Source organism: Euwallacea similis, chromosome 5 (assembly GCF_039881205.1).
Source record: "Euwallacea similis isolate ESF13 chromosome 5, ESF131.1, whole genome shotgun sequence".
In the NCBI taxonomy this organism is placed as follows: domain Eukaryota; kingdom Metazoa; phylum Arthropoda; class Insecta; order Coleoptera; family Curculionidae; genus Euwallacea; species Euwallacea similis.
The window spans coordinates 5,013,083-5,063,672 of record NC_089613.1 but is presented as its reverse complement, the minus strand read 5'-3'; the positions used below and the strand labels follow the sequence as shown (position 1 = coordinate 5,063,672).

The following is a 50,590-nucleotide window of genomic DNA, read 5'->3' as shown; positions in this document are numbered from 1 at the left end:
ATGTCATTCATTGGCTAGTTTTGCAGATTATTGAGCCTATGGAGCTTTCATTGAGCCAAATTTACTTAATTTATATCTATTTATTTCAGAGATATTAGTTCGGAAAGTATGAATATACTTAACAAATTTTGGACATCAGTTGTGACGCTTCTTTTCCCGAGCGTCGTACACAGCAATTCATAAAATAATTCAACCATGAATTTTATAAATTATTGAGAACATATAAAACTTTAAATATATCAAAATTCATTCATCTATATCTATTAGAATGTGAAAAAAAAATACAGCAAAATTTGATGTAACCAAATAAACTTAGACACCTACTGTGAAGTTTCTGTTCCCGGGCATGGTACACCATTGTTTGTTATGTAATTCAGTAGTGAATTTTACAGACTATTAATTGGACTTACACTTGCCTTCAGTACAATAAAATTTTTAATTGTAGCTAATCAGTGATAGTTTGGCAAAAAACCTTTTATTTCTTAAGTAACTAAATAATAAACTAAAAATTGTAATCTGAATTTATACCTTATAAATTCTCGAATGATACGGCCTGAACCATGTTCAGGACCTGATGCATTTCTGCATTTATAAAGGATATTTTAAGTTTTTAATTCTATCAAAATCAGTGGCATAACTTGACGAAAAACAGTACTCTCTCTGTCCCAAATTAAGGTATAATTTTTTTAATTCTTTGATTATTAAAGTTTAATAAACTTATCGGGTTTTAATTATTCCATCCTGAAAAACAATACTATACTTAATATTTAAATAACAGACTGTGCTCAAAAGAAATTTTGACAGTTTGTCATAATTAGTTTAAAAAAGTGCAAAGACATAAAATCAAAACCATACTGGTTAAGAAAAAAATATGGAAGATACAATAAATCAAAATAGTGGTGAATATGTTAGAAGAGATCGAAAAACCAAGCAGCTGACTTGTGAACACAATGGAATTTTACAATTTTTATTGCAGCATAAAGTATGGAACAAACTGAGCAGCGGTGCTATTAACGAAGCTGCAACCAAATTTAACGTTACTCGATTAAATGTGTCCCATATTTAGCAAAGGGCTAAAGAACAATATGAAAAGAGATCTCTTTGTATAGATGTTTCGTCTAAAAAAAAGGAAAATGTGGTCGAAAACGCAAAAATTACTCGGAAAATTTGAACAAGATCCGGGATATCCCGTTTAATTGTCGCAATACAATCCGTAGTTTATCTTTTTCATCAGACATTCCAAGATCAACTCTTTTTCACATATTTAAAGAAGGCACACAGTTGAAGCGAATAACATCAACAGTGAAACCATTGCTAACAGAACAAAACAAATTAGCTGTTCATGGCTGCAGTGGCCAGACCGCGTTTTGATTATGCTAAAAAACAGTACTTTGACGGAAAGGTCGGAATTAGGCCCTTTGTTTATCAAAAACCGGCCAAACGAAACAGCAAGAACCGAAAAAAAGAATCGTTAATGACCAATCATATTAAATCCATCAACGCTGTTGAATGTAAAAAAATGATTGTTGAAAATATTTTACCAGCTATTAGATCTAAGTTTCCAATGAGACATAAACTAAAACCCATATACAGTGTGACCCACTTAAGAGCGGGACACCCCTGTAAAATTTTTATTTGTGGTTCGATTTTGATCATTTTTTTATATGTTGTAGGGCATCAAAAACTCTATTTTGTGACAAGTTCTTGTTACGCTCGCTTAAAATCTAAGGTCTACTTTGCCCCTTTCTTATGACGAAATTTTAAGAAAAGACATTAGGGAATTTTTTATTTTAAATTTAGCTTCAGTAATAACTTTAGAATTATTCAAAATGGCTGTATTTCAAATTTCGTTAAAAAATGTTTATCCATAAAAAAGTTGTAGAACAATTAAATTTTATTTAATTTAAATTAATTAATGATTCAATGTGAAAAAAAAATTGTAACGAAAAGAGATTTAATTCATTTTAAAAAACACTTGCTTCGATTAAGCTACCGTTCAACTGGATACATTTCTCGTATCTTCTTCTAGTATTACTCATTACTTTTCTGAGAGATAAGGGAGTAATTTCTTCACAGGCGCGTCTCAACCTTATGCATAGTTCTTCTCTATTTCTGGGGCGGTTTTTATATACTTTTTGCCCAAGAGTACCCCACAAAAAGAAATCTAAAGGGGTCAGGTCCGGTGATCTGGGTGGCCATTGTATTAATGGACTATTCCGTCCGATCCATTGATTGGGAAAGTTTGTATTTAGCCACTGCCGAACAATTTTCGCGTTATGTATAGGACTTCCATCAAGTTGAAAGTACATGTTACTTGTGTATAATAGTGGAAGATTGTCAATCGCATTGGATAATTCATTTCTCAATAGTTCTAAAAAACTTGCAGAATTCATATTGCCCTCAAGAAAAAATGGACCGATAAGTTTGTCATAGATTATTCCACACCAAACATTTACTTTTTGGGAATATTGACTTTTGCAGTTGTTAATCCAGCGTGGATTTTCATGAGACCAAAATCTACAATTCTGTGAAGAAACTATCCCGTTAGTAGTAAATGTAGCTTCGTCACTAAATAGAATACATTTTAGAAAATTGTTGTTATCTTGATACTCCCCTTGCGCCCACAAACAAAATTCCAATCTTCTGTTCTTGTCTCCTTCCTCCAAAGTATGCAGAAATTTTGGTTTAAATGGCTTAATTTTATTCTTTTTCAGGCATCGACGAATCTTTTCCCTCGGTACATTTAAATCTAAACTTGCTATTCTTAATGTAGCATGTGGGTTATTAGTAAAATAATTTAAAATTGCGATTTCTGTATCACCTTCATTTCTATTTCCAGGACGGTTGTTTTTTAACAAATATCTATCAACGGCTCCAGTTTCATTAAATGTACGATTTATTCGATTCACTGTACTTTTAGTAATCGGACGTCGATTAGGATATCTTGTGTTAAATATTCTAGTCACTTCCCTTACACTTCTGTCATTGTCACCAGAAAGACGCACTATTTCAATTTTTTCCCTTAAAGTTAATTGATTATTCATATCTGAACTTTTTCTTCAATCAAAAACAGTTAAATTTTCTTCTAAACCACCAAGAACTGGTTTATTTATTTACAAAAAGACAATTGCATTGTATTTAATGACAAGGATAAAACAAGTGACTTAACTATGTTTATTGGATCCGTACTCAGCCAACTTGACCAAAAATTATTACATCCAGATGGTTCAATAAATTTAAAATTGGATTGCTCTACAACTTTTTTATGGATAAACATTTTTTAACGAAATTTGAAATACAGCCATTTTGAATAATTCTAAAGTTATTACTGAAGCTAAATTTAAAATAAAAAATTCCCTAATGTCTTTTCTTAAAATTTCGTCATAAGAAAGGGGCAAAGTAGACCTTAGATTTTAAGCGAGCGTAACAAGAACTTGTCACAAAATAGAGTTTTTGATGCCCTACAACATATAAAAAAATGATCAAAATCGAACCACAAATAAAAATTTTACAGGGGTGTCCCGCTCTTAAGTGGGTCACACTGTATATTCAACAAGACAACGCCAAACCACATGCACGTGATAATGATGAAGTTCTACTGGCTGAAGGATCAAAAGATGGATGGAACATTTAGTTTCAATCACAGCCACTAAATAGTCCAGACTTAATGTTTTGGATCTTGATTTCCTCAATTCGATTCAATCGCCCCAGCATCAAGAATCCCCAAAAACTATCGACGAATTAATGGAATGTGTGCTAAATGCTTTAAATGCATTAAAAGTAGAGACGAATTAAATAATGTTTTCTTGACTCTTCAAAAATGTATGGAATCTACTTTGATGATTGGGGGAGACAATAATTACAAAATTAAACACATAAATAATGAAAAACTTCGCCGTGAAGAACACTTACTAGTGTCAATAATATGTAATGAAGAAGCTCTTGGCATAACCCGAAATTTCGAATAACCTAACAAGAAAACCTATTTTGTAAATATAAATTATGTACTTATAAAAAATATTTAGTAATGTAAAAAAAATGAATTAATTTGTTTTCTATACCATAAATTGGGACAAAATAAAAACAGAAATGTATACCATAATATGGGACAGAGGGAGTACATTGTTTCTTCAATAACTGAATTGTAAACAAAAATTTAAATCTGCAATTAGAGCGCCATTTTACGTCCCCACAAAATACGACCCTGCTCCATACTTAAAGGCTCTTAACATTTTTCATTTATGAAGGAAACTAAGCTTCTAATAATTGCCAAAACAATAGTTTAGCTTAACTTAGCTATTCCATGATGATAATCTTAAAAAGTTTTAAGTTTGCGAGCCATATTTTAAGCTTCTAATTGCATCGTGTAAAATAGTGTAGCTCCACAATTTAGGGCGATTTTATTTTTCAAACAGCTTATAGAGAATTTAATGTCCCTCTCTCCTTTCAAATATCCAGACTATATGACACTGCTCACTACTCAAGGCATTCTTTTTTTTTAATCAGGAAATGGAAATATTAATATTCTAAGTTGTATTGAATGCAGTGGCGTATCTTGATAAAAAAATAAAAAAAGCAGTTGGAATTAGTTTTTTGGTAAGTAACTAAAAGTCGAGCTTAAAAGTATTATCTGCCTTCCGATCTTTCTGTCATGCCACTGTGGTTTTACCTTGAATCTCTCCTAGTTTGTAAAAAAAAACTGCCAGTTTCTAAATTGCATAAAAATCAGTGGCACAGTTCGATTTATTTATTTTAATACCAAGGTGATACGACACTGAGTTTACTCATAATTCAATCTCATGTAAGATTTTGAAATAAATATCTCTGATTTAATAGTTACGGGATTTTCCCATAAGACACTGATATACTGTTAAACCTAAAGATTTGGCAGATACGAACAAAACTTACATAACAATTAGCACGTTTAATCGTTCGCAACAGTAATTCCCAATTCGACAAACATCGTCTGTAATTACTGTTTACTCTTATCGAAAGATTCAACCAACAGAATCTCCCAGAATAGTTTATTTTCGTTATCATCGACTAGTTTTAACAACATCGCCATTCAAGAAATAATAAATTTCTTCTTGGAATGTGTTAATAATCTTTATTTGCTTTAACATTGAGAACCCAAACAGGTTGGTTCAGTTCAGTGGTCAATTAAAAGTGGACGTAGAAAGATGTGTAAATTGTTTTGTGTGTGTTTGTGGCTTGTTTGTGCTCAGTATGGGGTTAAAGGGCAGGATTTTGAAGTTCCAGATGCCACAGTTGAGGCCTTTTCTCCAAGGGGGTTGAGGGTATCCATACCAGGTAATACCGATCAATTTGGATAATTTAAACCATGCAGAATGCATCATTTGAACCATCTAGACCAAGAAGGGATAAAACTGTTCGCTTTTCATGGAAAAATCAACGAAGAGATGAATGGTAGAGAAGCAGGTAGGTTTTCCAGAGATATTCTCAAAGCAAAAGATGGAAAATGGACTTTTTATGACTCTCAGGTGTGTAGTTCTTAGATGATAAAAAAATCGCTATTACTCTTGCATTTGTAGGCCAAATTGAAGATTGGAGATATTTTATATTATTGGACCTATGTGGATTATTTCGACGGCGAGAGGAAGCTGGGTTATCCAAAAGATGATCAAGTCTTCGAGATTAAAGGTATTTATGACCGTTTCAATATACAAAAACTTACTTTGCACCCATCATTTATTCCCAGAGCTTCTTCCCAAACCTGGCAGCAAACCAACCATAACCAGCACTACTTCATCTTCCATTCCTCCTGTAGTAACAAGGGCTCCATTAAATGAGTGCCAACCTTCAGTTACCACGGTTAGGGGTAAAAATAGCTGCAAAAGAAAGCTTGTATTTGACAGTAATTTTGAAAATTTCCTGGAAAATAAGAACAAGTTATGGACTGTCCAAAGACAATTCGCTGCGGGACCTGTAAGTAGTATACCTATATAAAGGAGTTTTGCAAATTCTGGAAAAAATAATCAAATTTCTTTTTCAATAATATAGTCCACGATGGCACTTGGTTGCAAAGTGGAGCTTGAACGGGAAATTGTGACTGGCCGACATACGTATAAGTTAAAAAAAGAATTTGAATAAATTGACCCATAAAAAACTAAAATTTTAATTTAAAAAATTGTGGGAAAACAGGGGTAGCACCTTCCCTCCGATATATTATCGTCCTAAAGAAACATGTCTAACGACTTTTTATAGATTTTTGACAACCCGCTTTTGTTGAAGTATACAGTGTGTTCGATTTAAGCACAAACACTTTTTTGTAGGACTATGAATTCGTTGTATATGAAGACAATCCCCAAACTTTATCAACCTATAATGGCCGACTGGTCATTAAACCTGTTCTAACCGATTCAATTTACGGAGAAGGATTCGTTACCAGACCGGAAGGGTTAGATTTAGGGGAAAAGTAAGAGAATAAGTAGTAATTATTGTAAATGAAAAAATTCTGCTGATGCTAGACGCACTGAATTATAATTAATCCACAAAACGTGGGCCGGATTAAACCACTTGCCCTTTTGTTCCAGTGGTTTCATTCCCTGATAGAACCTGGACAAGGTTCGCTTTTCGAACTGAAAAAGCCAAACTCTTTCTTTCGCTCTTAAACGACCGGGGTCTTTTTCCGAATTTTTTTCTGATATTTCTGCAAATTTCAGATGTACTGGAGTCAAATCATCAGTTGAATGCTTCCAAAATGCCGCTGGGTGGCACATCATCCCCCCTGTGATGTCATCACAATTAACCACCAAAGGGAAATTTTTCTTTAAGTACGGGAAAATTGACATAAGGGCGAAGCTACCGAAAGGAGATTGGTTGTATCCAGGTGAGTTCCTGATCAAATAACGAATCAAAATAATCCTTTTTTTCTCTTCAGAAATATTCCTTAATCCGGAAAGCGGAGAATATGGTTCTGGTTACGAATCTGGCCAAATTAGAATAGCGTTTTTGGGTGGAAATGAAGACACCAACAAAAAATTGCAAGGAGGATTGGTGTTGGGTGACAGTCCGGCTGCTAGAAAATACGCTATGAAGTCTATTGACAAGTATCAGTCGTGGACTGATGATTACCATAACTTTTCTGTCTTATGGAAGCCCGGTAAAACAGTTTTACACGTCCAGGTACTTGAGTTTCTAATAAACTGGTTTTCAGATAGTATTAGTCTGAGTGTAGACAATACAGTTTTCGGATCAGTTTTCCCCCCTGAAGGGGGATTCTCGAGTTTAGCTACTAATTTGCAATTGAAAAACAGCGAACGATGGAAACAAGGGAGCAAAATGGCTCCATTTGACAAAGAAGTACTTAGTGGTGTGATTATATTATCTATAGTAATTCAAAACTCTTTGAATTGTAGATGAACATAGTAATTGGCGTTGGAGCTGGCGGCCACAACTTCGACGACAGACCAGACAACACTAAGCCTTGGGTCAATAATCAACCGTTAAGCCAAAAGAACTTTTACAAGGCGAGAAACTCGTGGGGGACCACATGGGGAAGAGAGGCCCAGCTGGAGGTTGAATACGTGAAAGTCTGGGCCTTGGACGAGTAGATGAACCTGAGATTACCATTTGATATTAGTTGTGATTTTTTATACGAACTTTCAAATTAAATACTTAATACTTACTTACTTAATACTTACTTAAATACTACAAAAAAATAACATACTTAAATGAGAAAATTCATAGAGTCTGCCCCAATTATTGACCAGAGAAAACTATATTGACGTGCAAGTTAATATCGAAGTTCTGGATCCTCATCAATTGATCCAGAATGTAAAGCATTCATGGAAAATTTTAGGTATTCAAACTTCCAGTGCTCTGAAAAACGTAAATTTCCTCAGTCGAAAAATTTAAATCAGGAAAGTCCTTACCAATTGGGTTTGAAAAAATTAAAAACTGCTAACTTCCAAGACCAGGAAGTTCTTTACTTGAACTTTCATACAACTCCGAAACTTCCCACATCCAATTTACGGAAAATCATAATATTCCTCGCTTCCTAAAATTGAAATTGAATTTTTTATAATTTCAAACTTCACCGTTAGAAAGAGACAAAAAACGACTCGACTTTGTGTCGATATCGATATAGAGGTGGACACATACAAGTTACTCTAAACACCCTAAGTGAAGTAAGAGTGCACTGACCTTACTAACTGAATTATGACAGTCCTTCCTGACATTAGTGAGAGCTGACGGCCCTAAACAGTTTCTGGTTGTTTGTGCTTTTTGTTCTGGAGTTTAACTATTAAATAATTTGAGTTTTATTAATTTAAGTAATCACATTATTATTCCTACCTTTATTCATATTTCTTAAGGATAGCTTCAAATCGTTCTACCGCTTTCGGATTTAAACCATTTTTCTCTGCGTTTACCAGGAAAAAATAAAATCATCATGGAGAAGAGAAGAGGAGTTCTGCAAAAAATGAAAATCTGCAGATTCTGCTTTAACAGTAATGAAAGTGAACTTACAAGTATTTATCAAAAGGACGAGAAAACTGTCCCTTTACCCGTGCAAATCATGAGTTGTGTATCTATAGAGGTAGGTGAGAAGTGAATTGTAATTTTATAGTTTTAGCTAAGACCTAATCTCAAATTGTATTAGGGTAATGGTAATTGAGTAATAATAAGAGATGCCTGCAAAGAATTATCAAGAAGAAAGTTAAATATATCTTCAAATAAATTCAAAAAAGTACATTGACCAAATTGAAAGAAGTTTTCATTTTCTACAATTTTTTTTGCACTGTCCCTGAACATCATATTTGAATTTGTAACATTCTATATGCTTTAAACATCTCAATTTCAATTTCCATTGCTCTTTAAGAAAATAAACAAACTTTCAATAGTTATAGCATACAAGTAATCTGTCTTTTAACATATTGGTTAGTCCTACATGTACTTTACTTCACTTACAACCAAACTTGCATTTTAAAAATATTTCATTAGTAGATATAATTTTCATGTGATACAAATCTTTAGAGGTGTAAATCTTTTCTTTCATATTCCATATTTTTTTGCAAACTAAATATGTATCTTATATTTCATTGATAACTACTTGATCTGGTGTTTTAAAAAAACAGAATATAGCACTATACCATAGGTGGTATGTGATGATTAATATAATACCAATTCATTTACTGCTAGCCATCTACATCATTGTAAGCTTGTTAACAGTGGTCAAACATTGGTTTTAGGTTTTTCCTAGTGATGGATTTCCTCAGCTAATTTGTAGTGACTGCAAACTACAGACAATTAAGTCATATGTATTTAAGAGCAACTGCCGAAAAGTTGACGACGCCTTCAAGGTAGGTACTACCATCTCTCAGTGAATAAGAAAATCCTTTATATTGACATAAAGTAATTCAAAAATTGATAATCAATAGATGCATTTTGGTGCTATCAGACACCACTATGGTTTGGTTACCATTACAATTTTAACATAATTGTCTTTTAACACTTTAACTTTACCATTAGGATAAACAGAAAACAAGTTTAAAGCGAATCAATTTGTGGACACATGATTAAAAACATTTTCACTTTTCCAAAAAATCACTAAAATGCATTTAGTTATAAAATTAATTGCCATTTGGATAACAAATGTAGAATATGGCTGCTATGTGAAATTATATTACTTTGATGTTGATAGAGACCTTATATGTAACTCAGCAGTCATATTGAATAATCAATATGGCGCCATATTTTCTAAAACAGTAGTTATAATCATTAAGTTGACTTATATGAATTTTTTTATGGTTCTTAGAATTATCTCCAGTCAGGAGAATTGGTAAAGCCTGAAATTCAGCCAGTGGCTCGCAAAGTGATTGTTCGCCACACACAAGATGACAGAAGCAAGGACAAAGTGTCAGTTATCGAAAAAACAAAAGAAGATGACAATGATAATCTAGATGACCACTCTATAGACGTTAAGAGAGCAAAATTAAATGATGGAACTGAGGTTATCACTCTGTGCATTTCAGAAACAGATGACCCTGACAATTTTCAGGTGCGGATAGTATTGTTATTTTTAATATTTAGGGAAAATTATTATATAAATATATATTTAATATTGAATTAATGAATTATTAAAATTTATTTTCTCACTTGATTCATGTTTAGGACATTTCTCAAGATTCTGAACAAGAAGATAGTCACGTTGCCACTGAGGAATCAAAAGATGAAGATCAGACAGAAGTTGAGCAGGTAAGAATTTTGATTTAACATAATAACCAAAGGTGAAATAAGATTTAAAATATAATTAATCTTTTGGAAAGTGTATGCTTTGCACTTAATTGTAGAACAAAGTATTTTCTACTTAATTTACACAATATCTATAGCGACATCAAAAATATTCCCCGCATAAAACCACGTTAGATGCTTATTCCTTCATTTATCTGATAGGTTGAAACAGACATATTCTCTTGTGAGTTTTGCGACAAAACATTCCCACTGCAGCAACTTTTGGATTTACACATAAACAGTCATCAAAGAGAGAAGAACTTCGCCTGTTCAGAGTGTAACAATAAATTTTTCAGGTAAGAGATTTCCAATAAAAGAAAACGCTATAATAATTTAACCCTAAAATGATAAAATAAAGGCAGAGCATAGGCTCATTTTCATGAAAAATATCTTCGAAATAAAACAATCACTAGGTGTTTAAATAAGTCATGATTCACAATTGCTCATCATGGATGGATATGCATATTATATGCGAAACTTTAGCCAATACAAAAGGTAAAATAAAATAAATGGTTTTACAGTAAATACGACCTAGCAAATCACCTCAAAGTTCACTCAAATGAAAAGCCGTATGAGTGCTCTGTGTGCGAAAAAAGATTCTCCAGAGAATCTGTTTTGAGGCGCCATGAAACGATTCATACTGATGCTGCGAGGTTCTTGTGCTGGCAATGCGATAAAAGTTTCGTCACGAAAGCGGATCTTCACGACCACATCAAAAGGCATTTGAAGTCTCGGCCATTTCCTTGCACTTTGTGTACGAAGAATTTCGTTTTTAAACAGGTAAAATTCTCAAAAAAAAATCATTAAAAGGTAAAAATAAATTCTTAATTTATTTAGGGCTTGGAAAGACACATGACATCGGAACACGAAGGAGAGAAGGCTCATAAGTGCAACTATTGCAGCGCCAGTTTCAACACTCCTATTCGCCTTACTAGACACGTGACCACTCACGCGGGATTGAGGCCTTACCCGTGTAAAGTAAGTTAGACGTAACGTCACTCGGATGCAAATTTTTCGAATTTAAGACAGTTTTTGTAGTTTATTCAATTTAGAGAACTGTTGAATATGTCACTGAGATGCCAGTATTTTCTTAAATTTAAAAATCATCTTTCCAAGTTTTAAGATTTTGTAAAATACCTTTTTAATAGTGATATTGCCCATATGCGAATTAAGATTCATGAGAATTAGCTATCTTTTTTAGCGCCCACTAATTTGATTTAGGTATGCGGGCGTACTTTTTTGCTGAGCCATCACCTTACCAGACACATGCGCAGTCACTATAAGCAGGAATCGGCAGAAACAGTTGGGCAGCACAAGTGTGATTTATGCAGCATGTCATTCAGGAGAAAAGACAGCTTAATAAATCACAGTGTCATTCACAGCATGGTGAATTTACGGTAAGTCCATTTTTGAGGGAGCTCCAAACGTTGATAATTAGAATTTTCGATTTTTTTGTGCTTTATAAGTGAGGAATTCTTGAGTTTTTCTTAATTTTGGTTTTGGAACGTTAATAATGAAGTTTTTGGTGTTTTTTGACCGTACATAGATCGGTTTTCAATCGCTCAAAGCAGGAATTTATTTTTTTGATTTGCCTATTGTTAGTGTAGGAATCATGTTTAAGACACATAAAACAAATCAATTTTCAGCTGCGTTATTTGCAACACTTCGTTCGAAGACTCTGCAATGGTCCGTGATCATATCACAACGCACTTGCAAGGCCTGCCTTTTCCATGTGAGAAATGCGACTACAGTTTCGATACAGAAAAGCAATTAATAGAGCACGAAGTTAAGCATGCGGAAATGGAATACGAGGATCAGATTGAACAAGAGGTAAGTATACTTTAAAATCTCTTTTTCCAAGTTTTCTCGTTTTGAAAAAATCCCAAATAGATCCAAGACTAGATTTTTGTTTAATACATTTAATTTGTTGTTAGGTTATTTCCGAAACCCAGAAAGACGATTATGTAACTGCTTTTGAAGACGACGAGGGGTCGGTAAGAATGGCTTTTGAGTCTAATCAGGAAGATGCGGATGAGGAGGGGGAGATCTCTCATGTGAGCTTAACTGAAATGTTTTCTGCCTCTGACAAATCTTTTAACACTTTCGACATCGACAAGATCCTCAAGGTCTGTCAGATGTAAATTTTTTTACGATGTTCGCCTTATCTGTGTCAATTTGTTTATTAGCATAGCAAACTATATCAAATTTAACAAGCAGTAAAGCAGTAACATTGAATGGAAAAGCAGTTTGACCACCCGGTATCAGCTACCCATGGGCACCATGACGGCTTGTTCTAAAAGCGTAATAGATACTCTTACAAGCAAAAATGGCGGCACATTTGCAAACATCATAGCTGAAATAGCAATTGTGCAATTACATGAAAAAGTAAAGACATTTTAATATCTAAACACCAAGACCCCGCTAGATTTATTTATATTTGTTACCATTTTGGAATAAGCTGTCGTGGAGATAATTGAAATCGGCAGCTCAAAATTGGCAGATCCGCTGATCAAATCGCCAATCCATCCAACGTTGCTACTTCACTGTTTGTTAAATATGGGTTGCTAAAATAATTTTCAACATTTTTTTCACGTATCAAATCATCTTATTTCCCCTGTCAGATGACATCGTATAGCATCCGTGACTTCGACAATCCTGAATTGGTGCGCCCGGGTAAGGAAAAATCGGACCGTTTTTTGGATTGCCACGCAGATGTCTCAGAGTCTCCTTCTACCCCAAACTCTGTTAAGCGTAAAAACGAAGATAATAGCGGTTTATGCTATTTTTTCAAGTCCAAAGAGGACGAATCAAGTGAGACTGCAGATGTTGACGCATCAGTTTCTGCTACCGAGAGTGAGATAAAGCCTGTTTATAGATCAGAAGGCACAAAAGTACGATACTTTACTTAATAAAAACGATAAAAAAAAGGTCGATTTATAGCGTATTTACTAATTTTTAGATGTACGAACGAAAGGGGCCGATTAAACGAAAATTGCCGGAGGTCCGAGGGCAACAAACTGCCGCTTTGGAAGAAATAACGGAGCCCTCAGATTCCGCATCGATGCAAGTTTCTACGGAAAAAAAAGCATCTATGACGAAACCCGGAGATCGAGTAGTTAAAGTTCAAAAATTCATCATTAGTAAGGACGAAATGAAGGAAATGGCGAAGATGGGTACGTTTTCTAATGAAAGTGTCCTTTTGTAGTCTTTAAGTCTTAATTTTTCAGGCATTTTGGAAGTTAAAAACGGCAAAGTTTTTATGAACAGTCCAGGTCAGCCTATGCTAAACGCAAGATTCAAACCAGTCCAGCAGAAGGATATTGAGAACTTGATGTGTCGCAAACGACAAAAACCTCAAGTTAAGCAGTATGATCGAAAATTCTCGCATGCAACGAACGTTGCCTCAGAAGATGTTTTAGTAGTAGGTGGGCTGTTATACCCCACACCTCAAAATTCCACTTGATCCAACTCAAATTTTCTAAATCCCCAGGTACCTACCTAGCCCCCAATCACCACCAAAAACCCGCCGCATTAATCTTTTCGTCTTACCCAATCCATTGGGAAAACTTTTAAACAAAGGCATAAAACACCTTCTCAAATCTCTAGGTACCTACCTGGGGAAAATTAAAGAAATTTATTCCGAAAATTTGTTTTATTTCCCCAAAAAAGTTACTTTGCACAACATATGACGAGTGGGAGGAAGACGTTTAGGTGCATCTTTTGTTATAGAGATGCCTTCGGCATGCTATAAGGCGTTTTGTACCCGTTAAAACGGACTCGAAGAATGGACACAGCGCGAAGCGCCCTGTGTCTATAGGAAGACTTCGGCTTCCGTTTCCTAATATAGGGCGCTTTGCGCCCGTAGAAATGTTATTACTCTAATGTAGGCAACTGAATGTAATCAAATGTAACAGTGTACGCTAAGCGCGAACCTATGCAGGATCGAAAATGTACGAGAAAAACGTTCCAGTTTTATTCTACGATTCGCAATTGAAATCGAAAACTTATAAACGAATTTCACTTTGCAAACTCGATTCGACCTTGGGTGCCGGGACAGTTTTGCTTCGTGTATCTTCGTTTACATGCTTTTTAAATTGGTGCCACAAAATGCTGTCCACCGACGTGGACTTTGATCAGCACTTGCACAATGTATTTTAAATGGCAGGGACAGAAACATGATAAACTGTTAGACGAGATAGAGTTCCCCGAAATTGTAGGAACAGTATCGTTTTCTGGTGCTCAAATTGCAGATGAAAGTTTAAAAAATGTAATTACTACGAACGGATATCTTTTGAATCCAGGTTTGATCTCGAGATTCAGTGGTGGAGGAAATTTTTCAGTTGTTGGCAAATTAGGTGATTTAGATTTGGGATTTTTTCAGACGTGAATATTCCTATCTATAAAGGTGGTTTTGAAATAACATTTACGAGAAATAATGACAACGAAGCGTTATACAGGTGGAAAAGTAAAAAGGTCGATGGTACATTACCTCATCCAGGAAAAATTGTAATTACGGAATTTTTATTAAGAGTATCAATTCTAGAGTACGACAATAACGCTAAAGTTGAAATTATCAATCAATTGACTACAAGTCCCTACCAATACGTATTTAAAAGTTGGCAATGTATACAGCACAAAAATGTATCGGGAAAAACACTACATTTAGATATCCACGAACATTTATAGGAATATAGATAATCCGGTATTTGCATTCGTAGCTTTCCAAACAGATAAGACTAACGATCAATTAAAAAATAATAACTTATTTGATCATGTTGATCACTTTGAAATTAACAGCAAGCATTATCCGGAAGAATTTCTTGACTTAGATTTCGAAAATAAAAAATACGCTATTGCTTATATGTATAGTAACAATTTCAAAAAAGTGTTAGGACTTGGTAATACAGTTCCTCTGTACACTCCTGTTTTATTCAATAATGGTCATACAATTTACTGTGTATATTTGTCTCGCCAGCCTGTTAACACCTCTGGTCTCAAAAACAAAATTATTCTTCATGTGGATTTTAACAAAGTGTTACTGCTCCAACGGGAACCTCAGAAGGAACGATATGTTACGTAACTGTTGTTTCAAATGTAAGTTTTCATCACGATGTACTAAAAAATACTCTAAAAGAGGAAATTTAATGTTTTAAAGTGAATTATAACTGTTACACTTACGTTACACGATTATATTGTCAGTGTTCTATTAATTTTATAAAAATTTTATTTTAATATTAATAAATAAATATTAAAATGAATTCTGAGCAAAAATTTAAAATTTACGAACTAGTTGAGTACGAAAAGCATTCTATAACAGAAATAGGCCGTAAGTATAACACTTCTAGAGCGAATGTGTTACGAATTTATAATCAAATCAAACCAATATATAAATATATGATATATAAACATGTATGTAAATATAAATATATAAACATGGACTAAAAGATCCTGTAACTAAGTTGAAAGAGGAGCTTGAAAACGCTACTACTCAAATGCAACAAATGCGCACTAGTACCAATACTGAAGCGCAAACACAATGTGATTGTAATGAAACGGAAGCCGAAGGCTTCCTTCGGATGCTAAAAGCTAACAGTAACAAAGAGATAACAAAAAGTGAACAAAGTGAGCTATTGAGCCAATCATCGAAACAATCAAATAATAATCATCAACCAGTGAAACATGACTCTGAATTGTTTAACGCTATAACAGACAATGAACAGGCACCTGATAAATTTATATACAATTTAAATGATAAATATCAAAATGGTAATTTAACCAAAAAACAAGTTGAGGAAATAATTAAAAATTTAAAAATCAAACCACAAATGTGTTTGTATGTAACTAAACATCAAATATGTACAACAAAAGGGCAAACTAAGAATTTAAAATGTTTTGCACATTGCACATAACATTAAAAGATTACATAATATAATTATATAACTGTGTGTTTTTTTTTGGAAGAATGCTAATAAAATAATAATAATTAAACATTTAAATATACAATTTTTAATTAATAATACAGTCATTAAAAATAAATAATATATAAACTTCACAACTTTAATTCTTTTTCAACATGATCGCGCAATCTTACGGTTAAAATATTAACTTCTCGGCATTACAGTTTCCTTACTAAATTAATAATGAAATTTCTGGCCACACGTGCTACAAGATCCATTGGGTGACATTGGGTGAGACGAAAAGATTAGTGCGGTAGGTTTTTGGCGGTGATTGGGGGCTAGTTGGGTACCTGGGGATTTAGAAAATTTGAGTTGAATCAAGTGGAATTTTGGGGTGTGGCGTATAACAGCCCACCTGCTACTTGTTTTAGAGGACCCTTTTGACACTTAATTGTAATCTGTAACGTAAATTAAATAGGCGCTTGATTGAATTGGTTGAAATGCGAACATACAGAATTCAGCAGCAAATAAATTCAAGATTTGGAAAACATGTATTGTTTTTTAATGAATAAAGAATTTCAAAGACATAAAAATCAAATCTACCTCACTCTTAGAGCTATTTGGTTCATTTGGCTATATCAAGAGTTAGCCTACATCGAAGGTAGGTTAAAACAGAAGTTATTAAACCGATATTTGAGTATATTTTTTTTATAATTAGCATTTTAAAAGATAAAAAGAAACAATCTGCTACCAGTTATAAAAGGGTTTTTTGAAATTGGACTCGGTAGAGAGGAAGAGAGATTGTTAGTAAATGAATATCTATTTTACGTTAAGAAAAAAATCTTCTACTAAGTAAGATTCGTGTCAAAGAACGTTTAATATGATTTTTTTTAAATTTTGATTGGTTTTATTAGTATTAACTGCATGTAGTTAATTTCACGATCCATTAAGATGAGTCAGTTTTCGTTTGACATCAGTTATATGTTCCTATAAGAATCATATCTAAAATCGTCTAAAGTAGATTTTAGTTAGATTAAATTGAATTTTGTTTGTAATTGTTATTAGAATCAATGTAGTGTCCTGGTTTCTATTATTTTCTTTATGAGGGCTGATACGGTTAAATGGGCCCTGTTAGGAAAAATTGGTTTTTTCATGGAATGAGTTACATATGTGCGTCAATAAGGTCAAACATACGTTGTTTTTTTTAACGTGCAGCATAGATTTTAGGTGTTAAAATTATGGTCCTATGCTAATTTCCATTCTACTATAATTAAAGTTATAAAACTTAGCAAATAGTAATTTAGCACTATTAACTATATGCATTCATACCGTCTTTAATTTGGATCAGAGAAAAGCATTGGTTCAAAATGTGTATGATATTAATTCTGGTTAAAACGTTTCGCCCTGCTTTTAACAACTTTTCTGTTGTGTGTAACGTGTGGCTAATTCTTTAAACAATTATTGAAAAAAAATGTTTTTCGGACAATCGCTATCTGTGAGAGTGTCTTTACTTGAACCATCCAGTAGCATCAACAATATTTTTTTCAGTAGAAGCAAATTTTTAAAGTAAACATGTTTGTGATTTCACTATATTTTTCTATTGAAAGAAAATGAAAATCAGGATTTCCAAGAGATCTTAAACCCGGTTTCGTAAGAAGATAAAGAAGTCTATTAGATTTTAAATCGATTTTAATTTTTTGGAGATGTTCACATAGGTTTCATTTTGAATTTTCCATTTTGGTGGTAAGAGTTCTACAGAGTATTGAAGTCAGGAGCTGTGGTATTTTCAAAATAATAGTAAATGTTTTTTTTGGTTTTAAAACTAAACAAAAAAATACATAAAATTTTAACTACGTCTTTGGTTTACCGCCGGAAATCTCCTTTTACACACGTATTGATACGCCAATGGTTTGGAATGTTGCCTTCTTCTGACACCCAGGGTAATCAACCACAGAAACGGAAACTAGATATTATTTGTAAATATATTTTTGAGCTTCGATTCTCTTATATAGTTTTCTCATTACAATTTGGACTGTATTATTCAAGGAACCATAATCATACTTTAATCAGGTCTGAATTTTGTTAGAGAATTGAGTAGGACGTAGGATTGATAGGCAAAGATTGATCAAGAAATTGTTCCGTGATGTTGGCAGTATACGGAATTTGACACTGTATAAAATATAAAATGGCTGACATCTAAATATTGAGGAGTTTTCTTTGTTTTCAGTTTAATTTTTCTTTAATTTAAACCTGGTAAAATGGAATTATTCACCCGGTCAAGCTACACGGACTAACCGGGATTCGCGGAAGTCACCAATAGTGCCTTTAGTGACCAACGTTATAGTGATAAAGTGTCCGTCCTCCGAAGGTTTGACACCAAAATCTGTCAATCTCCCAACTAGCAGAATCTAATTTATTTTCGCATTTCCTAAGGTAATTAACATTGCCAGAACGCGATTGTATATTTAGCAGTGATCACAGGAATTATCACTTTACGTTCTTCTGTTTTTCCATTGGATTATCCAGGTATTAAAGCCTGGGGAAGGCGACCTTAGGCTATGGTGGATTCATGACTCTCCAGTTGGCTTTAAATAGGCATATTACTATTATTTTGGCACATATCACTCAATTCTGGATCTTCAAAGATAACTTTTTTTGCAAGACATTAATTTTTCTTTGACACATTCAACATACATACACAGCATTCCTTTAAATGAAATGGGTCCCATTCATGATACTCGACAATTTATTCAGCAGTATTTTCTTCAGATATGATTCTTTTGTTCCCAGTATATTCTGGCTGCATTGGCCAAGGCAAAGAAAACTGTAGCAATGTAGAATGAGTGACACTGAGCAAGATGTAAAGATTTAGCTGTTCACTGAGTATGGGCCAGGCGCCTCAGCTTGTAGACATGAATCCGAACACTTCAGCCCGGTCTCCAGGCTACCACCAAAAAGCCATGGAGGAGATTCAGGTGAGTCTTTAAAAAAAAAATTACAGTAAAACTACTTCATGACTGCTGCAAAAAAAATTAACACAAGTTGCAAGTAAATTTTAGAACATTACAATATTTACTAAAATATATTTTAAATAAAAGTTGCTACTATAACATAGGACAGCATGAAAAGCACAGATAAAACTTTGATATGCTAACAATACAATGATCATAATATTAAAAACTGGGACTCAAGCTTTCAGTCATGTTAAAATTTGCTGCTTTATTCATTCATATTATGTGGATACAACTTAATTAGATGGGTTTTAATAGTATTTCAAAGTTTTCTAGCAGAATGAGGTTAGGGATTTTATTATAAAATTTTACCGTTATACTATTACTCACTTAGTCTATAGTGTACTGGTTGAAGATTGTGTTTATAAATTTGGTTTCATAAATGTTTATGTGTAGCATACAACTCAAAATATTACTGCATATAAGGTCACTATTACAAGTATCACAAAGACATCCCTGCAGTTTGCCGTAAACAACAGGTCCGACATAAATTGCATAGATTCCTTTTTGAAGAGAGAAAACTCTAAAAGCCAAAGCTTTTCCATACCTCTGATAGCCATAGGTGCTGTAAAAATCTTATGCTTATACTGAAATATATAAATAAAGTCAATCATTCATAACAGATCGCAAGTGAAAATCTAAAAGTTTTGAAAAAATTACGTAACAAAATTACTTGCTGCAGATTTCAATTATAGGTATACAGCTAGACCTGAAACCCAGTTGTATACCTTCAGTTTAAACTCCATCTAAAGTTAAACTCAAGATTGTGACAACACATCTAATTCCAGAATTCTCTGAGGCCTTTTGCAAAAAGCGGCAGTGAGACTGTGGGATCTAGTGCGGCCAGCACAATATCCAGTTTTTCTCAAACTAGTGGTGTCAGCTCCCTCAGCTCGACTTCCAACGGAGATTCCAACCTTCAACTGCGCCATGGCTTGACGCAACTGCTCAGTCTCGGGTATTCAGAGGTTTGTTTCAACTCTCATTATATTGAGATTCACTTTGAAACGTATGGAATTGCGCAGGAATCGTCGCTGCGAGCCCTTCAGCTGTCCAACGGACGCGTCGATCTGGCCTTAGACTATCTGGGGAAACAGTTTTCGGATTCCGGCAAAAATACTGGGTACACGAAGCTGATCAGAAAACCCAGTATCGAGAGGGAGTTGGTGCATCCACGAGGCAGTCCGGCCCTGGATTCGGGGGCCGGAAGTTCGCGTAGCGACAGCCCCCGAATGGCCGACATCCACGGATCCAGGTAAGTTTTGCGTTCTCATACGTTCTGGCAGCAGTAACTAATGATGGTGGGTGTTTTTCTCAGGTATTCGCCCAGCTTTGCTGAACCTCCTCCGCCACCCCCTCCCAGGATTACTCCGCCTCCTCCACCGCCTCATCACGCTCCTCCAGCATACCAGCCGAACAACGTGCAACAAATGATTAAGCGCATGAATCCGCCGGGTGGGTGTTACGGGGTGCCCTCGCAGAGGGGGACCAGCCCCGTGGGAGGGGGTGGCGCGGGTAGCAGGCAACCGATGGTAGTGCAGAACAATCCTCAGGTGAGGAATATTGTTAAGCACATTAATAAGAAAAGGTTATACATGAGTGACTTTAGACGCTGCAATATGCCATTGAGGTGGAACATCTAAATCCGCAGTCAATAGATATAGTACTGCGACTAATCGCTACAAGGCACTTCTTTTATTACTCTTTTATTATATTGCTTTTGCTTATCTAGTATTAATGATTTGGAATTATGGTTTTTGCTCCAAAGGTCCAGCAACAACTCACCCAACAAATGCAGGCGTTGAGTCTATATTCCCCATCGACTGTCAGTTCGTCGGAACCGCCGCCACCGTATCCGTTGATCGGAGCAGGGCCTCCACCGCCTCCTAGTTATTCAGCCTCTATCCAGAATCGACAGAGTCCCACTCAAGATTTCCGGAAGAGCCCCTCGTCTGGGATTTATTCGGGTTCAACGTCCGCGGGTTCCCCCAGTCCGGTACCAGTGTCCTCTAGTACGTCCGCCTCGATTTCACGTCCGACACCCCTTCAGGCGATTAGTGCGCGACAGACCGTTTCGCAGCCACCCATCATGATCTCCGTCAGGAGTACGCAAGTGCAGAAGCCGGTCCTACAGACGGCGACTGCGCCATCTATACCGGCCACTGCTAGCGGTAAAAAAAAACATGAATTAATATTTTTCATAATTAAAGTTATTTTTACTGGTTTCAGGACTTTCAACGCCACCTGCCACATCGGCACCTCCGCCCTCCTATACGGCCTCAATACAACAAATGGCCTACACCAATGGGACCGGCGCTTCCGGCAAACCGGCGGCTCCGCTTCCCGGAGCGCTGGGCAGTAGTTCTGGATCGCCGGTCATAATTCCGACGTCAGAACCGCCCAGCTACGCCAGTTCTATGCAAGCCAAGGCCAAAGCCCAAAGAGGTAAGTTTACATGTGACTGTATTCAAATTACAGGCGTTGGGTGAACTGCTACTTTAAGCAGCTGCATATTAAGGAATTCTTGTTATAATGTGAAAAATATGCGAAAATGAAAGATTTTTTGTTGAATTACTATAAGTTACTGTAGTTGCCAACACCTGTCGTGTCACTGCAAACAAGACAGTAAAATATTTTAGGTCACTTTGTAGGTGCTCTCTTACAATTCTACGATGTATATTCTTAGTACTTAATAGTACTATACTAAGTACTTAATTTTATAAATTATTTGACTGTAGTTCATCCGCCGTTGCCGCCTCCACCCTACTCGGACGACGGTCAAACGGGGTATAGCGCGTCGAGTCACGGGCATCCGTCATTACAGCGGAAGTATTCTCCCGCAATGGGCGGCACTAACGAGTGTTGCAGAGCGGACAGTCCGCTGTCGACTAGTTCCGGCGATGGACGGAATTTGTATCCGGATAATGGGGCGCCTCCATTGCCACCCACTGGTAAGTCTTCGTGTCGTTGATTCTAAAGAGAGAGTTGATTTTCCGGGTTATGTTATTCTTGAGAAATGATGAAAATATTTTTTATCTTTCACAATATAAACTACAAAAACATTTTGTTTCATAGAACTTTTTACTATATGTTCTGTGAATAAGATTCAGTGTGTCCCAAAATGGACCTCCCATGTAGTGGGATCTCCACAATTATAGGAATTATGAAGCCAATTAAATGGTGAAAGATCTAGACAATAATTATATATTCTATATTTTCATATTTGAAGACTTTGTTAAGCTAAGGGAAAACCCGTACAAACTTTTCTCATTTTTTACCTTGTTTTCCCCTTGGAATAGAGAATATATTATTCAAGCTTTTTTAATTTTATTAAGTTAAAATAATTGCATGCTGAATTATATTCAAAGTATGATTATAGAATGGTTTCTTCTCTTTCAGCATCTTCTTCCGTAAAATCTAACCTTAATAACAACAATCACGTCATTATGAACGGTAATTCGTCGGGAGAGAGTAACGGTAGCAAGAACTCTGGCGAAGTGCCCCCTCAGTTGCCTCCGTATGCCAAAATTAAACATCAAGTGAGTTAACCCATAGGAAATTGACCATTTTATACATGAGACAAATTCGCAGTCTCCCATCCCGGAGAGGAAAAAAATTAGCAAAGAAAAGGAAGAGGAAAGACGAGACGGCAAGGTCAAAAACTACTCACCGCAGGCCTTCAAGTTCTTCATGGAACAACATATCGAGAACGTGATAAAATCTTACCGCCAGAGGGTGTACAGGAAGATGCAACTCGAGAAAGAAATGATGAAAATCGGTAATTAAAAGTCGTGCTTAAACCGCCCTAGTTTAGTCATTTTGGTTGTTTAGGGTTGAGCTCGGAGGCGCAGCAAGAGATGCGCAAGATGCTCTCTCAAAAAGAATCGAACTATATCCGATTGAAGCGGGCTAAAATGGACAAAAGCATGTTTGTGACCATTAAGCCGATCGGGGTAGGGGCCTTCGGAGAAGTCACTCTGGTGCGCAAAATAGACACTCATCACCTTTACGCCATGAAAACCCTGAGGAAAGCGGACGTTTTGAAGCGAAATCAAGTGCGTTTTCCGTTACTATAATGTTTGCTGAAATGTGCGATAACATGAAATTTTTAGGTGGCCCATGTGAAAGCGGAGCGTGATATTCTGGCTGAAGCAGATAACGAGTGGGTAGTGAAGCTCTACTATTCCTTTCAGGACAGCGATATTTTATACTTTGTCATGGATTATATCCCTGGGGGAGATTTGATGTCACTGTTAATCAAGTTAGGCATTTTCGAGGAGAGTTTAGCGAGGTACTGAAATTCGTAATTATATATGGTGTTAATATTAAGTCGAGGTTTAAATTTGCAGGTTTTATATAGCCGAATTAACATGCGCAGTGGATAGCGTCCACAAAATGGGTTTTATCCATCGCGACATCAAACCGGACAATATTCTCATAGACAAAGACGGACATATTAAGCTGACAGATTTCGGTTTGTGTACAGGCTTCAGGTGGACGCACAATTCGAAGTATTATCAGCCGAATGGTAAATATTTTTCATTGAATTATGTCGGGGTTGAAGGTTTTAAATAATTTTTGTTAAGCTGTTGCACTTTAAATTAATCTAATAGTTTTAATGAATTATTCCAGGATGAGAAAAAAGAATGTAAACATTATTGTTTTATGTTTATTTTCGAATGTTTTTTTGTTCTAATATAAATTTGATTAAACAGGCGACCACAGCCGACAAGACTCGATGGACCCCATCGACGATTGGAACGAGGAATGCAAGTGCAGTGGCAAATCGTTGAAGCCGTTAGAAAGGCGGAGACGGCGGGAACACCGCTGTCTGGCCCACTCTCTGGTGGGCACGCCTAACTATATCGCACCAGAGGTCTTGCAACGGACAGGGTATACGCACGTGTGCGATTGGTGGAGCGTCGGTGTCATCTTGTACGAGATGCTAGTAGGACAGCCCCCGTTTCTCGCTAACACTCCCGCGGAGACACAGTATAAGGTTGAAATGTTATCTTCTAGAGAATTCGAGAGAATTGACCGGGTGTTTGTTTCAATTAGGTAATCAATTGGGAGACCACACTGCAGATTCCCAAACAAGCCAATCTCACTTCAGAAGCCACCGACCTTATCCTAAAGTTGTGCTGCAGCTCTGACAAGCGACTGGGCAAGAATGCGAACGAGATCAAAAACCACCCGTTTTTCAAGGAGATTGATTTCGAAAAGGTGATTTTTCTCGTTTTTTTTTAAAGTAAATTTTAACTTGTTTTTGAAGGGGTTGAGGCGGCAGCCTGCGCCTTATAAACCGCGCATTGACTATCCGACCGACACGTCGAATTTTGACCCTATTGACCCAGACCGATTGCGCAACAGTACCTCCATTGATTCGTCCAACTCGGAGGATGCCGCCGATAAATCGAAGTTGTTTCACGGCTTCTTCGAATTCACCTTCAGGTAAGTTTAGGCAAAGAAAATACTAGCTGAAACCCTAGAATGCTCCGGATATAGGGGTAATATATTTGTAAACCAAGAAGGATGGTATCGTTGGCAGATGGCACAAGGTCCAAAAAGTACATGTCATGGGATTTCTAATGTATCAGCTAGTATTTGCTTTGGTTTAGTTATATGCAGATCTGAAAATATTATGGTTACAGACGTTTCTTTGACGATGGAGGCGTAGCGACCTTCAACAAAATCAACTTGGACGATAACGAGAACCAAGGGGGTCCCGTTTATGTGTGACCATATTCGTTGCTGAGGAGGTTGGAACCCCCCGAAGTTCTCGTATGTTTAGTGGTGTCGATTTGGCTGTGTCCGAACCCCGGTGGGCGGGTGGGAGGAATATTCGCTTCCTCGTTAGTCGAAAGTAATACAAATTTGAAGTGCCTTCTAGTTATAAGGTCGAGGGGAAGCGAGCATTACCGCCGTTGGATTTGACGAGGAAGTTTGTTTCTCTCAATCTAATTTATTCTAGTATTTTATTAGCAATATTCGAATACGAACACGTTTTTGACACAGAATCTAATAGCGGTTTATTGGTGGCACCCCTCAAGGCGAAGACGAGTATAATATTCCGAAATGCTCTCAAAATCGGTATTCAATATGGTCGCTGAAAGCTGAAAAAGCGTTAAAAATTATTTCTTTGTTTGGCAACTAACAGGGTCATTCCTGTCAACGGTTGTTTTGAATTCGCAATTGAACACCGTCTAGGAATATCATATAGAGGCCTGATTCTCTAGGAACATGTGAGAGTAAAAATGATTTTTTTTCCAATCAAAATAACGTTCTTTAACTAATCAACTTCGCCTCATATGTCATAGAATCGGGGCACTGCAGTGACATTGGTCATGGGGCCACATTCAGAAATTTGGCTATCGTTGAGGGCGCTGCGATATGTACACAAACCGAAAAAAGTTACAATCAAATCATAATCTCAAATAACACTTTATGTTAAATTTAATGTCAGAATTATTCACTTATGTTTGCATATGTTTACCAAACATGAGATGTTGTCATGTTGGAAGGTCCCAATTAGTGATTTAGCATTTTGACATCATTTGGGGATTCTTATACATGATATATACAGGGAGCTATAGTGGAATCAACCTATAGGTAATGATGAACTTGAAGAAAGGAAATTTGCAGAACGTGTAGAAAGCAAACTAAAGATTTGTCGAAAATTTGTTGTTAATATCAATTCATAGATATAATTTTATGGGGGTGTCCCAATATTAAAGTTTTAAAAATTAATTTAACCAATTTTCTTTTCGTAGTTAATTTGAGACACCTTCTATAATGAAAGAAAACGTGTTAATAAGTGCATATTTGTGGTTTTTATTGGTATATGACAATAATATAATATGAATGTACATTTGGTTGCCTTTATATGGACGGATCCCACTGCCTTAAAATTGAATTATTCAGAAGGAGGAGAACCACAAATATAACGTAACAAGAATATAGTTATTATTATGTTATAGTTTTTAATATTAACTTATTTAAAAAAATGCTGTGTTAGGATATATTTTAGAGAATAATATTGATTATTATATTTTGCTCATTTATTTAAGGGATGCGACAGGACAAGAACGCCCTTAATTACTCTCACAGGGTAACAAAGCGTGCGCCTTCTGTCCAGGCTCTCTGACATGTCGGTTAAGATATTTATTTGTTATTTTTTTTAGAATATCCCGTTTTTCGTTTTATTATTTTTATTTCTTTAAAACAATATTAATCTAGATGTTCATTATATCGCGTAATTTAGATTATGATTTTTCTAGTCTATCAAATAATATGCTGTAGGTACTCATTTTAATTTTAAAAATGACGTTGTTTTTTTACATTATTTTGGTTCCTTCATGAGAAAAGATGCACAGTGCTGATTATATTTACTAATATTTAGTTTGAAATTTATGTAAATGTGTGTAAATAAATATATTTTTTGAAAATTGCAAATGTGTAGAGGTTTTTGTTGCTTTCTTCGTTAAAGAGTGTATTAATTTATTGTAATATTGAATTTAAACTAAATATTTTATCGCCGTGACTTCATCTTCAGCGGATCATCAACGAGGTGTTTTATATTCAGGCAACTAGTAGCAGAGGAATTTTTACAGGCTGACTGAATTTAGTTTTTCCAACGCAATTTAATGTACCCAGCTATACACTCACATTTGTTTCAGATCCCCCTAATCTTTTGGTACACGTTTTACTTACAAGTGTTAACCCTGGTATTTAATTTATCTTTTTCCTAGTTATCAAAGGATCTTTCCTTCGCCATAATGTCAAGAACTTCTTCATATTTGTGGTGTATCAAATTTCGTTTAGAAAATAAAAATTTAACTGGCATTCCATTTTTTTTCCAACTTAAAAATGTTCGATTTAGAATTAAAACTCCTTGTTTTGTATAAATTTTCAATTGCCATTAATAAACAATAGAGTTTGTTAATTTTTTAGACGAGGCACCCCTAATCTTCGAGTAGAATTGTTAAATAGCTCTTTTCATGTGTGGTAGCAGCGCAGTCGCTGAAATAGTTAGGTTATGGTGTTAAAAAAAATTCAATATGCCGGTTTTTCAATCATTTTAATAATTATAGTTTTTTCTTCAGTTGTAGTTTGTATTTTGTAATATTCGTTTTGGTGAATTTTGTTATAAAACAGTGGAACTCGTCTGGTGAGTTTCTCTCATATTTAATTGTTTAATTTACTTTCTTTCTAAACCCTTTGGCAAGCCTAAAAGGCTCTTTAGAAGGGCTAGGTAATTGCCGGTAAGTTGCCTTATAGTTAGTATTGAGTAGACAACAAAGCCTCAATAATTATCGCCCTGCAAAACGAAATAAGTGAGGTCCTTATCGAAAGCCAACTTTTCTATTCATCTGTTTAGAATTATACCTATTTCAGAGATTTTATTGGTCCAAACTTTTGTTGTATATTACATTACGGTGGCATACATAAAAAAAATTTAATACAAATTGGTCAGTACTGTAGAAGATTTTATTGCACTCTCAAAGTAATCTCCGGCTTGAATTGTTTTGCCAGTACAATTTTTTTAGGACATGTGAGGCAATTAGGTCAAGATGAACGGATCCGCGTATAACAGAGCTTGATAATCTCGTGTCAAGTCACTCCATGGTGAGATCAAAAAAAGCAGTAAGAGAAAAGGTGTAAATTTAGGTGTTCAATCATCCTACTTCTTCAAAACTATCTTAATTTGCTCCTCAAAAGAAAACACATGACATAAGTATGTCTATATCAGCACACAAAATAACAGGAAATAAGCTCAATAAGTTCCTTTCTAGTCCTTTTTCCTCAAACTTTTTTAAAAATCAATTCTTAGTACAATCTATTCATTCAATTTATATTAATTTCTCCTCAGAAATTAAATATGGACCGAAAAGACACCAACGAGTTTCATAGATCTAATGGCATGAACCTATATCGGCCCATAATCATGTGTTCAGCCCAACAAGACAGGAGCACAACAGATGGTAACAATAACGCTGGTCCATTCAGCACTCAAGGGTTCGTGTTTGCACAAATAAATACCCAACAAGACGGTAATTCAACGTCCGAAGAAAGTGAGGAAATCTCTCCACATGGAAATAAAATTCAGAGAGGCTTTAGGATATCAGCGTAAGTGTATTTTATGACTTTTTATCCCGCAAATTGGTAATTTTCAGTTAAAACTTAGAATGTTATGTAAAATTATTGAATTTCTTCCACACTTATTTGAGACATAAAATTCCTGTTAAATTCTAAATTCAGCATTGTAGTGTGCCCGTCGCATCATCTTCATGGAGATGTCCCAGATATCAGGACTTTAATAATTTGCCCCATAACGTTTTAACTTTACTATTAAAATTTAGCCCCAAATTGAATTTTCACAGAATTCTTCACAGTTCAAAAAGCTTTTACGTTTATAAATTAATTTCTGCCATTTTTAGCCAATTAATTCTCCTGCATTTTGTCTTTTATTATAGTTATTGTGATCAGCATGACCAATCGACTTACCATCACCCTTCCAATAGGCCTTATCGTAGAAATTATGTGTGCAACCGGAATTTCTATTCCAAAATAGCCCGTAGGGTATATGGTCTGAGACATAGGTAAAATTTTAAGACAAGTTTGGGATCATTGACTGTGTGAGACTGCCTGAACTTCGTCTATTTAGGGGTTTACTAACGTTTTTGTTTGTGTTGTTTGTTTTCCTCTGTTTTATCCCTTTTGTTTCTTTGGAGCAGGAAAATTAATGAGGAAAATTGCTCGTGTCAAATTAAGAATTCAATCAGTGTGCCTACTTTCAAGTCAATTTCCTGCAATCCTTGTTTGCGTTTTGGTTATGTGATTTAAGCTGTTTAATAACACTTAAGTAATTAAAATTGGAATAACTTTAATGCATCTTTGCGCTGTTTGTCAATGTGTTTAATCAACAAGCTTATTTGTAATTTATGGAAAATTTGAGTGTCTATAACATATCGATAATTGATACAGGATAGAGCGCGCCTACGTAGTATTATTTGATTTGCGCTCATGTTTTCCTTTATTAGGTTCTTAATTATTCCAATCGACGACATCACAAGAGTGAAAAATGTTGCAATATTGTCAAATTGACAAGATTGACGTCCTGCCTAAGAAGAATTACAGCAGTCCTATTGGCTTGATGAAGCCGACAAGTTTATTGGTGTGTAGCTCCTTGATCTTACTGAGTGGCAGGTTTGGTTGTCCCAAGAATAGAATTTGCGCACGCGTGGAAGCTGGCAAACCGCCTGCACGGTTCTCGACGTCTTACCATCTTTAAGGCATGCTCTATATTGAGGATCCTCGGCAATGCGCATCAAATGTAGATGTCGGCAGAGCTGACAGTGGCTATTCTATGGGCCGGCCACCATCCTCTTCTTCTTGTGGCTATATGTTCGTCTATCGCATGCCATGGCAACTTATAGAGTAGTACAAGAAAATTTTAACGTATAAAGCATTAATTAACAAATCGCGAAAGTCATAATTCGAAGTCATGAACAATTGGAAAGAATTTGACATAAAATGCCTCTTGAGATTATGATTTGGTGCTCGCATTCTCCGGCTTGTTTCGGTGCTGCAGCAGTTTCATCGGGAGCTCAATTTTTCTATTGCCGGAATTAATGTCTAGAAAGTTGTGTCTAGAGAGGTTGTTCAATGTCCCGCTAATCGCATGACCGTTCTATGTCGTCATAATGTCAATTAAAGATGACTTCAACTTGCGTTTGGTAGATTTTTGGAGAGAATACTGGAAATCGATCCCAAACCCTCGCGTCTACTCACCGGAGGGCCTTATGATCGATTGAGTCAAGCGGTTTACGATGTGTACAAGAGTAAAGCTCAAAAGCCACAAACATACATCAATAAAATAGAGCGGTGGAAAGAGTTATTTTTAAGTTTTACGGTAAGTTAAGTTGTCTCAGTTTTGTCACTCAACGCAACTTGTCTTTGTTTAGAAACAATGCCGCTGTTATTATCAAAGTTATTCATGTGTTTGTCACTGATAATAATATTTCTTTCAATTGCCATTTTGAATTACCCTTTTTGACAGCATTAGCAGTGAGGTTTTTATACTTTTGCAAAATATGTTTTTATTGTTTTTCGCATAAAAGATTAATTGTTGCCAATGTCTAAGTTATATTATATTTGGCGTTAAACCTCTTACCCAAAAAGGCTGACGTAATCAACATCGAAGATACACGTGAAATTGACACTAACAGTGACATTACCCTCAGCAGTCATATTGAGTAATTTTCATTTTTGTGACAGCGTTATGAATTTTTTTCGATTTTCAATTTTGCAGGTACTTAACTGCCAATTTGGTTTGTACATTGTTGGCTCCACTATGACGGGATTTGGGGCAAACACAAGCGACATTGACATGTGCCTCCTCATGCGTAGGTCGTTCTCCGACGACCCCAGACAAGAATCGCTGTATCAGCTGGAATTACTGAAAATGTATTTAAAGAATCGCGGTAAGTGCCTTGTAACATAATGTATGGAAGTATTTGAAATGGCGGTCCATCCCGACCTTAGATTAATGCTTTTTATGGAATCACGTTTGATAGTTATTTGTCAATAATTTGACCTTTCCATCACTTGTCTCTTTAGCACCAATAACTCGCGCAGAACTGATCCTCGCCAGAATCCCCATACTGAAGCTGATGGATGATGTTTCCGGATTCGAAATAGACCTGAACTACAACAACACCGTTGGCTTGCACAACACTCATTTGCTGTACTGCTATTCGCAGTGCGATTGGCGGGTGCGACCCCTCGTAATTATGGTCAAAGAGTGGGCACAGGTCAATCGAATTAATGACGCTAAGAAACTAACCGTTTCCAGTTACTCCTGGACATTGATGGTTATTCAATATTTACAATGTAAGTTAGATTAGATGGTAAAAACTTGATAGATATTTTTAGGAAAACATTTTCCTGTCACCGGCTGACTTTGTTAAAAACGACAGTAAATAATTCCATTGACATATGTCACAAAATATTACTGTTTTGACAGTACGTAAAATATTTTGATAGATTTCTGCTCTGACTCATTGCCGACTGTCAAAATTCATGTAAGTTCTTCCTGTTTTAGGTGGGGTTTTTCCAGCAATTTTACCATGTCTACACTCGTTATGTCCGGCCAAATTCAACGTCCAACTTCCCGGTAGCCATGTTACGTTTACGGATGTGCACGAGTCAATACGTGAAGTTAGGAACTATCGTTCGTCTAATACGGAGACGCTGGGTGAATTATTTATAGGTAAGGTTGATGGTAAGAGTACGCTCTCTTAATTTTCAATATTTCCACTGAAATAAACAATAATATCCTCTATAAATCAGAGAAGTGGTGACACTAGATTTCAAAGTCACAAAACATGTCAAATTATAGAGGCGAAGTACGCCATTGACTTTTTCATACATTTAAATCCAACGGTTTTTTCAGTACCCATTTTGTCAACACTAAATTATTGAAAATGAGCCATCAACTAATAGACGTTATGCCTTCGATTTTTTCCATATTAAGATATTCATGTCCCTGAGATGGAGATCTAAATTCACATCAAATCAGAGACATACTATCTCAAAACACCATAAAACATTATCACGCGCCACATATAAATAATTTTTAACATCCTCAACAAGCAAAGTATGCCACTGATTTTATTCCCGGATTTTAAAACAAAAATTTCCTTACTTTTACGAAATGATGGATCAAGTTCTCAACAAATCTGCAGTGTACTGGCCCCAGATTTTACCATACCGTGAAACTACATGCATTCGGTTAACTTTGGATATTCAATACTTTATAATAACCAGCAGAGAAAAGCTTCATCCTACGCCGCTGATTTATTTCATGGATTCGAACAATTTCTAGTATGCCTGGAAGTGACTAAAATCTCAAAAAATCAGAAACATACTAGCTTAGACTTTGTAATCCCCCATAGTTCGGCTTGAAACCTTCAAATTTCGAACAGGTTTTCTGGGGTACTACGCCAACTTCGACTTCAAAAATTACGCCATTTCGGTGCGTAACGGATCTCCCGTGTTAATCGACCACTGCAAACGCATGAATTCCCCCAAAAACGACCCCAACCAATGGAAATTCCTCTGCATCGAGGAACCCTTCGAGCATACCAACACGGCCCGTTCCGTGTGGCACGTGCCTGCCTTCCTCCACATTAAAATCGTCATCCGAAAGTCATATGAGGAACTCAAAACCTCGTTGAAACTGCGCAACGTTTTACCTTTAGATTTAATCGAGGATTTGGACGAAGAAGTCCTGCAAAAACAGGAGCAATGACGGTTATTCACAATCTAAAATAAAGGAGAAAATATCCTAAGAATTCTCTAAAAGCGAATTTAATATTTCATCTTGTTTAAACTCTCAGTTGAGGTAAGTTTGTTTTGTCTTTTCTAATTTGAAAATAAAACAAAAACTCCAAAAAAAAAACAAAAATTAAAAATTAAAAAAATATTTATTTATATGTATTCAGGTGTTAAATTGCTGGTCATGTGTGCCGTATTTAGAACTCGACCAGTACTTCTTGGATCAGTTCATTTTGGGCAACATAATTTCAAAATTACAAAAAAATATTCTAATAGACATACGTCATGACCAAAAATTTCATTTCAACACCGCTTTAGTTTTAGGAACACCTGCATTTTTGCAACATTGTAAACAGTCTTTTCTGTGATTTTCGTCCTTGTGTGATAAATGTATTCCTGTTTAGTATTATTTTATCGATATTTATTGAAAGACTGCCCTCAAAAGTTAACATACAAACATTCCATATCCTTGTAGGAAAATAATGCGTAAAAGTTTATAAATTATTATACAACTTTTGATCTCATTAAAATGTATTAATTACGCTTTAACTCGCGCATGAAAACTGACACATATCATGTAAAAAAGTGTTATGCGATTAAATACAAGTAAAAAACGTGCCAAAAAGCAGTTTTTAAAACTGTTTGGATATAAAATTCTTTAGAATAGGTCTGATAGACTCTACAATAGTCTTTTTTTTTCGTTATACAACTTTGTTCAGCGCCATTAAACCCATATTGGACAATTCAAAGTTTATTTTAAGAATTACATTTTCGAGGAATATCTGGTGTTCAGATTTGGTTAATTTCGCACCAGTTTTTGGCCCGATATGGTGAAAGTTAATGGTAGTTTTTTTTGAACGTATGCAATGCGTAAAGTGATAATTATCTTAGGACAATAATTAATTTATTAAACACATGATGTTTCCTTATATCATTGTCAATGCCAATAATGAATGTCATCGTTTCAGTAAATGCTGTTTTATTTTTTAAATTCACACGACCTCCTCCCTTTCCTCTGTTACGCCACTGGTGAAAGTCATTTTGAGTTAAAAATCAGTAGTAGTTAGTCCCACAGTAAATATGTCTCACGTAAAGCGCAGTGGCATAGTTTTTTATCGAGAACATTTTCCAGATTTGTTGCTTATAGTAAGTTTAAAAATTCTCAAACGCCTTCAAATTTTTAACTAATACGCCTCTGGTTTTCAATCAATTAAGGCTCCAAGTTTTGACTGGACAAGTTTGTCTGAAATTTAATTTTGAGCAACTGAACTACCATATTCTAACGATCGAACTGAGATCTATGACTACTGGCCCATACAAAATTCAATGGGTGGCATTGCTTACCGTAATTAAATTTCCAAAATGTTTAGTTTACAGTTTTATTAAAATTCGAGTATTAATTGTAAACAATTTATAACTGCGACGATAATACCTTATGGAACACTCTTATTTACACAGAAAATTAATTTAATCGACCATTACTTATCTATTAATTTAAATTAATTCATATTCAACGGGTATATTATATTCACCATCACAACATAATTTCTCACAGTTTATTAGATTATCAGTCAAATTCTGAAATTTTCCTTGAAAAACTCAATTCAATGATCTGTAATAATAATCAAAAACAGAATTATTTCAATTAGAAAACACCAAATCTGGACTTACCAAGGTACTTCCCCAAAAGTGCCATCATGACATACCCTAAACCAACCGAAATAAACTGCGCCACCCCTGCCACCCTTTTAGAGTGTTGCTGGTGCCATCTCGCTCGTTCACGAGGCAATACCTCACTGACAGACACGTACAGCAGAGTACCACCTGCCAAAGCCTGCAGAATGGGAACCACAATACCCAAAACATCAGTAGGTATGTCAGAGATTAATATTCCAATGAAAATTCCCACCACAGAAGACCCAGCGAAGACCAGAATGCAGAGGAAGTGTTTGCAGAATTTAACGTATTGGTTTGAGGCTAGTTCTACTCCCAGACAGAAACCTACCACTAGTTTATGGGAGGCTATAGCCCCTAGAAGCAAGAGAACTTTTGAAGTGAGACTCTCAAGACCTACTGCGAGACCTTCTAGGAGGCTATGAATGGAGAGGGCAACCAAGAGTCCTATGTTAGTTGTTGGAATGGTCGCTTGGCATGGTTCTTGGTGCATCACGTGACAGAGCTGAGAGGGTGGTTCATCGCAGAAGAGGGCGCTGTCAGATTTTGCTCTAAAATACCAATTAATTATTACCAAAGATTTTTCCACCTTGAGGATTTTTTTACTTGAAGAAATTGGGGTTATAAGGTAATTGCCTATAGAGCAAATTGTTTTTCTCCGCTTGACTAGAGCAGGCCCCATAATTTGGCTTGGGAATCGTGGAATGTCTTCTTGTAAAATTTGGATCAAAACTCCTACAATTTACCATCAATCATCATCAGAATCGTCATAACTATCCACTGATTACCTTTCTGCGAAGTGATTATTCGTCCCTTCTGATGTAGAAAGATGAGTCTCGTCGTCTCCATAGTGGCTATGACTATGACCAGCGACCTCTCCGTAGAAAAAATGCACTATTTCATCCATTAAATATAGCAGGAAAAATCCTGCGCAGAAGAATAGTTCCGTGTATTGCTTGTACTCCTGTTGAATCTCTTTTCTGGCCTCGGAGAGAATATGTACTAATGAGGTGCAGAGGAGGACCCCTCCTCCAAAGCAGAGCAGGCAACTCAGTAATAGAGGCCATTGTCTTCGGGATTGTTGTGCAAAACAAGCAGGTAGAAGGCCTGAGAAATGTTAGTCAGTTGAGAAAGAAAAGAAGTTGTACGACAGGAAGAGGAAGAGTGAGTAAAAATAGGAAGAGGATGAAAGGGAACTAGAGAAAGTAAGTTGCGAGTGATAGAATATTAAAAGAAATATAAACCTAAAGGCAAAAGGCTAGATAAAAACATGAGGATTGCGATTATATAGACAGGGAGAGATACAGTCATTACAAAAGGAACGGAAATTGAAAAGATAACCTTTGAGGGCGTCGACGAAAAGTGAAAATAAGAAACCAGAGATGGGATAGAAAGGTCATGAGGTAGTGGGTTATAGAGAGATTAAGGAAGATATTAGTGAGAGATGGGGTAGATGTGAGAAGAATCGAAATAAGAAAAGTTGAAGAAACGTTCAGATATGTGGATAAATTTAACACATGAAAGAGAAACTTTGGAAATCTACTTGTAGGAAATAGGGACGTGAACGAGAATGTGTTAAAAAGGAAAAAATTAAAGAGAAGTGTCTAAAAAGCCAGAGAGATATTGAGTAAGGACTGAAAGAAGAATTAAAGTACATAGAAGACGAGGAAGGTAGATAGAGAAAAGAAAAGGAGAAGAAAGAGACACCGAGGTATTTTTTTTAATCAGAGAATTAATACACATATTTTTTAAGAGGGCGAAAAGATGGTTTGAAAAGAGAGTAACAGAAACGAAAAATTACAAAAACAGAAATTTTCTCCAAGGGAGGAAATGAGAATCAAGAAGAAATATAAATGACGAAAAAAGAGACTTTGTTTGAAATTAATGAAAATGCAGTAACGGTGATGGAAATTTTTTAAGAAAATAAAAGAGGTTTGTTTGCAGAAATCTTTATCAGGAAGGGAAACAAAGTGTGTGAGGTGGGAGGGGGGGGGGGCAATGCAGATATCTATACATTTATCTATATATCTATATATTTATTAAATGAATTGAAATTGATGATGAATTTAAAAACTCCTGCATCCATTACATGGTCTGTTGTCATCATTGGGCAAAATGATAAAAAACGGATTTAACTTACCTACAAGCATACTGCTAATCCCTAGTGATACCAGGGCGATTAATTTGGCTTGTGACGCTTCCATTATCAGTTAAAGTATTAACTATTCCTCACATTAGACTACGTACACAAACACAAAATTTTAAGCTATATTTCTTCATTTATAGTGAAAATTAGTATTCTATGAAACATGAGCACTCTATGAAGTGTAGCAACAACACACAGTACTGAAGATGTGATATCTATGGAATGCGACATACAATAACAATAAAAGTTTTTGATAACTTTTATCTTTTATTCGAATGGGTCGTGATTATTGTGATGCATGAAATTGAAGAATAGTAAACGGAAATGCTCACCGCAATGTGCTGCTTCTATCCCTCTTTGTATCATCAGCAAGAACACGTCATAGTGGCGTAATAATATGGAAATAATGGGGCTCTGCAAATTGATTGGCGTTATCCTTAAAGGGGAAGGTTAATTTCGCAGATCTTCGGTTACAAGGGATGCAAAGCCTGAATTGTCGCAGGCTGCGCCATACTAACATCCTCTAGGAACAATTCTAAACTACGTGAAAATGAGCTCAGGCCTGTAACAAAAGCTTATATTTAATAAAATGCATCCCTTCATTGCAAGACTATCACCCTGCCCACACAATGCCTCCGAACAATAAGGGACATTTTTATCCTAAAGGGCACAATTTGCACCCTTAACATGTGTCAAAAGCACTCGGTGGTTGCTTTATTACTTCTGCCTTTGAGGGCGATATTAATAATAAATTTTAATGTCTGCAATGTGATAGAACATTTAACCACAGGTTAGTTTTACTATGAGATGGACCTGTTTATCCAGTCGGAAAGGTTGTTTCTAATGTATGTTTACATTACATTTAGTGATAAATTGTTGAGGATTGTTTGTAAGTTGAAATTGGAGCGTCTTATCTTTGTGTGTCTTGAATTAGGTAAATAATTATGCACATGATTGGCCTCCAGTTTGGTTGGATTTTAACCGTTGTGTCTGAAATATGACGTTAAAATAGACCATGAAATGAACTATTCAATAAATCCAAACCGGTTATTCCTATCATGGAACACTGACACACAAATGTTTAACTTGATGAAACACAAGTACAAAATTTATTTTAACGCACCATTTGTAGTCTTCAGTTACTTGCACTTGTTCCACATTCTGTTAGCTGAGTTTCTGATTAGTTCAGCTTCAATCAAACTTTGGAACACCTGACCCCAGCGAAACATTCTAAAACTTTTCGTTTTGGCGCATCTCTAAAAATACCAGTGAATTCAGCGTTTCAAAAATGGAAAGAAAAAAAATCAACCAGAGACATTTATTCATGTTAGATTTAAAGCGGTCACTCTATCCAGTATTCCATTGAAGCTGTCTGCCAATGTTCTATTGAGGTAAATCAATCAAATCTGAAAGAGACAATCTTAGCCAACTGCTTTGATGGATGATGTTTCAATATTCTGCTGAAATTGATCATGTTGAGCTAAATTAGTCCAATCGAAACTAAAATCAGTGCCAACTGGAGGATGATTTTTAGGGAGGCACATCAAAATAAAATATTCCAATGTTCTATTGAAACTCGTTTATTAAAGGTTCCATTGAGGTAGATTAAAAAAAAAACAGTCCAGCGTTTGGTGGAGGTTGTTTTGAAGTGTTCCACTGCAAGTATATTTTGCAATAGATAGTCCGGTTGTTATTCTACTTACATTCACCTCAAATGAGAGCAAGATTAGCTTTCTGGTTGGTAATTCACAGATATTTTTTTGGGATGGGTATAAATACCAAACAATAGAATACGATGTGAGCAAATTTAATTTGATTTTATGCACATTTATCAAGGGACTAACATTGACTAGAAAGCATGGCGCACATAACTCGGCCCTAGAAATCGTCGAAAAAATCGATCAACGCTATACATCTACAATAATTGATTATTTACAGCAAAAAAACTTCATTTAAACTTCGTCGTGGATCGCGACAACCTCCAATGGAGGACTGGAACAAGACTCCATTTCGGAACTCACATCTCCTTCTTCAGACATTAGGGAGGAGTCCTCGCTTCTTGGTACCTCCTTTTTGTGACTCATGTAGTCTACAACTAACTCTAGACCAATTAGAGCGCGCAAATCTTTGACTTTTTTTTGTTTGTCTGTTTCTAATTGGTCTATAGGAGGGTTGTGCTCTTCAGGAGCGACTTCTTCTCTTCTTTCAGAGAAATTCTTGTAGATGCCGGTGATGTTGTTCATAATGTAACTGGTGCTGGTTTTATTACTCCCAAGAATTGATTTGACGTCGAATTTGGTCTGACCACCACCACCACTCCGCAGTTTACCTCCGCTAGGGTTGGGGACAGAGAAGGCTGAACCGGTTCTTTTTTGATGATTAAAAATGCCTTCTTCACTCACTTCTTCATTTTTTACCTCTCTTTTCTCTTCTATGGCCTCTTTAGGGCTCACCATAGTGCTGTTTTCTTCATTTGTTTCTTTTATTTCTTGATTGTTGTTTTGTCTATCATAGATGTGTCCAGACACTCTGAGGTCAATGAAGAAGTGGAGAGGGTCGATTCCGTAAGGGGGAGTGGGGTAAATGGGAGGATACCACATGGGAGGAGGTGGTGGTAAGACTAAGTTTGATGCATTTTCCTGCTGCTGCTGCTGGGGAGAGAAGGAAGTTGCTGGTTCCTCGGGCTTAGTATGTCTATGTTGCTCTTCTAGAACACTGTTGCCCTTTTGAGGATGGTGACTAGAAGTACTGGCAGCTCTTAATTCTGCAGGAATATCTTCAATTCTCCTCATACTCTTAATCATCCATGAGTCATCCCTCTTCTCACCGTTTTTCTCCATAACCTTTTCCTCAGTGGCAGGACTGTTTTGATGACTATAACTCTCCCTGCCAACCCCACTCCATCCCCTCTTCCTGGATCTTCTCATTTGATGTCCATAAAACATATTACTCCCTGCAAAAATCTTGCGTAAATCCACTTAAGCTTTAATTATTGTGGTCTTACCTGCAGCAAATGCATTAGCCATGTTGCCTCTCTGCTCATTCTTCGCTTGAACAAGGCTTCTAAGCATTTCTGAGAAGAAATAGGTGTTGGGAAGCAGGGACATGTTGTAGAGGTAGGGAGGGGTAGCTGCTAGAAGTCTAGATACCAAATCAGTGTTGCGCAACTCCATGGGTGAAAGTTTAGGCTTTGGGGGTGGGAGCAGATGGGTCTCAGGTGCAGTCGACATTTCCGTGGTTCTAGAAATGATTGAGAAAACTTCGATTTGCAGTTATATATTTCACATTAACTTGTCGTTTGCATAAGGGCGTGGCAATGATTTATTAATTTGATGAGAGGAGATATCCATACCTCTAATTTCTCTAATTCCTGCAATTGAATGGGAGTCACACGCCGACTTGCAGGAACAATCGTTTTGCTTAATGGATTTAAGATTGAGGATGTAGACGTGGGGTTTGATATAACTGCGTTCCAGGATTTGTGAGCGAATAGTTTTGTAAGGCTGTAGGTAAAACTACGCAAAAATAGTTAGATAAGAAGAGAAATGAGGACTTAAAACAGGATTTGAGGGTTCATTTAAATGGGATTTTCTTTACAATTTTGTCACTTAGTAATAGGCACATTTGAAAGGCGTACTATTTCTTACAGCGATCAAAGTATTAAACATACGAATATGAGAGAGAGGATCCTCATAAACCAAAAAAATTCATAATAATTTTATTCGAAATTCTGGTGAATTTCCTAACCTGAATTTACATTTTTTGGTCTAAAATTTGGTCAAATGTATTAAAATTCTTTTTGCTTAATTAGCCATAGTTCACAGAATACTCAAAAATACGCAGAATAGAGTTTAAATCACATAAAGCAAAAAATTGAGAATTTTTATTCGAAATTTCTTTAAAATTCACGATTTTCCTTACAAAATTTATTTCTCATTAGAATTTTGAAATTCGAGAGGCGTACATTTATGATAATTCTAAATCATTAAACAAAAAAATAAGAGGGATGTGGGTCGCAGCAAGACTAAATACGCCTTATCAGAAATTAATTTTGAGAAATTAATAATCACTTTTAATTGAAAATTACGCCACTGATCATTTACAGTTTTATTTGAGCAAAGTTTTTCTCTCTAGAGGAAGAAATTTTGTCGGCCCTCTGCTTTACTACCATTAAATTACGACGTACCCCCACTTCGTACACCTCTGCTTTTAAGACTTTTGTGTTTTTAATTTTTCTGGAAATCAAAAACAGCTGTATCCATTTCTGGCCTGACGCAATATGCAGTAGCGGTACATTTTGATTTCAAATTTTATATTAGAATTTGAAAAAATTGTTTTTTTCAAATTCTATTTTTAATATAATTATAAATAATTGTTTTTAATATTCATTCCCCCTGCGTACGTCTCTGATTTTTGTATTAACATTTTTTCCAGGTGTCAATTGTCAATTTTTTAAACTAAATTAGATATATTGCATAGGCGTATGTTATTCTTTTACATGTGCCAAAATGAAGAAACAATAAGTCTTATAAACTAAAATTTGGCAAATTTGGTGTTAAATTCTAGTAAAAATAGTATTTTCTTTTCAAAATTAGTAAAAGCTGCTTTTTACTGCATAAGGCAAATTTTAGAAGTGTACAATGTTTCTTTAGAATTATAGCTATTAAAATATTCACCAATAGGAAAATGAGACTGCGAATCACGCCAAGCTAAACATAATTAGGTGAATTCCATAAACGTAGAACTTTTGCACAAAGACGGGAACATTCAAAAATAGGAAAATGAACAGAACTGGTTCTATTGTTTGAAATCCAGACTCGGATCAGCCAGAATTTGACAATTTCATGCTAAAACTTATAGATCAAAATCTTTTTCCTAATCTTTCTATCAAAAAATGTCGTCAAAACCGTCTTCAGCTTAGACTCTCGAGAAAACCATTTCCTTAAATAAAAAACAGACATCTGAACAACACGAAGAAGAGATAAGACGACGACATAACATACATATGTATATTCCAGAGATAGGTGTGGATATCGTACAAGAGAATCCACTTCGGGCACAATAGAGCGCTACAAATCTGTTGGATCGGCGTTAAAATAATTTAGGGGAGAAAATGTACATTTGCATAAAATGTGGGGTGAATGGGGGTGGTTTTAGCGCCTGCCGACGTTTATGCGGCTTTTTGATTGTGGCGATGAGGCGCCTTTTATCACATATTTTTCTGGTCAGAAATGAGAGTTTTTCCAAGCTCTGATTGAGAAGTCAAAATAAACTGTTTGAAATGTCTCTACCCTAATCGACCCTGCTAATGGAGGGATTTGTGTCGACATGTGCGACTGTTGTTTTCTATCAAGTTGTATTTTTATAACAAAGGAAAGAGCCACAACATCGTAAAAAAACTAATGAGTTTGAACACACGTAACCTAATACCCCTTAACTTCTAAGGGGTCCTAAGTTAAAAAAAGAAAGGAATTAATAGGGCTATTTTTATATTCTTTCCAACTCTAAAAATACGGATATAATATTGATTTTTACGTTTTAGATTTATAATATAATATACATATATACCCCAAATTATTATATAGGACATTCAGAATCGTCTTCAAGGACAAACTAATTACCAGATTTGGGTCCTTTTGACTTTTGTAATTTTTCAAAAATCCAGGATATTAAAGTAAAATTTTTTGATATTTAGTATATTGCAGATTGAGATTGTGTACGCCTCTGAATTCTCAAAGCCATCTACCCGGATGGCTTTGACTGTCCTCTTTAAGACTATTTTATATTTGTATGTAAAAATAATTACAGGTTTGGGTACCTTTGGGTTTTGTGATTTTTCAAGAGTCCGGGACATTAACACACACTAGTGCCCACCAAACATTATACAAATGAATATTTAATAATGAATGAATAACCGCATCATTCATTACAGCTGCGACGACAAGCCCAAGATTCATCATAGATTGCAAAGAATGCTGTTCCTGCGAGACAAGGGATCCTAAGACGAGCCGCAGGAAGTCTTGGCCAAACAGACTTAAATTAATTGCTCCACCTCAGAAGTGGTTGAGAACTACGTTCCTGAATGTATCTTTGAGGCCTTAATTCCGTAAGCGGATTTATTATATTATAGACAGAATAATATTTATATTGATGAGCAAATTGAAAATGTTGATTAGTTTGGGTAAAACTCAGTTATAGGCGGGATTGGGAGATTCCGCGCCTAAGAAACCTTGAGGATGGAAATCTGAATTCCGAAACGTCGGGGATTATAAATCGTCGTTTTGTAAAATTCTTTGTGGCGTCAGAACAGCTCCAAATAAGCGATTTTTAACAATTAAATTGCATTTCTTGGGTTCTTATGGAAAAAACTTACTATTCCCCTTTTCTGCGCTACTGCTAATTAAGCAATAGAAATATAGTGGGAACTGTTGTCTTAAAAAAACGATAAAGTCATAGACCTAACTTGCTTCGTAAGTTAGTAAAAAAATATTCAAACTGTGGCAGTTTCTGTTACAATACGTATCTAAAATGTCTCAAAAGTAATGGGACAAAGAACAACTGTAAATTCCTGCCATCAAAATATTAAGATCTAGCGTAATTGTCATATTTCGAAAGTTAATATTAACAAAGAAACAGGGTGTTAAAGTTTAAATTTGATTTTTAATTTCATTTCATATCTTCACAGTTTTTTGACCTATGGAACTAAAATTTGGTATACGGGGGTTATCGGACGTGGCAAACAAGGTAGTGCTGCCGGTCTTATTGTATCTAATAGGAAACGCCACTTGAAACCGTGTCGAAAAGGGCTCTAATTTTTTTCTACACAACTTCAGTAGCCTCATTAATAAAAAATATTAGAATCTACCGTTGCTCTTTGTCCCATTACTTTTAAGACACTCTGAAAATCTTCATTTTTCCTTCTTGGACATCTGTGTTTATTAACCACAAAGACTAAGTTGAACTCATTGGTAGAGGTGATTTCTTTATGTGGGTAAAAATATTTTAAGAAAATCTAAGGTTTAAAACTCGCTTGAAGTCATTGGCGTACTTTATTTCCACATAGAATTTAAAATTTTCTAAAACTATGAGAATTAAAGGTCGTTTTTGTTGAATCATAGTTCTTCTATTTCCCCTCACGTACGGCTGAGCTTATTAAATAAAAGCTGTTAAGCTTAGGATGCCACTGGTAATTGATAAAGATAACTAGTGAAACCATAAAGTCAACAAAGCTAAAAAACTTCATCATAGGCGGTGACTGCTTTTAAAAGTAGTTAAGAATGTCGCCTCCAACTGTTCCTCCATCTTGTCTGAATTAATGCGAGGTAGATCAGAACTGAGATTTGAGACGCCTAAATCTTTAATTGGCGCATGGATCGACCCTGATTGTTCCACCTTCAGCTATAATTAACGAAATTTTGGTACCTGCAAACGAGACTTTAGGCTCAAAAATTTGAAATAAACATATCGCAGCCTTCACCATTTTTGGAATCCTCCACTATCCAGACTGTCCAGGGCAAACTGACCAAAACTGCCCTTTGGGACGACTTTGGAGATCTGTGGGAGGGGTTTTCCAGACAGTGAGTAGTTCAACAACCCCCAAATAAATAACTTCATAAATCGGCTGGAAATTCCTGAACCGATCCTGGAAACGTTCGCTCGCATCCGCGATTCGACACAATTAAAATCGTAGAGAGAGATGCCAGATTTCCAGGATATTCTAATACCGTAACCGCGCTGAAATTTACTCGTCAAACTTAATAATCTTTTGTTGGGCGAATCTTTTATGTGGAGAACCGCAGGCGGGCATTGTCAAGTCTGGATCAGAAGTGGGACATAATCCGCTTCTGAAAGAGTTTCTACTTAAATGGATGGAAACGATTCGGCTGCGCCTATTGCAAATAATTGTGCCATGAAGATTCGGGTAACTTATTAAGGAAGGAGTTTATTGAAATATGGAATGTGGAATAATCCGCTTAACTCAGATTACTTGTGTCGGCTTAGGACCTGAAAGGATGTGTTCGATGGGAAATTATCCAGGAGGAGAATTAAAAACAATTTCGGAAAACTTTTCGTCGTCGAAATTTCTTGCCAATTTCCATAAAACGCCTCGCAATCTGAATTTCAAATTATCTTTTATTCAACTTTAATTTCCCGTGTCGCACTCCATATTTCTTTGTTTTGAGGAAAGTTTGCTGTTGCCGGGATTTTAAGACGGGATGGTAATTAGTATGATTGTTTTCGGCCATGCCCGTTCTTCCTTGTTCCGGGCTAATACTGGTTTCCGATATTCAAGAGTGGCTCGGTCAGACAATCTTCTATTGTTCGAAATAAGAACGTAGAAGGCAAAAAGTTCACGTTTCGGTTTATGAAGTTCGTCAGGAAAAAACAAAGATAAAATATGTACTCATAGAGGAATTTTCATCCAAGATAACTGTCCAATAAAAATATTTTTCCCATCAAAAATTCTAGATTATTTTAGACTACTAAGCATTCATGGAATCTGGATCAGAAACTAGCTCTTCTGTACTACGCGCCCTTTTCTATCCCAAGTAACAATAATCTATTTTGCTCTGAAAGTGATCGATAATTTCCAATTAATTTATCATATTGCATATTAAAATTTTAACGTTTCCCAATTATAAGAACTCTCTAGATAAAATCTGTGATACCCCAATTCCATTGCAGGAAACTGGAAATAGAACAACTTATACAGAACGCTTTTGACTATTTTCGTAGATAATTAAACAATCAGAACAGCTTTCCTTCCACGTTAAACAATTTCCCAAAATATCGGAGATGAAAATGTTCATTCTCTTCTTTTACAAGATTCCTAGGCCGGTCGGTGATAATAATTGAAATATCAAAATATTTTTTCTGTCGCGTTTAAGAATCCTACAAATTTTTTTAATGAAACTAATATCAATTTTTCTCAATGATGAGATCCCTCAGGATCGAGAGAATCCCATTTCCATTATAGGAAAGTGGAAATATTGCTACTTATGGATAACATTTTCAACTACTTCCCTGAACGGTTGAACAATTAGAGTATTTTTCCTGTTAAGTATATTTATTTTTCAGAATCTTCGAATTGAAAGTGTTAAGCAGATCTAGAGTACCCATATTAACAGTTTCTAAAAGGTATAAATTCTGCAGCCTGTAGAAAATATTTAACCAACATTCTGATTAATTTAGCAATTAGAATCTTTTTCCTATCGATTTCAAAAATGTTACAATTTTTTTAAAATAAACCTTTTTTGAATTTTAAAACTCACAGAATCAAGCGCGTGGTTCCTCAATTTCAATGAAAGGAAATTGCAAAATACTATATCTTATAGAAAACTGTTTTGACTACTTCCCTGGATAATTTTAGACAATCAGAACGTCTTTCCTATCGACTCAACAAATTTTCCAAAATATTGGAATTGAAAATGTTCATTTTTTTAATTCATAGAGCTCTTAGGCAAGTTTGTAGTGCTGACATTAACAATTTTTGGAAAGTGCAAATTCTGCAACCCATAGAAGACACTTTTAATTATGTTCCTGGCTAATTGAACAATCAAAATCTGTTTTCTGTCGATTTCAAAAACTTTAAAATATTTTTAAACGAAAATAACAATTTTTCTCAATTACGAGAACCTCCAGGATCGAGACTATAGGTTCCCTACTTCCATTACAAGAAAGTGAAAAACACTGCAACTTGTAGAGAATTTTTTTGACTACTTTGCTGGAAAATTGCACGATCAGAACATTTACCCTGTTGGATCCACAAATTTTTCAAAATATTGAAATTAAATATGTTCATTTTCATTGTCTATAGGAATCTTCACATTTAGTTCTAGGATTAAATGCAATTTCTGCAGTTTTTAAAGCAGATTTACGACCCTTGGCTAGTCAGAAGTGTTCTTTTAAAAGCCGCAAAATTTGTATTTTTTTGGAATTAATTGAGAAATGATAGTCAAACCTGAATTCCCATAAATAAAGAAAATGATGCGTATTATTTTAAGTTTTTGGAGAAATTATAAACACGGAAAAAAAAGATTTTGAACCTCAAGAGAAGTAGCCAAAAAGATTCTCGGCAAAATTTGCACTTCCTTACACTTTTAACTCACAGTAGGGATCACCTATTTGCACATGAGGACTCGATAAAAATCCTACAATTTATATTGGAATTGCGACGACACTCTAGGACCTGAAAGCTCCACGATACTACAATAATATGTTCACGGAGGATTAGCGGTCATTTTCAGTAAAAATTGCTTACATTTGTGCACATCCCTGCTTCAACTTCAAGTTCCTTTTGACTTTTTCCGCTCCTACACTCACCTGTCTGATATAGTTAGACTCAATTCTTGTCTCACCTCAAATTCTATAATGCAATAAAACTAAACTCTTCAACTGCACAGTTAAAAGAAGCCCTATTGCATCTGATAGCCCTTCGTGGAAAAGTGACTAAAAAGCATGAAAAGACATCCTCAATAATAAGCATCGTTAATTTTAATAAGTCCCAGCTATCATCAGTTTCGAAGACGGCTTATCTGCCGTCTGCACCGTCCTCAAAGACATTTCTTTGACGTGAGAATATATAATTACCTAACAAAATTCCTGTAACAGAGAAAATATGCCAGATTATGCTGTGTCTGGATTAATTCTGGAAATTTGCATATTAAATGCTGCACGTATGTGTTTAACGAAGGTTATACAGTTACAGAGTTTCCATTCGTTTGTCGACTGACCGTTCCATGGAAACCCAAGCGCCAAAGCTCGACTTTCCACCTTTGGAAGAGTTCGCGCTTTCCAGTTTGTTTCCATTGTTCTCGATGTCATGCAGATATCCCTCCTGCATGCCCATTGTTCGTTAAATGACCCCCGTATCATACCGCCGATGCAGGCACGCCACTGTCACTAACGTATAAAATCTCCGAAACTAATTTCTGATTTTAATAAAGCGTTTAAATTTGGAAGAGTGAAAAGTTGCGGCAATAAGAGAACCAGGTGGAAGGCATCTTTAAAGAGCTTCTGGCTACAATGGATCCACTTCTGCCAAATGCAATTTCCACACGGATCCAGTTAATGTTAAGCCGCTTAGCGGAGAGGCAGGGCGGAATTAGGGGAGATTTCAAGCACAAAAACCAAGATACTTTGTTTTTTAACCCTGAAATCGAACTCTAAAGTTTTCCGATCTCGATACAATGCCACTTAATTCGGAGTTTTGTCGTATTGTGCCGCTGTGTCTACCTTGAAACTTTCGCCGTTTTGAAAGGACAAAACAGAGAGATAATGAAGCGGTCACTGTAAATGGTCAAAACAGCCGTATTGTCAACTCGGTGTCGGATACGACGACTGACACACTTTGTCCCAAAGGGCTTCTGTGGTTGTCAACTGGGTCGCTATTATCGTCTTTAATAATTAAAATTGCGCTCATTAATAAAAATACTTCTAATATTCATTATTTGTATTATGTGTAATTCACCTGATGACGTTGTGTGTGTAATTCACCCCCAGTTCTGACCTTCGGGGGCAAATCCGGGGGTGGCACCCTCTTTCTATGCACTTCCGTCGATGACCGATGTCATTTCCGGCAAATGTCTGTCTCCTTTTGATGGCTTACAACCCTCGGAGTTGTATCGTTGATTGATTTATCAGACTGTATCAAACGGGGTGAAATGCATGCAAACCCTTCGAATTTTGGACTAATAATTCAAGTGTAGAGTTCTGGTGGTTATTTGTGTTTTAGCTGCGTTCAACGGTTTTTTAAAGATTTTCTTGACCACGTTGCGATCGCATTAGAAAATGTTAGATTTGGCTCTGGAATCCAAAATTCTAGAAACGTATTAAACAATCTAGAAGATTTTATAGCTGCATTTCTCGGGTTCCTTGAGGATTTTCCAGGATTTTCAGTGGATGCATTTGGCGGGCTACGTATTTATCCTTACTGTCCAAAATGGCGTATTCCAAAGCTTTTTTGAAAAATTTCAAGCAAAATATTCTAAAGCGATATGAAGCAAACTGAAACTCAACTAAAGGGGCACTTGGTGGAATTTTCGTCAATTGAGAATCTATTGTCCTTCAATTTTTCCACCAATCAGCTTGCAACCAATTTAACCATATATCTACGATACTTTAGGGATTATTTGCACTAAAATGCATGGACCTAAAAGATATATGTGGATAGTTAAAATTATTTAAATTATTTATTTATTTTACTGAATGTGTTTTCTTTCTCGTCTCCTGAAAACAGAATCCGCTACATCACTCCCTCACTATCCTTCAAATTACAAGTTTGACGGTTTATACACACCACTTGTAGAATTATTAACTTCGAAGTTTATTGAAGTATAGAATCTCTTGGGGGCGACGTAATTTTTTTTTAAATTGTCATTTATTTTATTATATTCGTAGATTTTTGTCTTCCAAAATGCAAATTCATTACACCACTGGTGCTGAAAGTTTTATCGTATGTATCCATTATAGTAGGAATCATTCACCTTGAATCTGATTGGGGCAAAAGGGCCGTTTTCTGAAATTTTTTAAAATTTATCATTCTTAAAGGGTTATTTAAAGAAGATTTCATATGCATTTAAATGAGACTCTAGCACGTCACTGTTTTAAAATCAATTAGCTTTAAATTTGTCCAATTGTAGGGCGTACTTTGATGATCATCCATTCTAAAAATTATTGACTTAGAAGGGCTGCTTTTTTTTAATAACCACTTTTCAAAATTTATTATTCTTGAAGGATGATTTAAACTATATTTTATGTGCATTTAAATAAGGCTGTCGCACGCTACTGTTTGAAAATCAGATGAGCTACAAAAGCAAACTACAGGGTATACATTGGTGATTATCCACTCTGAAAATGATTGGCCCAGAAGGGCTGTTTTTCTAATAACAATTTTTCGAAATTTATCGTTTTTGGAGAGTGCTTTAAAGGCGATTTTTGGTAATATTTAGAAGACATCTATAAGAGGGGGTATAAAAGGATGGGGAAGTTAGTACAGGATTTTATAGTAAAATCTCAGAAACGGAGAAGTCTGAGTGAAGAAAGAAAAAACTAGTTTGTGTGAACTTTTGTTTTTAACTTTTAAAAGACAAAAAGAAGGGAACACAGATGTCTACATTGAAAGAGATTAAGAGAAATGAAAGAAAAACACGGAGAAGGACGGTAAAATAACAACGAGGACGTAGAGAAGTAAAGACCGTGGAAAATAGAGAACGTTTAATACAAAAAATATTGCTTAATTTTTAGACTTGCGAGGACATATTTGGAATTTCTGGATAATCTGCATAAGAAATTGGGAGTTAGGAAAGACATTGGGATACCCTATACACACACACTAAAAACTTACCAATCACTCAGTTTCTGACACTATTATTAGCACTGACTACTAAACACTTAATAAACCAAAATCCGTGAAACTTTCAAACTTCGAAGGGCTCAACTGCCACCTTGAACTAAAGCGGACGCGTCTGGAATGTTTGGGGAGCGCGATACAGTTAATCTCGACGTCTGGCGTCGGGACGCCGTTTTGATCGGCCACGTGGTTTAGATGTGCCCGAAACGGCATATTAATGCGGAGGGCGGTGCTAGATGAGGGGCGGGGATAGCTACAGGTGCTAGGACACGCCGCCACTCTAATTTTTTACTACAGATTTGGGAATGTCGGTTTAGACAAATTTTTGTGTCCTAGACTATGTTATGTGATTTGAAAAATGTTGATATTCTCCGTTTACCTACGCGAAGCACTCTGAAGCTCAGTATAACTGAAAAGAATAGAGATCGGTATAAACACATTGTATGTGCTAGAAATTATCCTTTGAAATTGGAGCTGCCAGGTGGCTTAAAAATATACAGGGAATTCTATTTAGAAAAATCGACTTTCGGGGTCCCAAAGTCGGCGAAATTTAAATAGATTTTTTTAACAAATTTTCCCATGTAAAGAACTCTTTGAAGCTTTGCATTTTCGAAAGGAGTGTAGATTAATATAACCATATCTATATTGGAAATCATCAATTGGAGCTTCGACCTGTCTAAAAATATACAGGGAATCCTATGCGAAAAAGTCGATTTTCAGGGTTCCAAAACCGAAGAGATTTAAATTGGCTTTTTTTCAAATCTCCCGAACAAAGTACTTTTTGAGGATTTGTATCCTCTAAAGGAGTAGACACATCCATGCTGGAAATCAACGTCTTCAATTGGAGCTTTGACACGCCTAAAAATACATGGGGCGTTCTATATAAAAAAGTCGACTTTCAGAGTCTCAAAACGGAGGA

The 50,590-nt window shown here is 35.7% G+C and overlaps 6 protein-coding genes across 7 annotated transcripts; 4 read left to right on the top strand and 2 right to left on the bottom strand.

The window, feature by feature from the left end:
• Positions 1 to 4,706: 4,706 nt before the first annotated feature.
• Positions 4,707 to 7,648, top strand: LOC136408966 (beta-1,3-glucan-binding protein-like). The gene is made up of 9 exons (XM_066390213.1): positions 4,707 to 5,310; positions 5,371 to 5,501; positions 5,553 to 5,661; positions 5,720 to 5,946; positions 6,294 to 6,436; positions 6,684 to 6,850; positions 6,902 to 7,123; positions 7,178 to 7,323; positions 7,380 to 7,648. The coding sequence occupies exons 1-9, from the start codon at positions 5,181 to 5,183 to the stop codon at positions 7,572 to 7,574; spliced, it is 1,470 nt and encodes a 489-aa protein (XP_066246310.1). The 5' UTR covers positions 4,707 to 5,180; the 3' UTR covers positions 7,575 to 7,648.
• A 566-nt stretch (positions 7,649 to 8,214) lies between these two features.
• Positions 8,215 to 16,704, top strand: LOC136409136 (zinc finger protein pita-like). Of its 2 annotated transcripts, none has more exons than XM_066390461.1 (14): positions 8,215 to 8,560; positions 9,213 to 9,323; positions 9,779 to 10,021; positions 10,135 to 10,218; positions 10,417 to 10,550; positions 10,776 to 11,034; positions 11,092 to 11,232; positions 11,476 to 11,651; positions 11,901 to 12,084; positions 12,189 to 12,380; positions 12,876 to 13,145; positions 13,214 to 13,427; positions 13,482 to 13,675; positions 16,585 to 16,704. In XM_066390461.1, the coding sequence occupies exons 1-14, from the start codon at positions 8,414 to 8,416 to the stop codon at positions 16,600 to 16,602; spliced, it is 2,367 nt and encodes a 788-aa protein (XP_066246558.1). In that variant the 5' UTR covers positions 8,215 to 8,413; the 3' UTR covers positions 16,603 to 16,704. The 2 variants fall into 2 exon arrangements, with proteins under 2 accessions (XP_066246558.1, XP_066246559.1); XM_066390462.1 differs by having other exon boundaries at positions 8,218 to 8,560; positions 12,189 to 12,308.
• A 1,628-nt stretch (positions 16,705 to 18,332) lies between these two features.
• Positions 18,333 to 26,614, top strand: wts (serine/threonine-protein kinase warts). The gene is made up of 17 exons (XM_066390757.1): positions 18,333 to 18,584; positions 18,942 to 19,126; positions 19,951 to 20,130; positions 20,188 to 20,417; positions 20,481 to 20,715; positions 20,931 to 21,333; positions 21,392 to 21,607; positions 21,901 to 22,113; positions 22,562 to 22,701; positions 22,754 to 22,940; positions 22,994 to 23,217; positions 23,275 to 23,453; positions 23,512 to 23,690; positions 23,878 to 24,161; positions 24,221 to 24,385; positions 24,435 to 24,613; positions 24,814 to 26,614. The coding sequence occupies exons 2-17, from the start codon at positions 19,037 to 19,039 to the stop codon at positions 24,899 to 24,901; spliced, it is 3,192 nt and encodes a 1,063-aa protein (XP_066246854.1). The 5' UTR covers positions 18,333 to 18,584; positions 18,942 to 19,036; the 3' UTR covers positions 24,902 to 26,614.
• Positions 26,615 to 27,189: 575 nt separating this feature from the next.
• On the top strand, positions 27,190 to 33,472 carry LOC136408952 (poly(A) RNA polymerase gld-2 homolog A-like). Its single transcript, XM_066390186.1, has 8 exons — positions 27,190 to 27,329; positions 28,032 to 28,288; positions 28,636 to 28,761; positions 29,903 to 30,074; positions 30,474 to 30,645; positions 30,782 to 31,054; positions 31,266 to 31,433; positions 32,149 to 33,472. Exons 2-8 carry the CDS (start codon positions 28,041 to 28,043, stop codon positions 32,472 to 32,474), a joined length of 1,485 nt encoding a protein of 494 aa, XP_066246283.1. The 5' UTR covers positions 27,190 to 27,329; positions 28,032 to 28,040; the 3' UTR covers positions 32,475 to 33,472.
• Positions 33,473 to 33,952: 480 nt separating this feature from the next.
• Zip88E (Zinc/iron regulated transporter-related protein 88E) lies at positions 33,953 to 36,491 on the bottom strand. The gene is made up of 5 exons (XM_066390457.1): positions 36,315 to 36,491; positions 34,963 to 35,281; positions 34,781 to 34,909; positions 34,172 to 34,725; positions 33,953 to 34,112 (listed from the first exon to the last, which is right to left on the bottom strand). Exons 1-5 carry the CDS (start codon positions 36,376 to 36,378, stop codon positions 34,105 to 34,107), a joined length of 1,074 nt encoding a protein of 357 aa, XP_066246554.1. The 5' UTR covers positions 36,379 to 36,491; the 3' UTR covers positions 33,953 to 34,104.
• Positions 36,492 to 38,115: 1,624 nt separating this feature from the next.
• LOC136408874 (uncharacterized) lies at positions 38,116 to 49,842 on the bottom strand. Its single transcript, XM_066390070.1, has 3 exons — positions 49,666 to 49,842; positions 39,325 to 39,560; positions 38,116 to 39,273 (listed from the first exon to the last, which is right to left on the bottom strand). The coding sequence occupies exons 2-3, from the start codon at positions 39,548 to 39,550 to the stop codon at positions 38,273 to 38,275; spliced, it is 1,227 nt and encodes a 408-aa protein (XP_066246167.1). The 5' UTR covers positions 39,551 to 39,560; positions 49,666 to 49,842; the 3' UTR covers positions 38,116 to 38,272.
• Positions 49,843 to 50,590: the final 748 nt, after the last annotated feature.

What these genes read in the sequence shown, in the direction of transcription:
- LOC136408874 (XM_066390070.1), bottom strand. Translation starts at nt 39,550, where the DNA reads ATGTCGACTGCACCTGAGACCCATCTGCTCCCACCCCCAAAGCCTAAA. An exon ending in GGCTAATGCATTTGCTGCAG is followed by an intron (nt 39,274 to 39,324) that starts GTAAGACCACAA and finishes AGATTTTTGCAG; the next exon opens with GGAGTAATATGTTTTATGGA.
- LOC136409136 (XM_066390461.1), top strand. Translation starts at nt 8,414, where the DNA reads ATGGAGAAGAGAAGAGGAGTTCTGCAAAAAATGAAAATCTGCAGATTC. An exon ending in AAGTTGACGACGCCTTCAAG is followed by an intron (nt 9,324 to 9,778) that starts GTAGGTACTACC and finishes TATGGTTCTTAG; the next exon opens with AATTATCTCCAGTCAGGAGA. An exon ending in TGAGGCCTTACCCGTGTAAA is followed by an intron (nt 11,233 to 11,475) that starts GTAAGTTAGACG and finishes AATTTGATTTAG; the next exon opens with GTATGCGGGCGTACTTTTTT.
- Zip88E (XM_066390457.1), bottom strand. Translation starts at nt 36,378, where the DNA reads ATGGAAGCGTCACAAGCCAAATTAATCGCCCTGGTATCACTAGGGATT. An exon ending in GATTAGCAGTATGCTTGTAG is followed by an intron (nt 35,282 to 36,314) that starts GTAAGTTAAATC and finishes AACATTTCTCAG; the next exon opens with GCCTTCTACCTGCTTGTTTT. An exon ending in AATAATCACTTCGCAGAAAG is followed by an intron (nt 34,910 to 34,962) that starts GTAATCAGTGGA and finishes GGTAAATTGTAG; the next exon opens with GAGTTTTGATCCAAATTTTA.
- wts (XM_066390757.1), top strand. Translation starts at nt 19,037, where the DNA reads ATGGGCCAGGCGCCTCAGCTTGTAGACATGAATCCGAACACTTCAGCC. An exon ending in GCCGACATCCACGGATCCAG is followed by an intron (nt 20,418 to 20,480) that starts GTAAGTTTTGCG and finishes TGTTTTTCTCAG; the next exon opens with GTATTCGCCCAGCTTTGCTG. An exon ending in TTCTTCGAATTCACCTTCAG is followed by an intron (nt 24,614 to 24,813) that starts GTAAGTTTAGGC and finishes TTATGGTTACAG; the next exon opens with ACGTTTCTTTGACGATGGAG.
- LOC136408952 (XM_066390186.1), top strand. Translation starts at nt 28,041, where the DNA reads ATGGACCGAAAAGACACCAACGAGTTTCATAGATCTAATGGCATGAAC. An exon ending in AGAGGCTTTAGGATATCAGC is followed by an intron (nt 28,289 to 28,635) that starts GTAAGTGTATTT and finishes CTTTTATTATAG; the next exon opens with TTATTGTGATCAGCATGACC. An exon ending in AGTTATTTTTAAGTTTTACG is followed by an intron (nt 30,075 to 30,473) that starts GTAAGTTAAGTT and finishes TCAATTTTGCAG; the next exon opens with GTACTTAACTGCCAATTTGG.
- LOC136408966 (XM_066390213.1), top strand. Translation starts at nt 5,181, where the DNA reads ATGTGTAAATTGTTTTGTGTGTGTTTGTGGCTTGTTTGTGCTCAGTAT. An exon ending in GGACTTTTTATGACTCTCAG is followed by an intron (nt 5,502 to 5,552) that starts GTGTGTAGTTCT and finishes TTGCATTTGTAG; the next exon opens with GCCAAATTGAAGATTGGAGA. An exon ending in AGGAGATTGGTTGTATCCAG is followed by an intron (nt 6,851 to 6,901) that starts GTGAGTTCCTGA and finishes TTTTCTCTTCAG; the next exon opens with AAATATTCCTTAATCCGGAA.